The following is a 72,089-nucleotide window of genomic DNA, read 5'->3' as shown; positions in this document are numbered from 1 at the left end:
ATGATCATTTCGGGTTTTGTATATCTTTTATTTGTATTTAGTGATTATTGTATTTGGTGTGTTGTTGTATTTGTTGTTGTATAAAGCTTAGCCGGCTAGCAGTGTGTTGATTTGTTTTGTATGGGCTTTCGTTATCGTTTTTCCACTGTGTTGGTTTAATATAGCCGAGTGGGCTGTCTATTGTATATATATAACTGCGTGGTTGTGTTTTATTCTTGTTTCAGCCGAGTGGGCTGATTTTATATCTGCGTGGTTGTGTATATATTCCAGCCGCATGTGGCTGATGTATTTTGTATGTATTTATGCTTCAGATTATCACCGATACAGGGGCGGTGTTGTCGAAATTTTTCGGTAGCGGCTCCTTTGGGGGCGTGACAACTCGAGCTCGTAATCTAAAAATTTGTTTCCCACACTACTAATCAAAGACCTAATCTTGGGACATTTCTACTTTGTCTTTGTTTTTGCATATTATCAATGGCCTAAAAAGAGGGTTTCAGCACCGTTCTCCCCCCGCTTTTCACCGGATAAGACTTCGGATATTAGAAGGGGCGAATGGAAACCTTCCTCAAGATACAGTTCGACACGTGGATGATCATCAAGACTGGAATACAACTGCCAACTGACGAAGACGGCAAGCCGACACCCTGCGAAAAATGGGAACCGACCCTAATCAAGATGGTGGAAGCTGATGCCAGAGCGACTTGCACCCTCCAGTGTGGATTGACCAAGGAGGAGCTTAACAGAGTTGGACTGTTCTCAAGCGCAAAAGAGCTTTGGGAGAAGCTGATCGAACTCCACGAGGGTACCTCCGACACCAAGGTTAGTAAAAGAGATCTTTTATTTAATAAATTATATAACCTGAAAATGCAAGACGGAGAGACCGCAAGTCAACTCCATGCTCGCATACAAGACATTCTCAACTCCCTCCATGCGATCGGGCAAAGAGTCGAGAATCAGGATATCATAAGGTACGCTCTAAACGCTTTTCCGAGGAGCACATTGTGGGCATCGATGGTAGATGCCTACAAAGTCTCCAAGGACTTATCTTCCATTGGATTAGATGAATTGTTTTCGGAATTCAAACTGCATGAACAGACTAATACACTGCCAACCGAGAGGGTATTGCTTTGGTTGCAGGTACCAGTCGAACACGTGAACCAAGATCACGGTGAAGAACAGAACCGGAGGAGGAAGATGAACCCGACTTAGACGATGAAGACGACGAATTAGCCTCCTAGCTCGTGAACCTAGTGAAGAAGCTTTACAAGAAAAAGAAAGGCTTCAACAAGAGAGATCTAAAGAAGGCAGTACAATCCAAGGAGGTTCAATCCAGTTCAAAAGACAAACTCGAAGTGATCTACTACGGATGCAACCAGAAAGGGCACATTAAGGCCAACTGCCCAAATCAGAAGCATGCAAAGAAGCAGAGGAAAAAGAAGGTGCTAAAGGTGACATGGGACGAATCTTCCTCAGAAGACGATGAAGACGAACTCGATCAGACGAGTCTACTTGCACTAATGGCTCGGGACCAGATCAATCTGTCCGAGAGCGAGAGCGAGTCGGAAGCCGAGTCCGAGCGAAGCCACGGATCCGTATCCGTTTCCGAAGGGCCTGACACCGCTGTAAGTGTACCTCACTTAAATAATTTAGTTAATTACTTATTACGCAAATTTGCTAAATCAAACCTTAAGATTAAGTCACTTTAAAGGAAGTAACAGTCCTTAAAGAAGTGACTAACTCCAAAACCTTGCCTGACCAAGTTCAGACTAGAAATTCAACTTAAGTTCAAAAACTTGAGGAAGAAAATTCCAATCTGAAAACTCAGGTTAGAACGGTTCTCTTTGGGCTCCAAGAAGTTTGACCTGATTCTTGTGACACAAAGAGTCATTTACAACAAAACAAGGCTAGGTTATAAAACTAAAAGAAAATATAGATCTTACCTGTCCTTAGTAAATAGATAAAATAATAAATCAGTCCAAGCATGGGTACCCAAGTCCAACCTGGTTAATCAAGTTGGACTTGGTCAATATTGGGTCCCTAAGGATCAAATACATTACCTCGATAGACCATACTGAGGTTATGATTCAGGGGGAGCTAGAAGAAAAACAATAAACATAAAATTAAATTAAAACTCAATTTAAATTAAATTAATACTCAAATTAAATAAAATTAAATTAAAATTCAAATTAAACAAAATTAAAAGAAAAACAATAAACATAAAATCAAATTAAATTCAATCAAATTAAATTAAAATTAAAATTAAATTAAAATTTAAATTAAATTGAATTAACTTAAAAACCAAATTAAATCAAATTAAATTAAAATTCAAATTAAATTAAAATTTAAATTAAATTGAATTAAATTAATCCAAATTCAAATTTATGAAATTAAATTCTTACAAAATCTTAAACTACCCGGCAGGGTAATTAGGTTGGAATAGCTGGCACCTCCAAACTTAATCCACTCGACAAGGGTAACCAAGAATAGACTACCCGGTAGGGTAATTAAGGTTAGAATAAAATGGGGCTAGGTTTAACTTGACTCATGGTACTGGTAAAGTATTGGATGATAGTACGTTGGGGAAACTTAGTCATCGCATGTCTAGGAAGATATGACTTCGACCTGGTGCATTTGGCTAAGTGGAATTGACCGAAGCTACCCTTTATGGATCCTAACCAGTTAGACCAAGGTTTTGTACTAAGTTCAATGGGTAGGATTATTTGGAAAACCTCGAAGGCATGGTTACTTTAATGATGTCCTTGTGACTCATCATAGCCCAGAAGTTTATCCAAAAAATGCCAACTTGTTGAACCCAAAGCTAAACTTGAATCTAACACAAAGTTAAACTAAACCCTAAAATTGAACCTAATTCATCTCACAAAAATTATAGGATTCTCTGATTGAAAATTCAGATCAGGTTAGATGACTAAGGAATAGAAATTAAAAGGAAATCAAATTTAAAATTCAAAATTCAAAATTAAAATTAAATTAATTCAAATTAAAATTCAAATTCGAAATTTGAAATTAAAATTCGTAATTAAAATTAAATTAATTCAAATTTAAATTCAAAATTCAAATTCAAATTCGAAATTTGAAATTAAAATTTGTAATTAGAATTAAACTGTTCAAATTTAATTAACTTAATTATTTTTCGAATTTAATTAATTATCCTTTAAAATTAATTAACTTAATTATCTTTCAAAATTAATTAACTTAATTATCTTTCAAGATTAATTAACTTAATTATCTTTCAAGATTAATTAACTTAATTATCTTTCATAATTAATTAACTTAACTTAAATTAACTTAATTATTTTTCAAATTAAATTAAATATTTTTTGAAATCAAATTAACTTAATTATCTTTCAAAATTAATTAACTCAATTATCTTCAAAATTAATTAACTTAAATATTGTTCAAATTTAGTTAACTTTAAAAATTAATTTAAATTAAATATTTTTCAAAAATTTAATCAACCTCATTTTCAAACTCAATCAACTTAATCAACTTAATTAGCCCTCAACATTTAATTAACTTTCACAATCCTAATACTTACTTAATCACGTCACTTTCTTTTCATCAAATAGAGTCCAATTCAAACACACTTTATGTGTAGGAACATAATGAATTGGATCAGTGGATGTTGGATAGTGGATGCTCTAGACATATGACTGGAGATAAATTGAAGTTCACAAAGCTCAACTTAAAAAGTTTAGGGTCTGTTGCATTCGGCAACGACGACAAACTTAAGGAAATCGGAAGAGGTAACATCGAACTCAAATCCGATTTTACTATTCAAAAAGTGTTACTAGTTGAAAACTTTAACTTTAATTTACTCAGTATAAGCCAATTGTGTGATAGTGGATATTCAGTTCACTTTACAAAATCTGAATGTATAGTAAAAAATATTGATAATCTTGAAATCATACTTAAGGGCACTAGGAAAGATAATGTCTACACCATTAACCTAACAACATCCTCAATAAAGTGTTTTCTAACACAACAAGAGGAAAGTGAGTTGTGGCACAGAAGACTGGGACACACTCACACTAGACTCATTGCAAAAATGAGTCAAAATGGTCTAATTAGAGGTTTGCCCAAATTAAAATTTATTGAAAACTCAACCTGTAATGCTTGTCAATAAGGTAAACAAACTAAGGCAAACTATAAATTAACCAACCTAAATATAACAACCTTAATACTTGAGCTCCTTCACCTAGACTTATTTGATTCACATGGAGCCAAGTCACTAAGTTAAAATCAATATTGCTTAGTGATAATCGATGATTACTCAAGATTTCCTTGGGTAAAATTTATAAAAAATAAAAGTGAAACCTTTGAAGTATTTAAAATCTTCTGTAAACTAATAGAAAATGAAAAAGACACCCAAATAAAAAGAACTAGAAGTGACCACGAATTTAGAAATCACAACTTTACTGAATTTTGTGAAATTAATGGGTATCAACATGAATACTCTTGCCCTAGGACCCCCCCCCCCCCCAACAAAATGGCTAAAAACTGAACCCTACAAGAAGCCGCTAGGACTATGTTAAATGAATACAATCTATGCAACCAATTCTGGGCTGAAGCGATAAATACACCATGTTATATCCTCCAAAATAGAATCTTAATTAACAAATCTCATAATAAAACACCCTATGAAATATATTATAATAAAATTCCTAATCTAAATTATTTAAAAGTTTTTGGATGTAAAGTACACATTTTAAACACCAAAGACTACTTAGGGAAATTTTCATCAAAAATAACTCTAGGAATATTTTTAGGGTATTCAACAACGAGTAGGGTATATAGGGTGTATAATAAACATACTATAAAAGTTGAAGAAACAATAAATATAATATTTAATGAAGATAATAAAATAACAAATGAAAATAATACAAAAAATCTTAACCCAAGAATTATTGAAGATGATGAAATTCAATCTAACACTAATAAACCAGAGGAACAAACTTCTGACCCAAATATGAGACCAACAAGATTAAGTACCTCTCACCCACCTGACCAAATTTTGGATGGTCCAAATCTAGGAGTCAGAACTAGATCTTTCTATAAAAACCAGAGTCAAATTGCCCTTATTTCTAAGATTGAACCAAAGACCATTGAAGAAGCCCTACCTGACCCAGACTGGATCATTGCTATGCAAGAAGAATTAGCCCAGTTTGATAGAAACCAAGTCTGGGAACTCATACCTAAACCTGTAGATAAATCCATAATTGACACCAAATGGGTATTTAAGAGCAAATTAGATGATCAGGGTGATATAGTGAGAAATAAGGCAAGACTAGTAGCCAAAGGGTTCAGCCAGGTTGAGGGTTTGGACTATGATGAAACCTATGCACCAGTAGCTAGACTCGAATCCATTAGGATGCTACTAGCTTATGCAGCACATAAAGGGTTTAGATTATATCATATGGATGTCAAGTCAGCCTTTTTGAATGAGTTTATTAAGGAAGAAGTATATGTAAGTCAACCTCCAGGGTTTGAGGACTTAGACAACCCAAACCATGTATTTAGACTAAAAAAGGCATTATATGGATTAAAGCAAGCACCTAGGGCATGGTATGAACGATTATCCAACCACTTGATATCCAAAGGCTTTAACCAAAGACAAATAGATCCGACCCTATTTGTAAAAACCGTAGAAAAAGTCATCTTCATAGCCAAAATCTATGTTGATGATATAATTTTTGGCTCAACCAACTCTAAACTTTTAAAAGAATTTATTAAACTAATGGAAAATGAATTTGAAATGAGTTAGGTTGGGGAACTTACCTTTTTCCTAGGCTTACAAATCAAACAAACCAAAGATGAAATCTATATTTATCAAACTAAATATGCCAAGGAATTAATTAAAAATTTTGGCATGGAAAATTCAAAAATTATAAATACTCCAATGGCAACCAACATCAACATTGACTCTGACCCAGAAGGAAAACCAGTAGACCCAAAGTATTATAGAAGTGCAATAGGTAGCTTACTCTACCAAACTGCAAGTCGATCGGACATATTATTTGCAGTATGTATGTGCGCAAGATACCAATCTTGTGAAAAAGAGTGGCAACTAACATATGTTAAAAGGATACTTAGGTACATTAAAGGTACCCTAAATGTAGGACTTTGGTACCCTAGAACGTGCACCTTTGACCTTTTTGGCTATTCTGATTCAGACTATGCCGGGTGTAAACTAGACAGAAAAAGCACAAGTGGTAGCTGCCAAATTCTAGGTCAGTGCCTAGTAAGTTGGTCAAGCAGAAAGCAACACTGTGTTGCTCTATCCACCAGTGAAGCTGAATACATAGCCCTAGGAGAGTGTGCCTCTCAACTCTTGTGGATGATGCATATATTAAAAGACTATCAACTAGATTACAAAAATACAAAAATTTTAATCGACAATATCAGCTCAATTAATCTAATCAAAAATCTAATTCATCACTCAAGGACCAAACACATAGAGGTAAAACACCATTTTGTAAGGGATCATGTAGTCAAGGGTGAAATTGTACTCAACTATGTTTAGTCCAAATCAAACCTAGCTGACTTTTTCACAAAGCCCTTACCTGAACTTGAGTTCAGTGCACTTAGAAGGCAAATAGGAATGTGTTGGGTAGAATAGGTATTGATTTTAAAATCAGTTTCCTACCTTCACTCTTAAATGTTTTACTTGTTTTCAAAATAATATTTCTAAATTCTAGGCAAAATTTTGTTTTTAAAATTCCAATTTTACTAGATTTTTAAAATATTGACTTAGCTTAGGCTCTACCTTAGAAATCATGCTCCCCTAGAATTGAGCCAGAGCATCTCACAAACACCTAGGTGTACCTTGATTATGCTTGAAAAACATAGAATGGTGTGAGATGCATAGGGTACTGCCTGGACTCAAGAATGCTTATATCTGTGCATCAATATGAGTCTGGGCGTTAAATACCTAATATACAGTAATCAAGTCAAGTCATCCATCCCTAGTCAAATCTAACTGAATCTATTGACTTAACTTGACTAATCAAGTGAAAGCTGTTGTCCTCTAGACAATTAGCTAGTAGCTAGATGGTTAGACATGTGGCTAAGAAATTAAAGTATTTGATTGTTTAGGGGTACTCAACTTGCATATTAGGGTTCTGATACCTTACTTAAAATAACTTAGTTAACTTACAATCAAATTAACTCAACTCATGCTTGGACATTAAGGTTTAACCTTAGTTTGCTCCTCCTTGGCCGTTAAGTATTTTGAAATTCATTATTCATTTAAATACTTTTTCAAACGTTTTAATATTTTTTTCAAAATCCTTTGAAAATTTAGTCAAGTTTATTTTTTTCTTTTCATCTAAGTTTCAAAATTGACTAAAGTTATTTTTTTTTAACTTTTTACTAAATCTTCAAATTTAGTTGAAAGAAAAATTATCCCCCTAGACATTTAGCTTACAATGAATCATAAAAAGCTAAGTGTTTGAAAAAGCTCTTAAAGCTAAAGTTTTTTCCAAACTTAATTTGATTTTCATACTTAAAAGAAAATAATTTTTTAAAGACTTTTATGTTTAATGAAAAATCTTTAAAATAAAGTCTTTAAAAAAGGTTAAGTTTTCAAAATTTTGGCTAAACTGAATTGTTCCATACTTAAACTATTTTTACTTAGCAAAATTTTCCTAAGCTTTTCCTACAAAATTTTCCCTACAATGACTTAAAAGCCAGGTGTTTTAAATGTTACTTTTGACTTCAATATTTTTACTAAGTTTTTCCTACAACGTTTTTGATATATGGCAAAGGGGGAGAATAGGACAAAAAAATTCAAATTAAGGATAAGAGTTAAAAAATTAAGGAAAAGAATTCTCTTATTAAGGGGGAGCCTTAACTTCGAGAATTTTAATTTAAGAATTTTAATACCTTAAATTTTATAAAGTTTAAAATGTATTTAGCTTGTACTTAACATGTGACTTAAGTATGCTTACGTTTGTGCTTAAACTTCTTATTTTAAAGCATGATTACATTTATTTATGCATTTTTTTACTTAACTTTGAATTTGAGTTGCCATAATCAAAAGGGGGAGATTGTTGGTGCAGGAAGCATCAGACGATCGAACCCAAGTTTTGATAATGGCAAAGGGTTCAAAGTTAAGTAGTGTTGTGATCTAACAAGTTCATGGAGCTTGCAGGAAAGTCCTAAGTGATACTTAGGCAAAAGTCCTAGCTGCGGTTAGGCAGGTGGAAAACCCTAGGGTGTGGTAACCTAGGTCATAGGGGGTGGTAACCCTATGCGGAAAGTCTTGGCGGGTCGACAGCTTCAGGCAAAAGTCCTATGGGGGGGGGGGGGGGTAACCCTAGGTGGAAAGTCCTGGTCTCGTGAACCAGGTGGAAGACTGGACGGGCTGGGAAGCTGAAGTCCAACAGAAAGTCCGGAAGCTTCGAACGCTGAGCAAAAGCCCAATTGATCTGGAGGATTGCACTGGCAACAGGTAAATCTCCTAAGTGGAGTAGGTGAGGACGTGCTCCCCGTAGAGGGAACAGTAGGCGTCGGGTCGACCTAGGGTTTCCGGTTGGAAATTCGAAGTCATACCCGGACAGTCCAATGACTGTCGATATCATTCATCATATTTCTATGCTAACTTTGTTTTGCAGGGTTTTGTGTTTGGGACTAACACATTTTGCAGGAACAAAGGAGCACATTTAACCTCGGATGAACAGTGTACGAGGTGCATCCATAGGGCTTGGAGGCGCCTCGGGTGCTAGCCGAAGCCAGCTGTCCAGAGGCACTGGAGGCGCCTCGGAGGAAGCTGAAGGCTTCTTGGACCAGGCGTTGGAGGCGCCTTGAAGCAGCTTGGAGGCGCCTTCAATGAGATAAGGTGTGACCAGATCAGAGTTGATCCACGCATACGACTCGGCGGCCTGGAGGCATCTCGGACAGGCTTGAAGGCGCCTCCAGCACTGTTTAAAAGGGGGGTCGAGGCAGAGGCTCAGAAGAACAATTTCTAAGTGATCAAGCTACAACGCGCTGCCTCAAAAACACCCTGAAGTGTTGCTACAAGTTTTCGACGACCCGAAGCTCCGCTACTTTAAGATTCTGTTGTCGGTATAAGTTTTCTTTAATTATTGCACTTATTGTAACTTACCTTTGTACAAACTCTTTGCGTGATATAGGTGTTGCCCAAAGTAAGGGATCAACGATCGCGGGCCTTGGAGTAGGAGTCACCACAGGCTCCGAACCAAGTAAACGATCTGTGTCTTCTATGTTTGCTTTGTTTTTTCTTTACATAATTCCACTGCGTATTCCGACTCTGTTTTTAAATCCGAAACGAAATAGCCACGAGTGCTATTCACCCCCCTCTAGCGCTTCTCGATCCAACAAAATGTGTTTGCGTATGCTTGTGATTGATTGCATCCATATGTCTATGATATGTTTACATATGGTTAAGATGTGTCTGATGCATGTGCTCGATATTGGCCTACTTATTTATAGTTGTATAGGCCATATATGATGTTATAGTGGATATGAGTGTTGGAACCCCAAGGTTGTTTTTGGCGTGATCAACCAAGTTAGGTTAGGTCCTATTATGTTTTGATCCCTGTGTCTAAGTGTGCAGGAGGTTAGGAGCACAGGAAGTCGAGTAGAAGACACAACTCATGAGAAGGGTGACACAGGAGAGAGTCCACTGGCTCGTGTGTCCGAGGGACGAGATGCTATGGAAGAGTACACCGGTGGACGAGAAGGACATGCGCGACGCCCGAGGGATGAGAACCCAAAGTGGAAGCCAGTTCAGGTGAGCCCTATTTCGGTTGACCAAAATCACCCGGGCAATTGGAGCAATGGAAGAGCTAAAGTGGAGCTCTGGAACTGCTAGAGGCGCCTTCAACAGGAGTTGAAGGCGCCTCAGCGACCTTCAGGCAGAAAGCGCCTTCAATGGCTGAAGGTGTCTTCAACTAGCCATGGAAGGCGCCTTCAATGGTTGAAGGTGTCTTCAACCAGCCATGGAAGGCACCTTCTATGGCCATGGAAGGCGCCTTCCACCAGGCAATTCTACCGTTGCAGAAAAGGAAAAAGTTTTATCCTTCGCCTCGTTGGAGGTGCCTTCCAGCCCTATGGAAGTCACCTTCAGCCTACGGATAAGTTTTTCCAAGGTCTATAAAAAGACTTCTAGACGTAGGAAACAAGGAACAACTTATGTATACACTTTCCTAGTCTTTTCTTAGCTTTCATTGTATGTAAAAGACTTCTCCACCTTTAGTGAAGGAGATTCTTAGTGAGCTTTCTACTACCTTGGATTAAAAACCACCTAGGTTGTAACCAAGTAATTCTTGGCCTTTTACTAATTTTATTTAAGTTATTATTTTTGTTTAATTTTATGTGCTATTGCTGCTAACCTGAGTTCAAAGATCGAGAAGGTGTTCTATTTTAGTGTTTCAAGCAACTCAATCCTCTCCAACTGGCCGACCCTGACCTACAAGTGGTATCAGAGCCTAACAGCTTCAGGAGGACTAATAGCCGAATAAAGCACACGAGATGATCGGACGAAGCATCTACCCACTAAAGTTTGAGGGGGAGTTCACGAGCTGGAAAAAGAGAATGGATGTATTTTTTTAAAACAGACTTTGATTTATTATTAATAATGGAATTTGATTTTGAATCACCCAAGGGCAAGGAAAAGTTTCAATGGACAAAGAAGGAACAAGCTGACTTCATGGCAAATGGAAAAGCAGAGTTTCATTTGCTGAGCATTTTATCGTCACAAGAGGTTAACCGGATCGGAGCCTACGAGTCCTCAAAAGAACTCTAGGAGAAATTCCTGGAACTACATGATGGAACCTCGGAGGCGAAACTTGCAAGACAGGACCTACTTCGCAACCAGCTCACCAACCTTTGATTTGAACATCACAAAACCATTGCACACCTTCACTCGAGGATTAAGGAGCTCATCACCGAACTTTTGGATCTTGGAGAAAAAGTAAGCAACCGAGATTCACTAAGGTACTCTCTTAATGCATGCCCTAGAAATACGAAATGGGCATCAGTAGTAGATGCCTACTATATCTCTAAGGATTTAGAATCTATTACCTTAGAAGAGTTATTTTTAACTTTTGAAGTCCATGAATCGAGATGTGCAAATACAAAGAAGGAGCCGAAGCACGACATTGCCCTTAAGGCAAAGATGAATGAACAAGATTTAGAGTTGTCTCTCGACGACGACGAAACGGTAATGATGGTAAGATGTTTTAAAAAGTTACTTAAATCTAGAAAATCTAACCATCCGCAGGGTAGAAAGAGAAGAATAATCAGATGCTACCACTGCAATGAAGAAGAGATGTTAAAGACAACATCCTTAAGTTAAAGATCAACGAGAAGGACAAAGGCAAGAACAAGAAGCTCGTCCAAAAGAACAAATACAAGACCCTAAAGGCGACGTAGGACAAAACATCGTCCAAATCAGAGGTCGAAGCTTTCTCTAGACTTGTGTTGATGGCAAGTCACCAAGAAAATGAACACAAAGCAAGCTCATCCAAAATGAGCATCGAGAGCATCGATGAAGGGGGAGCTACATCAGAAGAAAGTAGCAGTTCACGGGGAGCTACGGACAATGAGATCAACAAGGTAAGTCAGGTACGATCTCTCCCACCTGACAAGTTATTTAAATTTGTGAAATTATTAACTAAGGATTATTACAAATTTGAAAAAGAAAACAAAGAATTAAAAATAATTTTAGCCAAACCTTGTTTGTTAGAAGATTTTGAAAAATTAAAAATTGAAAATGATAAATTGAGAACACAAGTTGAAAACTTGAAAAATCATACATGTTCAACTATTCAAACTCAAAATTTTAAAAGACTAAGTTGGTACCTTAAATTTCACAGGGGTCAAATAAGAAAAATATCCAAAAGTTACGTACCTCTAAAATTCTTGATTAATCCTATAGAAAGGAACCTATAATGGATTCCAAAAACTTTTATAAATTAAAAGTAAAATTGGACTTAGGGCTTTCAGAGATAGATTAAATGTTCAAATTCTTTAGGCTTTGTTTAGAAGTGGTTGATGATCTAATAACTAAGAAGGCCTAGTGTCTCGCTATAGTATGGAAGCCAATTACTGAATTAAATATTTAATTGGCAAACTGATAAGCATGGAATAGTTAATTAAATTAATGCTTTCAATAGTTGTCAATGGTTTATCATTTATTTTTTTCTTGACTTGCAAATTTCACTTAGAAATTTTTTTCTCTTGCAAATTTTACTTAGAAATTTATTTTTACTTACAGGTTACTAAGAAATTAAGCTTTTTTTAATTTTTTTCTTTACTCTTAGATTTTTTTACCCCAATATTTTTATGTGATCAAAGGGGGAGAAGGGAAGGTTAAGTCTAGGGGGAGGTAGTAATTAAAATTTAATTTGAAAATATTTTTAGACTATATTGCATAATTACAATTTTATTTTACTTGGTATTGCAATTTTTTACCTTTACTTTATGGTTAGTTTACCCTAACTTAACTTGGGTTGCTCACATCAAAAAAGGGAGAGATTGTTGGAACCCTAAGGTTATTTTTGGAGTGATTAACCAAGTTAGGTTAGATCCTGTTATATTTTGATCCCTGTGTCTAAGTGTGCAAGAGCTTAGGAGCATAGGAAGTCGAGCAGAAGATGCGGTTAGCGAGATGGATGGCACGGGAGAGATTTGATGGGCTCGATGAGTCTGAGGAAAGAGATGCTGTGGAAGAGTACATCAGTGGACGAGAAGGATGTGCGTGACATCCGAGGGACAAGAAGCCGGAGCGGAAGCCTGCTCAAGGAGAAGGCCAAAAGTTGGGTTCAGGTGAGCTCTATTTGGGTTAACCGAAATCACCCAGGCGATTAGAGCAGTGGAAGAGATAAAGTGGAGCTATGGAGCTACTAGAGGCACTTCAACAATAGTTGAAGGTGCCTTCGCAACTTTCAAGCAGAAGGCACCTTCAATGGTTGAAGGCGCCTTCAACCAGCCATGGAAGACGCATTCAACTAGGAAATTCTGGCCATTGCGGAAAAGGATAAAGTTTTATCTTTAGCCTCACTGGAGACGCCTTCCAGCCCTATGGAAGTCACCTTTAGCCTGCGGATAAGTTTTTCCAGGGTCTATAAAAAGACCCCTGGAACTACGAAAGAAGGAACAACTTGTGTACTCACTTTCCTAGTCATTTCTGAGCTTTTATTGTGTGTAAAAGGCTTCTCCGTCTTCAGTGAAGGAGATTCTTAGTGAGCTTTCTACTGCCTTAGATTAACAACTACTTAGGTTGTAACCAAGTAATTCTTGGCCTTTTACTGATTTTATTTAAGTTGTCATTTTTGTTTAATTTTATGTGCTATTGCTACTAACCTGAGTCCAAAGATCGAGAAGGTATTCTATTTTAGTGTTTCAGGCAACTCAACCCTCTCCAGCCAGCTAACCTAGACTTACAATGAGCAGTACTATCATAGATCCACCTTTGCACTTACTTTTGTTACATGCTTGGCATATAGTTAAGGTATAGACATATATTATGGCATTTTTATTATACTTGTTGATTATTTGCCTATGAGACTTAATACCTTTGTATCATTAGATATATTATGCTCATGCACTTTTATCTTATACCCGTTGAGTCATTTGGACTCACAATCCCATTTGTATTTATATTTTCTTCATGTATCATTTAGATCTTATGAGGTCACTTGGAGTATCATGATTGCTAGTCTCGTATCACATTTGAGGATGGTTTCTATTTTTATCATATGCTTTAACTACATTTTGGATTTTATAGACTTAGCATTGTAATAATTTAACTTAGACTTGGTGTTTAGCCTCATGGCTCCTTTTGTTGTATTTGGTGGTTGCTGTGTAAGCTGAGTTGGCTCGCAGTTAGTCATTTTTGGTTTATGTGGCTTATTTTATATCTTCCGCTGTATTTTTGTTTTAGCTATGGGCTGCTCATTTTCCTGCATGGTTGTGTATGGTTCTAGTTGTGTGGACTATAGTTATTATACTTATACAGTCGTGTGATATTGTATCTAAGGTTCATACATTGTCATACGGGAGGAGTTATTGTCCATTTATCGGGCAGGGACTCCTTCGAGACATGACATATCAATTGTAAATTGAACTACTAGAGATCAAATCTAAGCATGAGTTCCTAAATCAAGATTAATTAATTAAGTTGGACCAAACCACTTTTGGATCCCCAATAGTAAAATTAATTACCTAAATAGACCTTAGAGAGGATCTACTGTATGGTTTAGATAAATTTACATGTTTGTTTGATTTATAGCTTTTTTTTGCATGTATGTTTTTCTACTTAATTTAGAATAGTTTGATTAATACTTAGGTTTAATTAGCACTTGCCCAACTTAGTACCAAAGTGGGGCGAGATGATAGTCTATTAGGAAAACTTGGTCTAAGAAGTCAAGTGGGTAAGGAATACTCTACTTGGTCTACTTAGCTAAGTAAAATTATCTGAAGCTACCTCGCCACATCCTAGACTAATTAAACCAAGATTTCTTAAGAACAAAGTTAAGTGGATAATTTCTTTAAAAATAATTGTCTAGAAGTTGATTTTTGAAATATGCACTTAACTGATTAATTGTTAAATATAAATCTAACTCAAATGTTAATAAATCCTTAAAATTCAAATTAAATTCGTAAAGATAAAATTAATAATCATCTTGTAAAACAAGTTAATTAAACCTATATAATAACTAAATTAACTAATTTAAAATGTGACTTAATTTGAATTTGTATTTAACTTAATCTAATTAAAACTTAATTAATAATTTTAATTTATTAATCTTCAATTAATTAATAAATCTTTAATTAATCAAAGTCAAATCTTAAATTAATAGAACTAAACATATTATAATTAAAACTTAAATAAGCTTAACAAAATTAAAACTTAGTAATCTTAATCAATTTAATTAAAACATAAACAATTAATTCAATTAATTAAAATATTTAAATTTTCTTTAGAACCTAAACTCTTAATTATTAATCAACTTAATTAACTTAATTAACTTAATTAATCCTAAAATAACCAACTGAATTAACTAATTCAAAAATTAACTTTATTTGAATTTTAAAGAAACTAAATCTAATTAAACCTAAATTAATAATTTTAATTTTTAACTTAAAACTAATGCACCCCAAATTGACTCTAAAATTGAACCTTAATTATCAACCTTAAATAAACTTAAGTTAGCTTAATTAGTTAAAATCAGACTTCATTTAATTTAACTTAAATAACTTGATACTAATTAACAAATAAAACTCAATAATTTAAAAACCTAATCAAAATTGAATTAATTAAATTCTAATTTAATTAACTAATTCAAAATCTGATTTAATTTGAATAATTATCTAAATAAATAAAATTAAAATTAAATTCATAATTTTAATTTTTTACTTAAACTTAACTTAAAAACACCTAAATGACTCCAAAATTAATCCTTAAATGTCAACCTAAAACATAATTTAATTAAAACTTAAATAAATTTAGCAAAATTAAAATTTAAGTAATCTTAATCAATTTAATTCAAACTTAAACAATTAATTCAATTAATTAAAAGTTTATAATTTTCTTCATTACCAAAAAAACTTAATTATTAATCAACTTAATTAATCCTAAACTAACTAACTAAATTAACTAATTCAAAAATTAACTTAATTTGAAGTTTAATCTAACTAAATCCAATTAAACCTAAATTAAAAATTTTAATTTTTAACTTAAACCTAACTTGTCATACCCCGTGACCTAGGCGTGTGATACCGGCGTTGCTCGCAAATATAAATACTCAAAAACAACAAGCCTCATAAAGTGCTGTAATGACCCACCTTCTACTGACTAAACTGTGAGGCCGGGGGTTACATTTGCTAAACTATTTCGTACGAAAAGCTGAACTAATTAAAATTACTACTAATTGCTATAAAATCTAGAATTCATGTTCAAAATACCATTTCATTGTTGTACATATGTTAAAGGAGGGAATCTAAACTTTCCATTTGATCAAGGAGCTGAAATCAGACGTTTCCAGCTGAAATCAGACTTCCCAATCGATTGAAGCTGAGACTCGATCGATTGAAAGGCTTCAATCGATCCACTGATCAATCCAACGTGCTTCTGTGCACAGAGGTCTTTTCTAAATCGATCGGCCGAACAATCTAGCCCGGGCCAATCGATCAGCTGATCGATTCAGCAGCTCTCTGTTCGCGAAATTTATTTCCCGATCGATCGGCAGATCGATCCATGGCCAATCGATCAGCTGATCGATTCATCAACTCTCTGTACGCGGCAAATCACTTCCCCAATTGATCGGCTGATCGATTGAAGCTCTGATTTCTGCTGGATTTCAGTAATTTCGTGTACAACACAAATGTATCAACCAATAAACATTGAAATAATACTAAGCATGTCATTATTCATAGTTTACCGACTAACATCCAGGTAACTAGAAGTCTAGGCATAGCATAGTGCATACTTTCATAATTCATAACATTTAAACATTTGAAAGGTGCGTAAAATAAAATATAAGGAGTTCTAATCCTTTAAACTTGCTAGTCCCCAAGGGTCTTTATTCCAAGTTCCTTCTTACACACATCTTGACACATTGACCTCCAACCTCCGCTAATCCATCTTCCCTTTACCTGTATCTGCAGTATAAGGAAAAAGGAAACTATAAGCTTGGGAGCTTAGTAAGAACCATCTACCTCACAAAACATGCATTGGATGAAATCATGCTTTTAAAAGATGTTATTTGAAACACATGCTGATATTCATACTGGAAATGCTAAAACATGGCATACTAATATATGAGTCATCTCAATCAAATACTGATCATAGTGTTGGGAATTTCGGACCGCAAAAACCGCCTTTTTGCTTGCGGAAACCCTGAACCCCAAGCCACCGGATCCGTGCGAAGATAAAATTTTCGAAAACATTACGAGTACGAGTTTCTTATGCTAGTTCTAAACAAGATCTACATGTTAAGAGATTTACCCTCGATGCGATGCCCTTCGTAATCCCGCTCGTCCAACGGTTTGCCATATCTCGAGATCGTCAAGTGTACGATCCTCTAGAAGTATTCACACGAACAAACTAGGTGGAGAAGACCAAACAAAGGTGTGCTAGCACCTTAGATGGTTCGGCCAACGAGGAGGAGAGGGAGAGCAAGAAGAGAGGAAGAAGGAGGAATGAATGCCTTGAATGAAAAATCAACTCCATTCATCACCATAAGTGGCCGACCACTATTGGAGTTGTAACCTCCATTCTCATTTAATGTGACCATTAAAGAGGAGATTTGTAAACTCCATGAGGTGGCACACACATGTGCTAAACATGATGATGTGTAACACCATTATTGGCCACTTAATGCCAACTCACAAATGAGGTGGCAAATGGTCAAGTCAAACTTGACCTTTCATATTCCTTCTCAAGTCAAGTCAAACTGGACCAAATCTCTCTCATGGTTGATCTAGTCTAACCATTTGATTCAAACCAACTTAATATAATGAATCTAATTCATTTAATTAAATTGATTCAATGAGTCATAATCTAAATTAGACTCATTGAACACATGAAACAACTTGAGTCCAACTCAATTAGTTCAATTAGGATTACTCTTAATCCAATTTGATTCATCACATGAATCTAATCCTCTTGGTTCATCATATGAACCTAATCTCCATCTAATTGTCCTTTGTGTGTGACCCTATAGGTTCTTGTAAAATTGGCAATGCTTCTAAACCCATTTAGAAGCATAAGTAATGAGCGGTATCTTGCAACACATCATTACTACCCAAGTTACAAGAATGTTGAGATCCAACATCACCTTGTGACTACTAATTGTGACTCCTCACAATATATGACAAGTGTCCTTCTATCCTAGACATCTAGATTGATCAATGTGAGGCATAGACCGTGTCATCCTCTAATCAATCTAAATCTTGAATCCCAAGTAGACTCACTTAATCAAATGAGCTCAACATCTCATATTGACTCATTTGGACATGGCCATGCACTTAGTGGTCTCACTCTATCAAGAATGATGATGTCACCCCCGTCATATAGGAGGGATAGATCCTATCTACATCACTCACATCCCTCTGCATAATTCGTTAGATACCCAGTAATCGCCTTTATAGTCCATCCAGTTACGGGTGACGTTTGAAGAAGCTAAAGTACGTAACTCCTTATGTAGGGATCCATGGTGACTTCAGGTCCAAGGACTAGTAGTCATACTAATAGCCACATGAGAAAGTATATGACACTCATATAACGATCCATGATATTTTCTCATGGCGGGTCATTCAGTATACATTCTCCAATGCATACCCATGTGTCAACTTGATATCTCTATATCCATGACTTGTGAGATCAAGTCATCGAGTTGACCTAAATGCTAGTCTCGTCGCATTAACGTTGTCCCTGAATGTTAATACTCGACTAGGAATGATTAAGAGTAGTGTTCCCTATATCATCTCACTATCCTCTACTCAAGGACGCTATTATACTTAGTTATTTGGCACCAATACAAGTAAGTATAATAACCAAAACAAAAATACCTTTATTTATATACAAGAATATGATACAATGAGTTCATACAACAATCATCAAATGATTGGCTCTAGAGCTCTAACTAACACATAGAACTATCTTGTTATATCACTAAGGAAAACTGAGCAGATACATAAACTAAGCTAAATATAAATTGTATTCACATAACTGAGTTGTGAAGTTTTGAAAACTATTTTCCATAATAGATAAAATTACTAATCATGCTGCTGTTAGGCCCAGCAACTGTACTTGCTATGCGCGCATCCCTGACTAGACCCGAGGTAGCTAGTCCCGAATCTAGTAGGGTTTTCTATGTTATCTAAACCTAGGGACGACTATGGGAGCCCAGCCCAAGGACAACTAAGAGTCCAACACAGTGCCACTACTAAAAGTAAAATACTGATTCATAAGCTGATTTGTCTTGTCTTGCTCTTACTAGGTTATCTGAACCTAGAGCTAGGTTATCTCAACCCAGGGGCAACTGAGGGAGCCCACCCATTGGACTGTAGTCCCATATAAACTGAAGCAAGACTAAGCATGCTATTTAAAATGCTTCTATGGAATTTAATTGAGTTATTAAAATGCCTACTGTAGCATTTAACTGTACTAGTCATTTTATCGAACACTTGGTGTGCTCTATTTCTCCTCTCTATTAGGGGACCACCTCTAGGCACCCGACAGTGTCTAAAACCCTAAAAATGAAGAGGAAAACATGTCTGGTCAATCTAGAGGTGCTCAATAAACCCTAAACTTGCGAGGAGGGTCAAATACACCCTACGTGCCGAAAAATCTGCATATGGCTGAACTAAAACATAAAAACATACAATTAACTACTTATACTGCAGGTGAGGGGTTACTTACTTCCTGCGCTAGGTTTCTTACAAATTCTGATCGCTAGATTTCCGGAGAAGAAGATCTCTTCGGTGATCTTCTTGTGTCTACGCGTTCTTCTCGTGGAGAGGAGCGTCCTCGTTTCGGAGTTGTCGCCGGAAGGTGCTCCTACGACCCTAGGGATGGAACCCTAAGTCTCTTGGGGGCTTGGTGTGCCGAGAGGGTGAGGAAGAGGGAGGGGTCGGCGGGTGAGGGTGAGGGTGAGGGTGAGGAAGAGTTGCCGATCCAAAATACTTAATCCTCACTTAAATTCCCTATTTATATTAAGTGATTAATACGACCCAACTAAATCATAAGTATAATTTCTCTCCTCTTCTTTCAGCACACCCCTGCTTGGGCCACCTGGTTACTAAAGTCATATTATAGGTTGTAGGGTCTAATAGGTCGTGGGTTCAATTCCCGCTTAGGCTATTTTACGTTTTTATTTAATTTTGCTACTTCCACTCTTCCAAAAATTCCATAAAAATATTCTAAAATTCCAGAAAAATAATAGAATATTTTTAAAATTTATTTGGGAATTTTCGGGTGTTACAATCCCCCATACCTTATAAAAAGTTCATCTTCGAACTTAAAATAACTCTGGGTACTTCTGTCTCATACTAGCTTCTATCTCCCAAGTTGCCTCTTCTGCGGTGTGATTTTGCCAAATGACTTTTACTAATGGTACCTCTTTGTTCTGTAATTTCTTAACTGCTCGGTCTATTATCTGAATAGGTCGACTGTCATAGCTGAGGTCTTCGCGGACTTGTACCGACTGGGGCTCAATCACCTGGGTGGCATCTAGGATATGCTTCTTCAGCATAGAGACATGAAATACGTTATGGATAGCTGACATCTCCTGGGGTAGGTCTAGCTCGTAAGCCATCTTGCCAACTCTTCTGGTGATAGGGTATGGTCCCACATATTTGGGACTTAATTTGCCCTTCTTCCCAAAACGCATTACTCCCTTCATGGGAGCCACTCGGAGGAATACTATATCCCCCACTGAAAACTCTAAGGGTCGATGCCGTGTATCAGCATACCTTTTCTGGTGGCTCTGAGCTGTCTCTATTCTCTGGCGGATCTGCTGTATAGCTGCTGTGGTATCTGCTACTAGATCTGTCTGAAGTTCTAGTTCTTTCTGTTCACCACTTTCATACCAACAGATTGGAGATCTACACCTCCGTCCGTAAAGAGCCTTGTAGAGTGCCATGCCGATAGTGGCCTGATAGCTATTGTTGTTTGTAAATTCTGCTAAACACAGATATTTGCACCAACTTTCCTTGAAGTCTAGGGCACACGCTCGGAGCATATCTTCGAGTACCTGATTTTCTCGCTCCGTCTGACCATCTGTCTGAGGATGGAAAGCTGTGCTGAACTTTAACTTGGTGCTCAATGCTGACTGTACACACTCCCAGAAGTGTGACGTGAATCTATTGTCTCTGTGTGAAATGATGGTCCATGGAACTCATGTAGTCTGACAATCTCCTTGAGATACAACTGAGCTAGTTGCTCCATGGTGTAGGATATCTTGATAGCTATGAAGTGGGCTGATTTAGTCAATCTGTCGACTATTACCCAGATGACATCAAAACCATTCGTGGTTCTGGGTAGTCCCACTATGAAATCCATGGAAATATCCTCCCACTTCCATTCTGGAATCTGAATAGGCTGCAGAACTCCTCATGGTCTCTGGTGTTTTGCCTTGACCCTCTGACAGGTCAGACAGGTACTGACATATCTAGCGATGTCTCTTTTCATCCTAGGCTACCAAAAACGTCTCTTTAGGTCTTGGTACATCTTGGTGGAACCAGGATGCATCGCATAAAGAGTCCTGTGAGCCTCGTCTAGGATCTTCCTCCGTAGTTCCTCCTGATCTGGAACACATAGTCTGTCACCAAAATACAATACCCCACTATCAGATACTCTGAACACTCCACTTTCTGATTCTGCTAACCCTTGCTTGATTTTCTGAATTTCAGGGTCCTGACCCTGAGCTGTCTGGATATCACCAAGCAGGGTAGTTGCTAATGTCATAGTAGAAAGCTATCCAACTACAAGTTCGAGACCGAAATATGTAATTTCCTTTTTCAGGGGCGGTGACATGGCTGTTAGGGATAGTAAGGTGGCACTGGACTTCTTGCTAAGTGCGTCTATCACCTTATTGGCTTTTCCTGGGTGGTAGAGGATGTCTATGTCATAGTCTTTGACCAGCTCAAGCCATCTGCGTTGTCACATATTCAGATCCTTCTAGGTGAAGAAGTACTTCAGACTCTGATGATCTGTATACACTCTGCACTGAGCTCCATACAAGTAGTGTCTCCAAATTTTGAGGGCGAAGATGATTGCTGTAAGCTCAAGGTCATGAGTAGGGTAGTTCTTCTCATAGTCCTTGAGTTGTCTGGAGGCATAGGCGATCACCTTGCCATTTTGCATCAGTACTGCTCCTAGTCCCAATTTAGAGGCATCATTGTAAATATCAAAGCTGTCTGTGTTTTCTGGCAGAGTCAGAATGGGAGCACTAGTCAATCTTCTTTTTAGCTCGATGAAACTGTTCTCACAGTTCTCTGTCCACTGAAATTTTCTGTTCTTCCTGGTGAGAGCTGTTAGTGGGGAGGCTATCCTGTAGAAATCCTGTACAAATTTTCTGTAATAGCCTACTAATCCCAGAAACCTTCAGATTTCACTGGCGTTCTTAGGTCTTTTCCAGTTATTCACAGCCTCTATCTTACTGGGGTCTACCATGATACCATCCTTGGAGATGATGTGACCCAGAAAGGATACTTGATCGAGCCAGAATTCACATTTCGTGAACTTGGCGTACAGCTGGTTCTGATCGAGTCAGATGCTCCATGTTTTCTTCCTGAGTTCTGGAATAGATAAGAATTTCGTCGATGAACACGATAACAAACTTATCTAAGTATTCTCTAAATACTCTGTTCATGAGGTCCATGAAAGTAGCAGGAGCATTCGTCACGCCAAAGGGCATGACTACGAATTTATAATGTCCGTATCTGGTCCTGAAAGTTGTCTTGGGTATATCGCCTTCTTTAACTCTCACCTGGTGATATCCCGATCTGAGGTCTATTTTAGAGAACACTGCTGCTCCCTTTAGCTGATCAAATAGGTCATCTATCCTGGGAAGAGGATACCTGTTCTTAATCGTGACCTAGTTTAGTGCCCGGTAGTCTATGCACAAGCGCATGCTCCCGTCCTTCTTCTTCACGAACAATACAGGCGCTCCCCATGGTGAGTGACTAGAGCGTATGAAGCCCTTGTCGAGAAGCTCTTGTAGTTGCTTCTGAAGTTCCTTCAGTTCTGCTGGAGCCATGTGGTAGGGTGCTTTGGAGATGGGATTGGTACCGGGGACGAGTTCTATCTCAAATGCAATCTCTCTGTCTGGTGCTAGGCCCGGTAACTCCTCAGGGAAGACTGCTGGGTAGTCACATACAACTCGGACCTCTTCTAGCTTTTGGTCCTTGTCCTGACTGGTACTAACTACATGTGCTAGGAACCCTGTACATCCTGAATCCAATAACTTCTGTGCTTTCAGAGCTGAAAGAAACTTCTTGTCCTTTCTCTTTGGTTCTCTGATGTACCCAAACTGCACTCATGCTTCAGGTTGGAATACAACTTTCTATTTACGGCACTCTATGGAGGCACCGTACTTGATCAGGAAGTCCATTCCCAAGATGACATCATAGTCAGCCATATCGAGCACTATAAGATCACCAAAGAGTTCTCTGTCTACTATAATGACTGGCACTGCTCGGAGCCAATGCGTAGATGCCATGATTTCTCCTGAAGGTAGTGTCGTCAAAAACTGACCACTGAGTACATTTGGAGGTATTGCTAACTTTTCGACAAATGCCCTGGATATATAAGAATGGGTTGCCCCAGTATCGAATAAGACAATTGCACTTTGCTGTAAAATACTGATATGACCTGTAACAACTGTCGAGGCATTCATTATGTCCTCTCTGGTTAGTGAGTAGATTCTTGCGTTCGTTGTGGCTGAGGGGGCTTCTAGTCTGCCCTGACTGATGTGTGGACCATCTATAGCAGCCAGCATCTGATGTAACTGTGCTGGGTTACCTCCGTACTGAATCGGCTGCGGTGGGGGAAAATTGGTCTTGTTCGGACATTGCTTAGCCATATGCCCTTCCTGGCCACATTCGAAGCATCCTCGTGTGCCCTTGCGACAAACTCCTGGGTGGAATTTCCCACAAGTGGAACACTTGGGATAGCTAGGCTGTTTACTAGCTGGTCCTCCTTTTGGGTAACTCCCTGGTTTACGTTTGTTACTGGAGTCCCTTTCCAGTTAGAGCTGTGGCCCTGGTGTTTCTGAGTACCTGAGCCTCCTTGGCCTTTGGACTCTGAGAAAGCTTGCTTCTGCTGCTTGATGCTGTTCTGGTAATGCTCGGTGATCAGAGCACTACTTACCAGTTCTTTAGTGGTTTGCGGCCTATGGACGCCGCTGGCCACATTCAGTGCTATTTCCTGCCTTAACATTTTGAGCATCAGTCGGACTCGTTCTCCTTCGATGCTGACTTGTTCGGGGCACAGACGAGCCAGCCTGTTGAATTTCTTTACGACCTCCTCAACTGAAAGGTTGCCCTGACGAAATTCAGTGAACTCATCGTAGTGGCGGTTTGTGACCCACATGTGAAAGAACTCCTCAAAGAATTCCCTTTCAAAGTCGGCCCAAGTCATCTGGTTCACTGGGCGCTTTGCTTTATGTAACGACCACCATCCTTACTACTCTCTAGGGGTGGACGCTACTTAACTACTCAATCTACTTAACTGATATTGCTTACTTTAAAGATAGTAAACTTAACATTTATTTTTTAAACCTAAATGAAGACATGCTGCATTACTACTAACATTTAAATTCTGTCACAAATCAAGCTTATTAATTATAGCCTTATGTTCGAACAAAGTGTAATAGCATGTTTCCATCATGGCATTTAGAACTTGTACACATTGATATATATATTTTCCTGGTTCGGTCATGGTACTGGTGGTGCATGCAACATAATTGGTAACCAATCCTTTAAACATTAATAAGGAATACATCAATTAAAGCAATGTGAAACATTAAACTTAACCCATGTACCAGCTATTCTCTACCACTAAGTTAGGTGCAAAGGAATAATAAGCATAACATTTAACCTTTAATCATAACAGCAGGTAAGCAAGAAAACCCATAAAGACCATACAATATTAAGCAGTTTAAAGCACTACAAATTGCCCAATTAACTCTTATAACAATTCTTTCTCAGGAGTAGCAACATAAAGAAAGAATCCCGAGAATAACAGTTCCGACATATAGCATTCATCACAAATATTTCACATGTAACACATGGCAGATGATTAATTAAGCTAAGCATTTGTCTTAAGAAGATAATTCCAGCAACACTAAGATATTTCCAGCATCACAAAGTGAACAGTTCCGGCAGTGAGGAAAAGAATACAGCTAAGAACGCAAAATAACTCAAATCTATCAACACAAGAAGAACTAATCTTTAACTACTACTATCTTATCTAACAATATGAATGAGGAATCCATATAAACTCTTAACAGATTCTTAGAAAAAATCTAATCAAATCCTTTAGCAAGGTCCCAAGCTTCCATAGATCCAAACATCACATACGTCCATCACGCATCCTCCTTGTCGCCTTCCTCTTTATACTTTAGCTTTTCCTTTATCTGCAGTAGGAGGAAAATAAATCTATAAGCAAATTGCTTAGTAAGTACTAAACTATCTCACAAAAACTTGAAAGTACATAAGATACAAAGGGTGCTAAAACTGAAATGCTAAAAAGAAAAGCTACTCATGCTCATCTAATAGCAAAGCACTAAAATAATCTACATACTCATGATATACAAGAATAAATCTGTATGCTGGAAATAAAGCTAATCATGCTCAATAAACTCAGAAGGAAAGCAAATGAAAACTAACACTGTATACTTAGAATTATAAGAGCTAAACTTTGCTGGTTCTAAACATAGGTGATACTTGTTTCATTTACTTATAGCCTTATACTTGAAATTAATATTTAACTTTCTTCTTCTCTTTCTTGGGCCCAGGCTTAGTACCAAATGCGCGCTCCCTAATAGAAACTGAGGTAGCGAGCCTCCAGACCTATGAGGGTAAAGACCTTGGTCTTACCAGGGCCAAGACCTTGGAATTGGTCACCTGAATTTGTTTAACGACAAAATCAGGTACTAGCCTCTTACTTTAAATTACTTGTTATCTTTTCTAACTAGACCTTGTGTTGAACCCCGTGATAGTTTTGATGTGATCAACCAAGTTGGTTAGGTCCTGCTGTGTTTGATCCCTGTGTCTGAGTGTGCAGGAGCTTAGGAGCACAGGAAGTCGAGGGAAAGACGCAGCTAGCGAGAAGGATGGCACGGGAAGGGAGCCGACGGGCTCGGTGCGTTCGAACGACGAGAGAGCTGCGGAAGAGTACTCCGGTGGAGTGAGAAGAATGTGTGCGGCGTTCGAGGGATGAGAAGTAGGATGGAAGCCTGCTCGAGGAGAAAGCCGGGAATTGGGTTCGGGTGAGCCCTATTTCGGTTGACCGCAATCACCCAAAAGAACAGAGCATCGGAAGTCAAAGCGAAGAAGAAAAGGAGTCAAAAGAGGTTGAAATTACTGTAGCAGAAATTACTGTAGCAGGAACCTTGAAGGCACCTTAAACATATTCAAGGCGCCTTCAACATTGAAGGCGCCTTGAAAGGCTTATTTAAGCCGCCTTGAGCTAGGTCAGTTTGATTGTTTGCGTTGCGAATAAAGTTTTATCGGCTAACCGAGCTGGAGGCGCCTTGGACTCTCGGGATAAGATTTCCAGGACCTTTATAAAGGCTCCTGGAGCTAGGAAAGTAACAACAACTTATACATTCAACTCTGTAAGTATTTCCTAGCAATAGTTCTGAGCCATTAGAGTGTAAAAGGCTTCTCCGCCTTCAGCAAAGGAGAATTTTCTGAGTGCGCTTTTCACTGCCCTAGATTAACAACCCTCTTGTTTGTAACCAGGTTAAACCTCGGTCTCCCATTTTATTTTTTCCTTTAATGTTATATAGTTGCTAGTTATTTTTACTGCTGATTTTATTTCTGAGTTGGAATCCGAGGAGGGTATAGTTTGTTTTTGATTACAGCAATTCACCCCCCTCTTACCGACCTCCGCTGCACCTACAATTGGTATCAGAGCCTGATCGCCTCAGAAGTACTAACCGCCAACTGAAGCACTACGATCAAGACGATGGCCGGAGCGAACATCCATCCCCCGTAGTTCGAGGGAGACTTCGCCACATGGAAGCGCAAAATGGAGGTATTTTTTAAAACGGATTTTGATATTCTTATTACAATGAAATATAGTTTTGCAGCGCCGAAAGACAAAGAAGAAAACACATGGAGCAAGAAGGAGCAAGCATATTTCGTCGCCAACGGAAAGACAAAATTCCACCTGCTCAATGTGCTGCCACCACAAGAGGTAAGTCGAATCGGAAGCTACGACTCCGCGAAAGATCTCTGGGAGAAATTCCTAGAGCTTCACGAAGGTACCTCCGAAGCAAAGCTGGCGCGACGCGACATCCTCCAGACCCAGTTGACGAACCTCCATTTGAACCAAGGCAAGAAGGTAGCGCAACTCCAAGCGAGGATCAAAGAGCTGATCACTCAACTCACCAACCTTGGAGAAGAAGTAACGAACCGGGACTCAATTCGATACGCGCTCAACGCCTTCCCGAGAACTCCCAAGTGGGCCTCCTTAGTAGATGCTTACTACATCTCTAAGGATCTCGAGGTAAGTACATTGGAACAATTGTTTTCAACCTTCGAACTTCACGAATCTCGACTTGCAGAAAATCTAGTAGAGAAGTCAAACCTCAACATTGCCCTACGAGTCGAAAAGGATGATCCTGACTCCGAAGAGACAATCGACGAAAACGAAGCTACATTAATGGTAAGACGTTTTAATAAGTTTTTTAAATCTACCAAATTTAGATCACAGTCAAGTAAACATCATGAAAAGAGAAGGGCAGTCCGTTGCTACAACTGCAACGAAGAAGGGCACATCAAGGAGGACTGCCCAAAATTCAAGAGCAAACAAAAGGATAAGGAAAGGAGCAAGAAGCCAGCTCGAACCAAACATAACCTAAAGGCTATGTGGGATGATTCATCATCCTCCGAATCGGAAGTCGAAGAATTCTCGGGACTAGCACTAATGGCCAACCATCAGCTAGAAGAAACGTCCAGCTCAGAGATGAAGGGGGAGATTGTTGAACCCCGTGGTAGTTTTGATGTGATCAACCAAGTTGGTTAGGTCCTGCTGTGTTTGATCCCTGTGTCTGAGTGTGCAGGAGCTTAGGAGCACAGGAAGTCGAGCGGAAGACGCAGCTAGTGAGAAGGACGGCACGGGAAGGGAGCCGACGGGCTCGGTGCGTTCGAAGGATGAGAGAGAGCTGCGGAAGAGTACTCCGGTGGAGCGAGAAGAATGTGCACGGCGTTCGAGGGACGAGAAGCCGGACGGAAGTCTGCTCGAGGAGAAGGCCAGGAATTGGGTTCGGGTGAGCCCTATTTCGGTTGGCCGCAATCACCCAAAAGAACGGAGCATCAGAAGTCAAAGCGAAGAAGAAAAGGAGTCAAAAGAGGCTGAAATTGCTGTAGCAAAAATTACTGTAGCAGGAACCTTGAAGGCGCCTTAAACATATTCAAGGCACCTTCAACATTGAATGCGCCTTGAAAGTCTTGTTTAAGGCGCCTTGAGCTAGGTCAATTTGACTGTTTGCACTGCGGATAAAGTTTTATCCGCTGACCAAGCTGGAGGCGCCTTGAACCTTGTTGAAGGCGCCTTGGACTCTCGGGATAAGATTTCCAGGACCTATATAAAGGCCCCTGGAGCTAGGAAAGTAACAACAACTTCTACATTCAACTCTGTAAGTATTTCTAGCAATAGTTCTGAGCCATTAGAGTGTAAAAGGCTTCTCCGCCTTCGGCAAAGTAGAATTTTCTTAGTGCGCTTTTCACTGCCCTCGATTAACAACCCTCTTGGTTGTAACCAGGTTAAACCTCGGTCTCCCATTTTATTTCTGTCTTTAATGTTATATAGTTTCTAGTTATTTTTACTGCTGATTTTATTTCTGAGTTGGAATTCGAGGAGGGTATAGTTTGTTTTTGATTACAGCAATTCACCCCCCCGCCCCCCCCCCCCTCTTACCGGCCTCCGCTGCACCTACACCTTGGTCTTTTCTCTACTCATAACTTCTCATAATCCCCTAATAGAGCTTATTAGAACACTGTAAGTATATCTAACAAGTAGAGAATTGCAACTAACTGTGCATGCTATAAAAATAAAGCAAAGCCAATCAAACTACAAGATAAGCTTAATAGCTGTTCATGTTCAAGAAACCAAGAATCTAACACTACATACTTTAAGTTAAGGCTGTTCTTGCATTTTTGAGTAGCAAGGAAAATGCTAAACCCATTCTAACTAAATAAAGGGCTATTCTTGCTCTTTGAGTAGAGAGGAAAATGCTATTCATGCTTACGGTAGTACATGAAGATTACAAAACTGCAAGGAACTAAATACTGGGATGCTAGATAAGGTAGCAAGACAAACAAATCCTGAACCTTTGTAATATGGCTGTTCATGCTAACCAAAATAAGCAAAGAATTCAGAATTGTAATGCTGGAAGGAAATAGGGCTATTCGTATTCAAGAATAGCACCAAAAACTAATATTGCCACTTAGATAACCGCCTGATCATGCCTACTAATTTACCAGGATTACCTAAGATTGAAATGCTAAAGATCAAGGGTTGTTTATGCCCATTTGCATGGCCCAAAAGAAAACTAAACTTGCTGGAATTTATGGGCAGTAGGTCAATGCACAAGGTGTTGGGTTCTTCGGGCCGCGAAAACCGCTTTTCGCGTCGCGGAAACCCCGAATCACCCAAGGCCAACGGATCCGTGCAAGGAAAACCAAACGAAAATTACGAGTACGAGTTTCAAAAATATCTAGATCTACTCCTAGATCTATGTGTTAAGAATATACCTTGAAGCGTGCCCTTTTCACGTTCCCGCTCGTCTAAGGAGTTGCCGGATCTCTAGACTGTCAAGCGTCGGTCCTCTAGAAGTATCCACACGGACACGTAGGTGGAGAAAACCTCACACAAAGGTGTGCTAGCACCTTGGTGAGATTCGGCCAAGCAAGGAGGAGAGGGAGAGGAAGAGCTTCAAGAGGAAGAAGAAGAAGATACACCACTTGAATGGAAAAATGAATTCACATTCAAAACCCAAAGTGGCCGGCCACTCTCAATGGTGAAAACTCCCAAATTAATTGCATTAATTGCAATTAATATGAAGCCATTAAAGAGAATGGCTTTGTAACTTCCATGAGGTGACGCCCATGATGATGTGGAGTATCATCATTGGTCCACCTAATGCCAACTCACCAATGAGGTGGCAAAAGGTCAAGTCAAAATTAACCTTTGGTCTTCCTTCTTAAGTCAAGTCAAACTTGACCCACTCTCTTCCATGGTTGATCTAATCTAACCATTTGATTCAAGCCAACTTAATATAATGAATCTAATTCATTTAATTAAATTGATTCAATGAGTCAAAATCTAAATTAGACTCATCGAACACATGAATCAACTTGAGTCGAACTCAAGTTAGCCCAATTAGGATTACTCTTAATCCAATTTGATTCATCAAATGAATCTAATCCTCTTGGTTCATCATATGAACCTAATCTCCATCTAATTGTCCAAAGTGTGTAACCCTATATGTTCTTGTAACGTTGGCAATGCCCTAAACCCATTTAGGAGCATAAGTAATGAGCGGTATCTAGCAACACATCATTACTACCCAAGTTACAAGAATGTCAAGATCCGACATCACCTTGTGACTACTAATTGTGACTCCTCATAATATGTAACATTGTCTTTCTATCCTAGACATCTAGATTGATCAATGTGAGGCATAGATCGTGTCATCCTCTAATCAATCTAAATCTTGAATTCCAAGTAGACTCACTCAATCAAATGAGCTCAACATCTCATGTTGACTCATTTGGGCAAGTGGTCTAACTCTATCAAGAATATTGATGTCACTCCCGTCATATGAGAGGATAGATCCCATCTACATCACTCACATCCTTCCACATAATTTGTTACATACCCGGTAATCACCTCGGGTGACGTTTGTGAAACCAAAGTACATAACTCCTTATGTAGGGATCCATGGTGATTTCGTAAAAGGACTAATAGTCATACTAATAGCCACATGAGAAAGTATATGACACTCATATAACGATCCATGATACTTTCTCATGGCGGGTCATACATTAATACATACCCATGTGTCAGCTTGATATCTCTATATCCATGACTTGTGAGATCAAGTTATCGAGCTGACCTACATTCGTATTAACATTGTCCCTAATGTTAATACTCGACTAGGAATGATTTAGAGTAGTGTTCCTATATCATCTCATTCAACTAATCGATTGATATAGGTACGAACCTTCTACTCAATGACGCTATTATACTTAGTCTATTTGGCACTAATACAAATAAGTATAATAACCAAACAAATGCCTTTATTAATATACAAGAATATGATACAATGAGTCCATACAATCATCAAATGATTGGCTCTGGGCTCTAACTAACAATCTCCACTAGCACTAGTGCCAATCAAGTATAGGCTCTAAGGCCTAATGACCTAGTGTGACCATCATGCTGTGCCAAAGCCTTGGTCAAGGGATCTGCGATGTTAGCCTCTGTAGGTACTCGCAAATCTTCACATCTCCTCTATCGATAATCTCTCGAATGAGATGGAAGCCCCGTAGTATATGTTTGGTGCGGTTCCTTCGCCTGTGTTATAGCTCCATTGTTGTCACAATAGGCAATGGGGTCAACGAATCTTGGAACCACCCAAGTTCAATAATGAACTTGCGGATCCAAAGCGCTTTGTGCCTCTCGATGCGGCAATGTACTACCGGCCATTGTAGTAGAATCGCTACTATATCCGCTTGAACTCTTCGTGGCACGCCACCATTAATGCAAAATCCGAACCCGTTGCGATCATTACGATCCGATCCGAAGCTAGCATCGTAACCTTTACAGCCTAGCTCATCATTGCCTCCATATATCAAGAAATATTCTTTAGTCCTTCTTAAGTACTTAAGAATATTTTGCCGCTATCGATGACTTTCACCGGATCTGGTATCTGCTTCGTCATGCTCAAAGCTTATGAGATATCGGTGTACATACATGCATGGCATACATGATTGATCTTATGGCTGAGGCATAAGGGATCCGATCCATGCGGTCTCTCTCTAGAAGAGGGACTTTGAGTCTTTGAAAGACTCACGCCATGTGACATCGGTAGAAATCCCTTCTTGGAGTTACTGCAGGCAAACCGAATGCTTGTCAATGTATACTCCGACTTAGGCCAAGCAATCTTTTAGATCTATCTCTATAGATCTGTATCCTAGAATGCGGATGCCTCACTAGTCCTTCATTGAAACTCCCTAAGTCTCTTGATGATCAGAGTATAGGGATGTCCTTCCCAATGAGTAGTATGTCATCCACATACAATATGAGGAAGACAACTATGTCTCCTACAACCTTCTTGTAGACACAAGGTTTATCTTCGTTCTTGATGAAACCAAACTGTTTGATTGCATCATCGAATCGAAGATTCCAGACTCAAAGCTTGCTTTAGTCCATAAATGGACCTGTGCACTGGCTACTTCTGCTTTGTGGATCGACAAAACCCTCAGGTTGTGTCATGTACACATCCTCGAGTAGGTTTCCATTCAGAAAAGTGGTTTTGACATCCATCCGCCATATCTCATAGTCATGGTAGGCTGTAATAGCAAGCATGATCCGAATGGACTTAAACATCGCTCTCGGGAGAAAAGGTTTCATCATAGTCAATTCCATGAATCTGCTTGAAACCTTTATCTACCAAGAGACCCTTATAGATAAGTCCATCCATGTCGGTCTTTCTTTAAAGACCCACTTGCACCTAATGGGTTTTACCCTTCGGTGGATCAACCAAAGTCCATACTTGGTTGGTGTACATGGATTCCATCTCGGATCTCATGGCCTCTAGCATTTCTGGAATCTTCACTTCAGTGGTAGGCTCATCCTCTATGTGAGCACAATGTCATCATGGTCGGACAAGAGAATGAGTATCTCTCGGTGACCGTACCTCTATCGGACCGAGGTATGTCTACTTGACTCGGTTGTTGTTCCTCAACTCCTTGTTGAACATCATCCACAACACTTTATGGTTCCAGTTCAACTTCCATCGAGGCTTCAGTGCTAGTATTCGCATCTTGAACTTCTTCAAGATCGAGCGTACTCCACTAGTCTTTCTAGAAACAAAGTCCCTTTCTAGAAAGACCCGATCTTTGCCATAACTACCTTGTGCTAACTGGAATGTAGTAATATCCCTTAGTTTCCTTGGGATATCCGATAAAATAGAACTTGTCGGATTTGGGTCCTAATTTATGCGAGACTTGGCGTCGTCGTAAGCCTCACAGCCCAAATCCTCTCATAAACTCACCATCTCTCTCCATCCATATCTTATATGGTGTCTTTATCACGGCCTTGGATGGAACTTCGTTGAGAATGAAAGCTGCAGTGTCGAGCATACCCCATAGATATGTCGGAAGATCTGTAGTGACTCATCATAGATCGTATCTAATAGGCACGATTCCTCATTTCAGATACACCATTCCACTATGGTGTTCCAGGAGGAGTGAGTTGAGATAAAATCCACACTCGGCTAAGTAGTCACGGAACTCATGGCTTAAGTATTCACCACCTCGATCTGATCAAGTATTTTAATACTCTTGCAAGCTGGTTCTGTACTTCATTCTTGAATTCTTTGAACTTTTCAAAGGATTCGGACTTATGTCATCAAGTACACATAACCATATCTCCTGAAGTCATCAGTAAATGTGATGAAGTATCTATAATCCGCCTCTAGCGGCGACATTGAAGCCACATCACATCTACTATGTAAGTCCTAACAAATCTCGCTCTCTCTATGCTAAAAGGAGTCTTGGTCATCTTGCCTCGTAGGCATGACTCGCATATCTCATATGATTCAAAATCAAATGAGTCCAGCAAACCATCCTTATGGAGATATGGATAAGCGCTCATTTATATGACCTAGCGGCAGCGAGAATAAGTTTGGTTCATGTCATTTGACTTGAATCTCTTGGTACTAATGTTATAGATAGGGCTCTCAAGGTCTAGAATATAGAGTCCGTTTATTAGTGGTGCACTACAATAGAACATATCTTTTTAACAACATTTATCTTTTTATATAAAAGAGTATCCTTTCTTATTTAAACAAGAATGAAACTATATTCTTAGTAAGAGCAAACACATAACAACAATCATCTAAATTTAGTACAAGCTCGGAAGGCGATAAGTTCCCTCGAACATGGTTCCATTGCCCAGGTCCACCTCGCCCTTTGCCAATGCTCTTATTTCTCTGCTTGCAATGCAAATGTGAGAAGCACATCCAGATATCTAATACCCATGATGTAGAAATAGATAGATTGACTTCTATAACATATATACGAGTGGAAGTCTCACTTTGCTTCTTCTTAAGATCCTCAAGTACTTCCTCTTCAGGTGCGACCGATCGCCGGTGGAATCGAGTATCATCCTTGAGACCCCTCCTTGAGATGCTTGCCTTGCCTTTGCCCTTGGTTTGGGACTTTCCCTTACCTTTGGGCTTGCCCTTGCCCTTATGCTTTTGGACCATCAGAATGGGCTTAACCTTCTTAAGGTTAATCTCAGCAGTTCGTAACATACTAAGTAGCTCGGGCAGTGGCTTGTCAATCTCGTTCATGTTATAGTTGAGAACGAATTGACTATAGCTATCCGACAAGGACTGCAAGATCAAGTCAGTGGCCAGCTCTTGGCCAAGTGGGAACCCCAGTCTTTGTAGGTTTTCTATGTACCCAATCATCTTGAGTACATAAGGACCTACAGGAGCCTCGTCTGACATCTTGCACTGAAACAGTGCCTTAGAGATCTCAAATCTCTCATGCCTCGCTTGTCCCTGATATAGTTGGCGAAGATGCTCAACAATATCGTAAGCTCCCATCAACTCGTGTTGTTTCTGAAGCTTAGAGTTCATGGTCGCGAGCATTAGACAGGACACATCTAATGCGTCGTCTTCATGCTTCTTGTAAGCATCTTTGTCTGCTCGCGGGGCATTGGCAGGAGGAGCCTCCGGAATGGGCTGCTCCAGAACGTACAGTTTACGTTCCTGGGTGAGAACTATTCTCAAGTTCCTGTACCAGTCCAGGAAATTCGCTCCGTTGAGCTTGTCCTTCTCAAGGACAGATCGCAAGGAGAAGGAATTCGTGTTCGACGTTATGGTTATCTACAACATAAAATTTGCATAAATAAATATCATATTCTTTTAAAATCATTTAATTAGGTCTTTAACTAAATGATGCTCCCACTGAATACTATAATTCATGTGGGACAAGATCCACATCATACTAACCCTTGAGTTAGCTTTGGCTAATACGCCCAAGGCTTAGTATGATCGGTAGGTAACGATTACCAATTACATCTCTATGCAACTCTTGTTTATAGGATCAAGATCCATATTTATATTAAAACTCGAGTTAGCTTTGGCTAATACGCCCGAGAGTTAATATAAACGTGATTTTGTCCTACCTTTCCAACTATTGGAAGAATGCCTATAGTTGACTCGATCCAACCGAGTAACTAGGAATACTCAATCTAATTGAGTTTGTATTCACCTATGCATTGATAGGCGGGACCAAGATTGTCCCTCCGTACCCTACCAAGATAATATGTATTGCTCTGTTTTGGCAGATTCAACAATACATGTGATCGAGGTAGTGATAGGTATCACGGCACGGTTAGGCATTAGAGTTGAGTCGATTGAGATCTAATCTAATCGAAAAGGATGCATCTTGTGTATGACTTAGATCTAATCTAATCGCAAGGGTGCATCATGTGCACGACTTAGATCTAATCTAATCGTAAGGCACTAATTAATTAACTACTTATTAAATATGCATCGCATACACAAGCAATTAATTAATCTATTTGTGATTTAGTCATGGCCCTACTACGATCTTCTCAAGCCAATGAGAAGATCGATTGGTCAACCTAGGGTCAACAGCTTCTCCAAGCTCCTCCCTTTGACCACCTTGTGTTGCTCGTGCCCGCCTCGGAACTCCGTCTCGTGTGGACCCTCCACCGCTCCAATTTGTACATTACAATTTGAAACTCGAGTTACATTCAAGTCTAAATCTAATTTACAACAAGAATATAAGAGAAGGCACGACGCGCAGGTCGCGAATATAATACAACACTCGCAAACACATAACGGCACGCAGGCCATATTATGAATTACAACACAATCCAATCATATTGGATTTTTGGGCCATGATTATCACAAAATTAATATATAATTCAAAATTATATATTTTTCATAATTTTTTGTAATTTTAAAATTAATTTTTACAATTTTACGAGTAAAATTTCCCAGCGGATTCGTTTAGCGATTTCGGGCGCAATCACGGAACGGATCCCCTTGCGGGGCCAGGGGCAGCGCCCCTACCCGCGATCTAACCATCGTGAGGTTTCCTTTACGATCCAACAGCGCCTAAACCCGCTGTCCCAAAATGATTTGGGCCGAGACATTGCCGTTTCGGAAAAATCTTCCCGGCGGGTTCGTTTTTAGCGATTTCGGGTGCAACCGCGGAGCAAATCCCCTTGCGGGGTTAGGGGCAGTACCCCTACCCGCGATCTAACCATCGCGAGTTGCTCCTAAGCGATCTAATGGCACCCAAGCCCGCTGTCCCCAAAACTTTTGGGGCGAAACGAAGCCGTTTTGGAAAAATCTTTCCGGTAGCCGAAGCCTACAAGTGCCGAGACACTTGTGCTTCGCTTCTACGGAAAAATTACCCATAAAAACTCAAAAATCATAATTTTACAGAAAATTACAGAAACTTTAGTTTTCATAAAACCAAAAACAAACTCGTACAAGCCTTGCACGTGGCTCTGATACCACAGTTGGGTTCTTCGGGCCGCGAAAACCGCTTTTCGCGTCGTGGAAACCCCGAATCACCCAAGGCCAACGGATCCGTGCAAGGAAAACCAAACGAAAATTACGAGTACAAGTTTCAAAAATATCTAGATCTACTCCTAAATCTATGTGTTAAGAATATACCTTGAAGCGTGTCCTTTTCGCGTTCCCGCTCGTTCAAGGAGTTGCCGGATCTCTAGACCGTCAAGCGTCGGTTCTCTAGAAGTATCCACACGGACACGTAGGTGGAGAAAACCTCACACAAAGGTGTGCTAGCACCTTGGTGAGATTCGGCCAAACAAGGAGGAGAGGGAGAGGAAGAGCTTCAAGAGGAGGAAGAAGAAGATACACCACTTGAATGGAAAAATGAATTCACATTCAAAACCCAAAGTGGTCGGCCACTCTCAATGGTGAAAACTCCCAAATTAATTGCATTAATTGCAATTAATATGAAGCCATTAAAGAGAATGGCTTTGTAACTTCCATGAGGTGGCACCCATGATGATGTGGAGTATCATCATTGGTCCACCTAATGCCAACTCACCAATGAGGTGGCAAAAGGTCAAGTCAAAATTAACCTTTGGTCTTACTTCTTAAGTCAAGTCAGACTTGACCCACTCTCTTCCATGGTTGATCTAATCTAACCATTTGATTCAAGCCAACTTAATATAATGAATCTAATTCATTTAATTAAATTGATTCAATGAGTCAAAATCTAAATTAGACTCATCGAACACATGAATCAACTTGAGTCGAACTCAAGTTAGCCCAATTAGGATTACTCTTAATCCAATTTGATTCATCAAATGAATCTAATCCTCTTGGTTCATCATATGAACCTAATCTCCATCTAATTGTCCAAAGTGTGTGACCCTATATGTTCTTGTAACATTGGCAATGCCCTAAACCCATTTAGGAGCATAAGTAATGAGTGGTATCTAGCAACACATCATTACTACCCAAGTTACAAGAATGTCGAGATCCGACATCACCTTGTGACAACTAATTGTGACTCCTCACAATATGTAACATTGTCCTTCTATCCTAGACATCTAGATTGATCAATGTGAGGCATAGACCGTGTCATCCTCTAATCAATCTAAATCTTGAACTCCAAGTAGACTCACTCAATCAAATGAGATCAACATCTCATGTTGACTCATTTGGGCATGGCCATGCACTTCGCGGTCTAACTCTATCAAGAATATTGATGTCGCTCCCGTCATATGGGAGGGATAGATCCCATTTACATCACTCACATCCCTCTGCATAATTTGTTACATACCCAGTAATCGCCTTTATAGTCCACCCTGTTACGGGTGACGTTTGACGAAACTAAAGTACATAACTCCTTATGTAGGGATCCATGGTGATTTCAGGTCAAAGGACTAATAGTCATACTAATAGCCACATGAGAAAGTATATGACACTCATATAACGATCCATGATACTTTCTCATGGCGGGTCATTCAGTATACATTCTCTAATGCATACCCATGTGTCAGCTTGATATCTCTATATCCATGACTTGTGAGATCAAGTCATCGAGCTGACCTACATGCTAGTCTTATTGTATTAACATTGTCCCTGAATGTTAATACTCGACTAGGAATGATTTAGAGTAGTGTTCCCTATATCATCTCACTATCGATTCAACTAATCGATTGATATAGGTATGAACCTTCTACTCAAGGACGCTATTATACTTAGTCTATTTGGCACTAATACAAATAAGTATAATAACCAAACAAATGCCTTTATTAATATATAAGAATATGAAACAATGAGTCCATACAATCATCAAATGATTGGCTCTAGGGCTCTAACTAACACAAGGATATAACACTGAAGTGCTAAAGGCATGCTTAAAACATGAACTACGTGCTAGAATTAGAGGACTGTTCGGATTATCACAATTGAAGCATATCAATCACAAAACTCAAAATTCTCATGCAAATAGGTATGACTGTTCGGCTTGACCAACAGAGCAAGGAAGGAACCCAAAACCGACTAAATCCCTAGCAATGAAATCTCTATTCGACAGGTTCTGTAAGCAAGGAAAGGAAAACCCGAATACTCAAAGGCAACCGAAACTTCCTGCTTATGTACAAGTTGTCTCTGCCACTTGGGAAATTAGCTACAAGGTCCAACCAAAAACTTAGAATACATGGCAAAATATCTAAGCAGCAACTGAAAGAATGAATGAAAAGCAAACTCTAGCATCATCTATTCGGCACCGTAAATTCCGTGAGCAAGGAAACAAAAACCTAAAGCTTGGAACTACTCCTACCACAGGTGAGTAGTACTTACACTTGTTCTTGCACTTACAACCGACGGAATGGTTCTAGGGTTCGGAGGAGGTGAAGATCTCGACGATCCCTTCCTATCCGCGTGTTCTCCTTGACGAGGTGGTCGCGGAATTTGTGGAAGCCGGTCAGAAAGATCCTCTCGCCGGCCGTCGAAGTGAAGCCCTAGCACCGTCGCCCCTTTTTGCTCAAGAGAGGAGACTGCCGTCGTGAGGGAGAAGGGGAGGGGAATTAGGTTTAGGGAAAATAATATCTCCAAATTTCCCCTAACTTATCCCTTTTATAACTCTCGGTATTTCTATCATCTATTACTACTTAAATCTATTCCGCTCTCTAATTGTTCACGAAACACTTGCGGAACAGTTGGCTAGCTGGATTCGGTTAAGGTTTGGTTCGGTCCGAGGTTTCCGATTCGAATCTCGGCTTGAACATTATTTTTGTCAAAACTTCTTTCATTTTGTAAAAATATCAAATGACTTCCAAAAATTACGTAAAAGCACTCTAAAAATTTCTAAAAATCTCTAGAATATTTCTATAGCATTTCTAAGTATTAATAAGGACTTTTAGAACTTGAAATTGGGAAAATTGGGTCGTTACATTTTAATCCTCTCCCACCACATACGTGCGTCTCCTGCCAGGTAGAAAGAGGCGCATTTCACCTTTTTCATGTTCTGGCCAATCCAGAAGCTCCACTGTACTGTCCAGTGTTTTGAACCAGGCTTGAGCATCCCATGGTTCGCTGGTACCTGAGAAGTTCCCTGGCTTAATTTTCTGCCACTAGATCAGGTAGGCTTCTCTCCTTGCCCCCTCTACTAGGGCTACTGGTGCTATAGGTTGAGCTGGTGGAACCTCTGTAACTACTGGGGTTGCTATGTTAGGGTCCGGGGTGGCAGTGGGAGTGTTTTGCTGATTAGCCCTTAGGGTGGCTATCTCCTGTTGCTGTTCAGCTAGCTGCTTCTGTAACTGGGCCACTACCTCTGTAAGGTCTGGGGGAGGCACTAAGCTGTCTGCTTCATGCTGGGGCTCAGTAGCTGGTGCCCTTCTAGCAGGGCATCCTCGTACCATTTCCTAGAGAAGTAGAGGACATACAATCATGTTTACATAACTACTACTATCGTATTAGATGTTATCATATATAAACATACTTTAGTTATCTATAAACATGGAAGCAAGAAACATAATTAAGGTGAGAGGTATTCTTACTTGTAAGCTGCAGGTTCAATGCTGATGTGTGTGTGGAAGAAGTATGAAACTTACTCTGATACCACTCTGTAACGACCCGCCTTCTATTGACTAAACTGTGAGGCCGGGGGTTACATTTGCTAAACTATTTCGTACGGAAAGCTGAACTAATTAAAATCTCTACTAATTGCTATAAAATCTCGAATTCATGTTCAAAATACCATTTCATTGTTGTGCATATGCTAAATGAGGGAATCTAAACTTTCCATTTGATCAAGGAGCTGAAATCAGACGTTTCCAGCTAAAATCAGACTTCCCAATCGATTAAAGCTGAGACTCAATCGATTGAAAATCTTCAATCGATCCACTGATCGATCCAATGTGCTTCTGTGCACGGAGGCCTTTTCTGAATCGATCGGCCGATCGATCTGGTCGCGGAATTTATTTCCCGATCGATCGGCTGATCGATCCATGGCCAATCGATCAGCTGATCGATTCATCAACTCTCTGTACGCGGCAAACCACTTCCCCAATCGATCGGCTGATCGATTGGAGCTCTGATTTCTGTTGTATTTCAGTAATTTCGTGTACAACACGAATGTATCAACCAATAAACATTGAAATAATACTGAGCATGTCATTATTCATAGTTTACTGACTAACATTCAGGTAACTAGAAGTCTAGGCATAACATAGTGCATACTTTGACAATTCATAACATTTAAACATTCAAAAGGTGCGAAAAATAAAATATAAGGAGTTCTAATCCTTTAAACTTGCTAGTCCCCAAGGGTCTTTATTCCAAGTTCCTTCTCACACACATCTTGACACATTGACCTCCAGCCTCCGCTAATCCATCTTCCCTTTACCTGTGTCTGCAGTATAAGGAAAAAGGAAACTATAAGCTTGGGAGCTTAGTAAGAACCATCTACCTCACAAAACATGCATTGGATGAAATCATGCTTTTAAAAGATGTTATTTGAAACACATGCTGATATTCATACTGGAAATGTTAAAACATGGCATACTAATATATGAGTCATGACAATCAAATACTGATCATAGAACTATCTTGTTGTATCACAAAGGAAAACTGAGCGGATACATAAACTAAGCTAAACTAATGCTAGGCTAATGCTAAATCTGAATTATATTAACATAACTGAGTTGTGAAGTTTTTAAAACTATTTTCCATAATAGATAAAAATACTAATCATGCTGCTGTTGGGCTTGACAACTGTACTTGCTATGCGCGCATCCCTGACTAGACTCGAGGTAGCTAGTCCCGAATCTAGTAGGGTTTACTAGGTTATCTAAACCTAGGGATGACTATGGGAGGCCAGCCCAAGGACAACTAAGAGTCGAGCACAGTGCCACTACTAAAAGTAAAATATTGATTCATAAGCTGATTTGTCTTGTCTTGCTCTTACAAGGTTATCTAAACCCAGAGCTAGGTTATCTGAACCTAGGGCAACTGAGGGAGCCCACCCATTGGACCGTAGTCCCATATAAACTGAAGCAAGACTAAGCATTCTATTTAAAATGCTTCTATGGCATTTAACTGAGCTATTAAAATGCCTACTGTAGCATTTTATCGAACACTTGGTGTGCTCTATTTCTCCTCTCTATTAGGGGACCACCTCTAGGCACCCGACAGTGTCTAAAACCCTAAAATTGAAGAGGAAAACATGTCTGGTCCATCTAGAGGTGCTCAATAAACCCTAAACTTGCGAGGAGGGTCAATTACACCCTACGTGCCGAAAAATCTGCATATGGCTGAACTAAAATATAAAAACATACAATTAACTACTTATACTGCAGGTGAGGGGTTACTTACTTCCTGCGCTAGGTTTCTTACAAATTCTGATCGCTAGATTTCCGGAGAAGAAGATCTCTTCGGCGATCTTCTTGCGTCTACGCGTTTTTCTCGCGGAGAGGAGCGTCCTCGTTTCAGAGTTGTCACCGAAAGGTGCTCCTACGACCCTAGGGATGGAATCCTAGGTCTCTTAGGGTTTTGGTGTGCCAAGAGGGTGAGGAAGAGGGAGGGGTCGGCGGGTGAGGGTGAAGGTGAGGAAGAGTTGTCGATCCAAAATACTTAATCCTCACTTAAATTCCCTCTTTATATTAAGTGATTAATATGACCCAACTAAATCATAAATATAATTTCTCTCCTCTTCTTTCAGCACACCCCTGCTGGGGCCACCTAGTTACTAAAGTCATGCTATAGGTTGTAGGGTCTAATAGGTCGCGGGTTCAATTCCCGCTTAGGCTATTTTATGTTTTTATTTAATTTTGCTACTTCCGCTATTCCAAAAATTCCATAAAAATATTCTAAAATTTCAGAAAAATAATAGAATATTTCTAAAATTTATTTGAGAATTTTCGGGCATTACAAGTGCATACCAAACTAATAATAATATAACGAAAATAATGTCTTTACAATCCAAAAGCGAAAGCATACAAATAAAGATAACATGAACTAAAATGACGAATCACTTGGACACAGCTTGATTACCAGTCCCAAAACATCTATTGCTCCTCCTTTTCGACTTGTTCCTCGTCTTTATCTAGGGATGGGAGTAAGGGGGGTGAGTGCTTGGGAAAACACTCAGTAAATGGGTGTAATGACCACACTTCTTAACCCTAACTCGAGCCACGGACGTTACTTCTTTCCATACTACTAAGGACCTTATTGTATGTACACTGTTCGGTTCAAAGATCTACTCCGAACTTGCTTCGACTGTTTAGTCATGTTTTGGGATCGAAATAGAGCTAAGATGAAGTTTAGAACTGCTTGAGGATCTGGTAAGTGTGGTGATAACCGGCCATGTACCCTTACTGTGCCCTAGTTTAGGCACGAACGTGTGTGCCACACGGCCGTGTAAGATCCTCCCTGCTGGAGCAGGGCACGACCGTGTGGCTTCCACACAGCCGTGTCACCTTGGCCGTAACGAAGAGGGGCATGGCCGTGTGGCTCACACGATCGTGTCACCTCAGCTGAGTAAGAGGGATGCACGATCGTGTGAATCCACACGGCCGTGTCATTTTTCCCGAGGAGGAGTGGTGCGTGGCCGTGTGTGGCACATGGTCGTGCAACCTTTCCAGAGGCTAAGCCTTGCATGCCCGTGTGTGTCACACGATCGTGCAACCCTGACCGAAAGGGAGAGGGTTGGGGCCGTGTGACTCCACACGGCCGTGTGGGGGTCACACCCTGCACCCAAAAAGGTGTGGTTCTCCTCCTCCCTCCCCCCGTACTCCTTCTTGACTTAACGTTTTATCCTACAACCTTAGGGAGAACATTTGACACTTCAACTACTACCAAACCGAAAATTCATTGTACATCATTCTTAACAGTACTTTTATACTAAGAGAAGATAAGAACATATGTCCATCTGCACCAAAATCTAACATGGTCAGATACTAGTAAATTCCAGGATCACTTCCCATTGTTCCGTCACCCATACCATCAAACATTGCTCCTGTTGGTTGCTACTCGGAAAACCTATAGGTTCCACTGTACAAAAATTTTGTACAAAGGTTTGAACCTTTTCCTAGCTACCATGTGTTCTTTTAAATTAAATTTTGGATCGCCTGCGGAACTTAACACGTTTGATCCAAAACTTAATCTATTTGTTCTTTTAGGTTTTGACTTGGATCTCCTGCGGAACTTAACAAGTCCACCTATAAGTTATTAATTTCATTAAATATTAATTTCCATAAAAGGTTCCCAGTAGCATGGCGGGGCACATGACCTTCTTGGATATGGGAGCAACCACCACCGACTAGACAAAACCTTTAATAGAAAGCTAATATTTAATTTCCTAAAATAACTTTAGGTTAACCAAAGAGAACAATCAAATCACAAGAAAGAAAAAACAAGAACACATATTCGAAATTCTAGAACGTAAGCCTCTTGTATTTGGTATTATTTCCATAAATAACTAGCATGATGCGAAATAGAAATTACTAGTTATACCTTGTAGAAAACCTCGTGATCTACCGTATTCCTCTTCTAACCTCAGGCGTTGTGTGGGCAGCGATCTCGAGATGAGAAACCACCAACCACCTTCTTCTCCTCCAAGCAAGGTTCGCCACAAAGGAACTTCACCAAAGAAGAAAATCAAAATACTAACCAAGCTCCAAGAGATGCTAGCTTTCTCTCCTTCTTCTTCTTCTCCTTGTCTGCCACCCACAAGAACTCCAGAGATATTGGCCACCACAAGAGGAAGAGAGGGAGAGGGTAATGGCCGACCACAACACCAAGGAAAAGGGAGAGAAAACAATAGAGGTTGTGTCTCATGAAGGCACCCTACCCCTTCTTTTATATTCCTTGGCCTAGGCAAATTAGGAAATTTAATTACAATAAAATTTCCTTATTTGACATGAATTAATTGAGAAAAATAAAACAAAATTTCCCAATTAACTTGAGATGGTCGGCCACATCATTGGAAACAAAGAGGACAAGTTTTAATCAACAATTAAAACTTCCTAATTTGTTTCCGGAAATTTTAAAAAATAAAATTTCTCTTTAAAATCTCTTCATGGTTGATAAAAGGAAATTTTTATAATTTTAATTTTATCAACATGTGAATAATTTTAAAGAAAAAATAAAACATCTCTCCAATCTACAAATAAGGAAAGAGATCTAATCTCTTTCTTTAATCTTTTGTAGATCTTTTACAAGAGAGATATTTTAATTTTAATTCTCTTTAATAAATTATATCTTCCACATAATAAAAATTAAAATTAAAATCCTTTTTAATTTAATATGGCCGGCCCCTCTAGCTTGGGTTCAAGCTAGGGCCGGCCATACTAATTTATGCTTAGGCCGACCCTAGCTTGGTTCCCAAGCTAGCTTGGCCGGCCCCTATTAGGTGGGTATAGAAAGTGGGTATAGGTGGGTATAGAACTCTATAAATAAGAGGCTACGATAGGGACCGAGAGGAGGAATTGGTTTTGGTCTCCCGATAAAATTAAGCATCTTGTGTTCGCCCCGAACACACAGCTTAATTTTATCAATAATAATTCATTCCACTAGAGAACTATTATTGAACTACCGCACCAATCCCAAATTACATTTTTGGGCTCCTTCTTATTATGAGTGTGTTAGTCTCCCTGTGTTTAAGATATCGAATGTCCACTAATTAAGTGAGTTACTGACAACTCATTTAATTAATATCTTAGTCCAAGAGTAGTACCACTCAACCTTATTGTCATGTCGGACTAAGTCCACTGCAGGGTTTAACATGACAATCTTTATAAGCTCCTCTTGAGGACATTATCAACCTAGTATCTCTAGGACACGTTTCCTTCTATAATCAACAACACACACTATAAGTAATACCATTTCCCAACTTATCGGGTTTATTGATTCAACGAACTAAATCTCACCCATTGATAAATTAAAAAAATATCAAATATATGCTTGTTATTATATTAGGATTAAGAGCACACACTTCCATGAGGTCTTTGTTCCTTTATAAAGTCGGTATAAAAAGACCTCAAATGGTCCTACTCAATACACTCTGAGTGTACTAGTGTAATTATATAGTCAAGATAAACTAATATCTAATTACACTACGACCTTCTAATGGTTTGTTCCTTTTCCATTTTGGTCGTGAGCTATTATTTATAATTTATAACATCATCTTACGTATGTGACACCACATACTATGTTATCTAAAATATAAATTAAATGAACAACTACAAACAAATGTAGACAATTAGACCAAATGTGATTCTTTATTCATAATAAATGTTTACAAAGCTTAGGCTTTCAGTATACATTCCAACAATCTCCCACTTATACTAATGACTAAGCTGCCATATCTTCTACCATACATCCGATTCCCATTCCCTCCACATGCCGATCAAAAGCTTTCGCCGGAAGGGCCTTAGTGAAAGGATCCGCCAGGTTATCGTGATGCAATCTTGGCGATGACAACTTCTCCTCGCTTCACAATATCTCGTATCGGTGGTACTTGCGCTCTATATGTTTACTTGCCTTATGAGCTCGTGGTTCCTTCGAGTTTGCAAGCACTATTATCACAATAAATTGTGATGATTTTGGGCAAACCAGAATCACATCTAAGTCCATTAAGCTCTGAGCCATCCGCTTCTTCTTTAGGCGCCTCGGTTGCTACATATTCACTTCCATGGTTGAGTCAAACGCATTACGCTTAACTCCTCCATGAAATGGCTCCACCTCCTAAAGTAAACACATAGCGATGTAGACTTCATTATCCCTATCGATTGGAAATCGAATCCGGTGTAATCACAGGGCGGATCGTCGCTTGGTAAACTAGCATATAATCTCTAGTCCTTCTCGGGTACTTCAATATACTGCTGTCCAATGTCCTTGTCCAGGTTACTCGATATCTGCAGACCATGCCGCGCAAAGCGGATATCGGGTCTCGTCATAGCATTGCATACATTAGGCTTCCTCGGTAGAAGCATAAGGAAGCCTTTCATGTCCTCTATCTCTTTGATGTCTTTGGAGACATCTCTTTAGATAGAGCTACTCCATGTCTAAAAGGTAAGAACCTTTCTTGGAATCCTGCATGCTAAAACGAGCAAGGATTGTATCTATATATGAAGCTTGGGATAGACACAACATTCTTTTCTTACGATCCCTTATAACTTTGATCCCAAGAATGTGTGCACATTCTCCTAAGTCCTTCATATCAAATTGTTTGGACAACCAAACCCTTACATCCGATAATACCTTGACATTGTTGCCAATTAACAAAATATCATCTACGTATAGTACAAGAAATACCACCACGTTTCCGTTACACTTCTTATATACACAAGACTCATCCGGACTTTGAATAAATCCATATGACTGGATTACTTCATTAAACCGGATGTTCCAAGACTTGAAGCTTACTTCATCCATAAATGGACCGATTGAGCTTGCACACTAGATGCTCTTTGCCTTTTCAATGAACCCTTGGTTGCTTCATATGGATGTTCTCTTCAAGACTTCCATTAAGGAAACTGTCTTGACATCCATTTGCCAAATCTCATAATCCATATGAGCGACAATGGATAAGAGTATCCGGATAGACTTAAGCATGGCTCCCAGTGAAAAGGTCTCCTCATAATCGATTCCCTCTTTTGAGTGTACCCTTTTGCAACAAGCCTAGCTTTGAAGGTTTCTACCTTCCCGTCATCCCTCTTTTCCTTTTGTAGATCCACTTGCATCCAACGGCTTTTACACCATCGGGTGGTTCTACAAGCTCCCAAACCTTATTAGAGTACATGGACTCTATTTGAAATTCATTGCCTTTTGCCAAGATCTCGCATCTATATCTTGGAGTGCTTAGTCATATGATCGGGGATCAGTTCTACAGGGATCAAGTCCAAAGACTCTCCAAAAACATGAATCTTCAGGTTGCCTCACAACCTCCCACTACGACGAGGCACTGTCTGTGGTTGTGTATCATGTGTGACACGTGTTGCGGTCTCTTGTGGTACTTCATCTTGTCTGTTGGTACTGAAGTAGACATGTCCTCTCTAAGTTCTTCTAAAACAACTTTACTACTGGGCTTGTGATCCATTATATAGTCTTCTTAAAAGCGGGCATTGGTGCTAACAATGACCTTCTAGTCTTAGGACTATAAAATAAACCACCTTTCATTCCTTTGGGATATCCTACAAACACGAACTTCACGAGATTCTAACTTATCGGATGTCTGGTTTGACACATGTCTTGGACTACCAAATCCGAATATGTCTTAGGCTGGTTTTCGCCCATTCCATAATTCTATGGGAGTAGAAGAAACGATTTAGAAGGTACTAAGTTGAGCGATATCTTCTTTGTTTCGAGCATATCCCCAAAAGAATGGTAATTCGAATAACTCATCATCGATCTAACCATTTCCATAAGAGTCCTATTCCTTCGTTCTGCTACACCATTCTGTTGGGGTGTTCCAGGTGCGAACAATTGGGATTGAATCCCAACCTCCGATAAGTAATTCCTAAACTCTCCTAAGAGGTATTCGCCACCACGATCAGATCGTAGTGTCTTGATACTTTTACCTAATCGTTTCACCACATCACCTTGTATTCTTTGAACTTGTCGGCGCATTAGGTAAATGTATCCATATCTTGAATAATCGTCTATGAAAGAGACAAAATATTCAAAACCTCCTCTTGCCTGGACAGACATAGGACCACACAAATCAGAGTGAACCTGCCTTGAACGGCCTCTTGGTCATTTTACCTTCTAAGCAAGATTCACAAGTTGGAAAATTTTCCAACTCTAATGAACTCAAAAATCCATCGGCTATAAGCCTCTGAATCCTACTTAAATTAATATGACCAAGTCTTAGATGCCAAAGATATGCTTGGTTCATTTCGAAGGTTCTTTTCTCTTATTAGAATTAGAAGATGAGTTATAAATTTCCATGTTTTGCTTTGTGGAAGAATTGGATTTAAAGTATACAAATTGCCAACTAATGCACCGAGCAGATAATCACTTTATTTCTTTTAATAACTACATCGTTACTAAAGGAAACTGAATATCCATCTAAAAGCAGTTTAGAAACTGAAATTAAATTCTTTCTAAAACTGGGTACATAAAGACAATTTCTTAAAACCAAATTCCTATTTCTACTAAAAGATAAGTAGACGTCTCCCTGCAACAGTTGCCACCTTAGTAGCATTGCCCATGTGAGTAATTTCTCCTTGAGATAGTCGTGGTTTCTGGAACCCCCGCAAGGTGAGACATGATCGATTAGCTCCGTATCTACACACCAGTCTTGAGATAACACCGCTAAACATGTTTCAACAACTAGAGTATGAGATATACCTTTGTTTTGGTTCCCTCGAGGACGAGCCTCCAATGTCACCTTCTGATTGCTTAGAAGCACTTGCCCTTGGCTTCTTCATTCCACTTTAAATCCGTACTCACGAGATTTATTCACTTTCTTTCTTGAACCAACTTGTTTCTTCTTCTTCTTTCCTTTCGGTTTAGAGTAGAACCATTTTCATCATAGTGAATTTGAGCATTGTGACGAAATAATCCTTTTGAAGTTCTATCGGTAGTTACGCTAATGAATAAACCCTCTTATTCATATTATAGTTCAGGCGAAACTGCTCAAAACTTCTAGGTAGCATTTGGAGGATCATATCGATCTGGGTTTCCCCATCAATTTCTCCTCCAAGGATTTGTATCTCGTTCAGATAAGCCATCATCTTTAGGATATGATCCCTTACAGGAGTACCCTCTTGCATGGTGGGTGTCATTATCTTTCTCATGGCTTCTTGCCTAGAAGCCCTATCGATGACCAAAGAGTTCCTTGAGATTGTTCATAATATCATAGTTGTTGGTAAATCTTGATGTCGATGTTGCAATACATTTGACATTGAAGCCAAAATGTAACACCGCGCGCCATCTCATCCGCTTTTACCCATTTCCTATGATATTCAATCTCCTCTTGGGTAGATTCACCGATAGGTGCATCAGGACAAGCTTCAGTCGGTACATATTTATAGCTTTCAGAAGTAAGAACAATATCCGGTTTCTTTTCCAATCTATGTAGTTTGGTCCAATAAGTCTATTCTGTTGAAGTATGATGGACAATGGGTTGAAAGACATCCTAAGAATCACAAATAACTTTTGGTCGAACTCTAAATTTAGAATAATATTGATTTCTCAAACAATACTATTTTAAATTAACCAACACTTCATAACACCGTGAATTTTGTATGCCACGTTAGTGTGGATACAAATTCAACATTTGTAAAAGGAGGGTTTTAACCCATTAATTTTATTATCTTGTCAACCTAACTTTTGACAAATAATAATAGTTGGTATCATTTGGTCACACAAATAATAGCGGTGACTCCGTTGGGGAGGATACTATTAGATGTGTCTAAGTGTATACCATTACTTGACACTAAGTCCATTAATAAGATTATGCCCCTTGGTTGGGGAAGATCACCGCTCTTAATTAACCTATAGTCATCCAAAATAGAAGTCCGTTCTAGTGATCCGAACAAGCTCATCAGTTATGGAGGAAGGCACTGAGCCAAGCAGCGCAACTTGTTTGCATCACTTACAAACCGATAATGGAGACCATGGGATTTATTTACTCTCTCACTTAGTTATTTATAAATGAGGAATTTTAACTATGCTAGCCTACTTAAACTTGTAAACTAACATGCACACACAGAACAATATAAAAGCAATAAATAGAAAATTTAATTTTCAACTATTATGGCTTTTATCTCTAATTGTCCTCCGTGTGTTGTCATCCCAAGCTGCTGCCATATTTGGCCACTGCCACCGCATCCATCTTGCTCCTAGTTCCGCTGCGCCTCTGGTCCTTAGAAGGTTCCATGCTTTGCAAGATTCGATCCATGATATAAATAGAATTTTACATTTTTGATCCTATATTCCATAAAAGGAATGTACATGTATCTAGATCAAAAATAAAATCCTAATAAAACTAAATACAGCTCCGCTGTATTTTAATACAATCATGCACACATTAAATGCCCTTGACATGTCCAAGGGTCCAATCACACACATAATAACTAAAAGCCATAATAGTTGGATCCGCATCCACAAAGCCTACTATTATCCTGCCTAAATTATGTATGACATGTGCATAATTAAACTAAATACCAAATACACGAGGCAAAACCCTAGCTCTAATACCAATTGTTGGTTGCTACTCGGAAAACCTATAGGTTCCACTGTACAAAAATTTTTGTACAAGATCTGAACCTTTTCTAGCTACCATGTGTTCTTTTAAATTAAATTTTGGATCGCCTGCGGAACTTAACACGTTTGATCCAAAACTTAATCTATTTGTTCTTTTAGGTTTTGACTTGGATCTCCTGCGGAACTTAACACGTTCGACCCAAGTCTCCTTAAGTTATTAATTTCATTAAATATTAATTTCCATAAAAGGTTCCCAGTACTGACGTGGCGAGGCACATGGCCTTCTTGGATATGGGAGCAACCACCACCGACTAGACAAAACCTTTAATAGAAAGCTAATATTTAATTTCCTAAAATAACTTTAGGTTAACCAAAGAGAACAATCAAATCACAAGGAAAAGAAAAAACAAAAGAACACAACTTCGAAAAAACATATTCGAAATTCTAGAACGTAAGCCTCTTGTATTTGGTATTATTTCCATAAATAACTAGCATGATGCGGAAATAGAAATTACTAGTTATACCTTGTAGAAAAACCTCTTGATCTTCTACCGTATTCCTCTTCTAACCTCAGACGTTGTGTGGGCAACGATCTACCGAGATGAGAAACCACCAACCACCTTCTTCTCCTCCAAGCAAGGTTCGGCCACAAAGGAAGAACTTCACCAAAGAAGAAAATCAAAATACTAACCAAGCTCCAAGAGATGCTAGCTTTCTCTCCTTCTTCTTCTTCTTCTCCAAGTAGTATCCGCCACCACAAGAACTCCAAGAGATGGAGTATTCGCCACCACAAGAGGAAGAGAGGGTAATGGCCAACCCACAACACGGAAAGGAAGGAGAAAATAATAGAGGTTGTGTCTCATGAAGGCACCCTACCCCTTCTTTTATATTCCTTGGCCTAGGCAAATTAGGAAATTTAATTACAATAAAATTTTCTTAATTTTCTTGACATGAGAAAAATAAAACAAAATTTCCCAATTAACTTGAGATGGTCGACCACATCATTGGAAACAAAGAGACAAGTTTTAATCAACAATTAAAACTTCCTAATTTCGAAAATTTTAAAATAAAATTTCTCTTTAAAATCTCTTCATGGTTGATAAAGGAAATTTCTATAATTTTAATTTAATCAACATGTGAATAATTTTAAAGAAAAAAAAACATCTCTCCAATCTACAAATAAGGAAGAGATCTAATCTCTTTCTTTAATCTTTGTAGATCTTTTACAAGAGAGATATTTAATTTTAATTCTCTTTAAAATATATCTTCCACATAATAATAAAAATTAAATTAAATTTCTTTTAATTTTATTTGGCCCTACTAGCTTAGCGGGTTCAAGCTAGGGGCCACAATCTAGGCCGGCCCTCTTGGTTCCCAAGCTAGCGACCTTATTCGTGGGTATAGAAGGTGGGTATAGAACTCTATAAATAAGAGGCTACGATAGGGACGAGAGAGGAATTGGTTTGGTCTCCGATAAAATTAAGCATCCCGTGTTGCCCGAACACACAACTTAATTTTATCAATGATAATTCATTGAACTACCGCACCCATCCCAAATTACATTTTGGGCTCCTTCTTATTATGAGTGTGTTAGTCTCCCGTGTTTAAGATATCGAATGTCCACTAATTAAGTGAGTTCTGACAACTCATTTAATTAATATCTAAGTCCAAGAGTAGTACCACTCAACCTTATTGTCATGTCGGAGTCCACCCGCAGGGTTTAACATGACAATCTTTATGAGCTCCTCTTGAGGACATTATCAACCTAGTATCTCTAGGACACAGTTTCTTCTATAATCAACAACACACTATAAGTAATACCATTTCCCAACTTATCGGTTATTGATTCAACGAACTAAATCTCACCCATTGATAAATTAAAGAAATAAATATCAAATATATGCTTGTTATTATATTAGGATTAAGAGCACACACTTCCATAATAATGAGGTCTTTGTTCCTTTATAAAGTCGATATAAAGAAACGACCTCAAATGGTCCTACTACACTGAGTGTACTAGTGTAATTATATAGTCAAGATAAACTAATATCTAATTACACTCTAATGGTTTGTTCCTTTCATTTTGGTCGTGATACTATTATAATTTATAAAGTCGATAACATCATCTTACGTATGTGACAACATACTATGTTATCTAAAATATAAATTAAATGAACAACTACAAACAAATGTAGACAATTAGACCAAATGTGATTCTTTATTCATAATAAATGTTTACAAAGCTTAGGCTTTCGGTATACATTCCAACAATCTCCCACTTATACTAATGACTACATATCTTCTACCATACATCTGATTCCATTCCTCTCCACATGCCGATCGAGAACTTTCGTGGAAGGCCTTAGTGAAAGGATGCGGTTTATCCGATGCAATCTTGGCGATGACAACTTCTCATCGCTTCACAATATCTCGTGTCGGTGGTACTTGCTCTATGTTTACTTGCCTTATGAGCTCGTGGTTCCTTGAGTTTGCAATCGCACCACTATTATCACAATAAATTGTGATGATTTTGGGCAAACCAGGAATCACATCTAAGTCCATTAGCTCTGAGCCATCGCTTCTTTAGGCGCCTCGAGGCTACATATTCACTTCCATGGTTGAGTCCAAGCATTTACGCTTAACACTCCTCCATGAAATGGCTCCACCTCAAAAGACACATAGCGATGTAGATTTCATATCCCTATCGATTGAAATCGGAATGTAACCCACAGAGGCGAGATCGTCGTCGCGGTAAACTATATAATCTCTAGTCCTTCTCGTGTACTTCAATATATGCTTTCTGCTCCAATGTCCTTGTCGGGTTACTCGATATCTCTGACCATGCCCAAAGCAGCGGATATCGGTCTCGTCATTGCATACATTAGGCTTCCTACAGCCAAGCATAAGGCTTTCATGTCCTCTATCTCTTTTGATGTCTTTGGAGACATCTCTTTAGATACTCCTCGTCTAAAGGTAAGAAACCTTTCTTGTAATCCTGCATGCTAAAGCGAGCAAGGATTGTATCTATATATGAAGCTTGGGATAGACACAACATTCTTTTCTTACGATCCTTATAACTTTGATCCCAAGAATGTGTGCACATTCTCCTAAATCCTTCATATCAAATTGTTTGGACAACCATACCCTTACGTCGATAATACCTTGACATTGTTGCCAATTAACAAAATATCATCTACGTATAGTACAAGAAATACCACCACGTTTCCGTTACACTTCTTATATACACAAGACTCATCCGGACTTTGAATAAATCCATAAGAATGGATTACTTAATTAAACCAGAAGTAACAAGACATTGAAGCTTGCTTAAGTCCATAAAGAGACCGATTGAGCTTGCACACTAGATGATCTTTGCCTTTTTAAATGAACCCTTCTGGTTGCTTCATATGGCCGTTCTCTTCAAGACTTCCATTAAGGAAAGAAAGCCATCTTGACATCCATTTGCCAAATCTCATAATCCATATGAGCGTTGATGGATAAGAGTATCGGATAGACTTAAGCATGGCTACTGGTGAAAAGGTCTCCTCATAATCGATTCCCTCTTTTGAGTGTACCTTTGCAACAAGCCTAGCTTTGAAGGTTTCTACCTTCCGTATCCCTCTTTTCCTTTGTAGATCCACTTGCATCCAACGGCTTTTACATGGTGGTTCTACAAGCTCCCAATAGAGTACATGGACTCTTTCGAATTCATTGCCTTTTGCCAAGATCTGCATCTATATCTTGGAGTGCTTCGTCATATGAAGGGATCGGGTTCATGTTTGCAGGATCAAGTCCGAACCCAAAACATGAATCTTTCATCATTTGCCTCTCACCCTCAACTAGGCAGCCATTCTGTGGTTGTGTATCATGTGTGACACGTGTTGCAGTCTCTTGTGGTACTTCATCTTGGTAGACATATCCTCTCTAAGTTCTTCTAAAACAACTTTACTCGGGCTTGTGATCCATTATATAGTCTTCTTCTAAAAACTGGGCATTGGCTAACAATGACCTTCTGGTCTTTAGGACTATAAAATAAACCACCTTCGTTCCTTTGGGATATCCTACAAACACGCGAACTTCTGTACTAGATTAGACACATGACACATGTCTGGACTACCCAATCCGAATATGTCTTAGACGGGTTTTCGCCATTCCACAATTCTATGGGAGTAGAAGCCGATTTAGAAGGTACTAAGTTGAGAATGTACTTTGCTTTCCAGAGTATATCCCAAAACGAATTTGGTAATTAGAATAACTCATCATCGATCTAACCATTTCCATAAGAGTCCTATTCCTTCGTTCGCTACACCATTCCATTGGGGTGTTCCGGTGGAGACAATTGGGATTGAATCCCGACCTCGATAAGTAATTCCTAAACTCTCCTAAGAGGTATTCGCCATCACGATCGGAGTGTCTTGATACTTTTACCTAATCATTTCTCCACATCGTCTTGTATTCTTTGAACTTGTCAAAGCATTCTGTGGCGCATTAGGTAAATGTATCCATATCTTGAATAATCGTCTATGAAAGAGACAAAATATTCAAAACCTCCTCTTGCAGGACATAGGACCACACAAATCGAGTGAACCAACTAACACTTCTTTGGCTCTACCCTTGGCCTTGAACGGCCTCTTGGTCATTTACCTTCTAAGCAAGATTCACAAGTTGGAAAATTTTCCAACTCTAATGAACTCAAAATCCATCGGCTATAAGCCTCTGAAATCCTACTAAATTAATATGACCAAGTCTTATGCCAAAGATATGTTTGGTTCATTTGAAGGTTCTTTTCTCTTATTAGAATTAGAAGATGAGTTATAAATTTCCATGTTTTGCTTTGTGGAAGAAATTAGATTTAAAGTATACAAATTGCCAACTAATGCACGAGCAGATAATCACTTTATTTCTTTTAATAACTACATCGTTACTAAAAGAAACTGAATATCCATCTAAAGTTTAGAAACCGAAATTAAAATCTTTCTAAAACTGGTACATAAAGACAATTTCTTAAAACCAAATTCCTATTTCTACTAAAAGATAAGTAGGCGTCCCCAATAGCCACCTTAGTAGCATTGCCCATGTAGATGTAATTTCTCCTTCGATAGTCTTTTCTCGAGCGTGGGACGAGACATGATCGATGACTCCAGTATCTACACACACGTGTCTTTGTAGATAACACTAAACATGTTTCAACAACTAGGTATGAGATATACCTTTGTTTTGGTTCCTCGAGACGATCTTCGATGTCCCAATGTCCTGCTTACGGATGCACTTGCCCTTGACTTCTTCATTCCGACTTTAAATCCGTGCTCGAGATTTATTCACTTTCTTTCTTGAACGACTTCTTCTTCTTCTTTCCTTGGTTTAAGTAGAACCATTTTCAAGATAGTGAATTTGAGCATTGTGTGAAATAATCCTTCCTGCGAAGTTCTATCGGTAGTTCCGTAATGAATAAACCCTCTTATTCATATTATAGTAATACTGCAAAACTTTTAGGTAGCATTTGGAGGATCATATCGATCTGGGTTTCCCCATCATTTCTCCTCAAAGGATCATATCTTGATTCGGATAAGTCATCATCTTTAGGATATGATCCCTTACAGAGTACCCTCTTGCATGGTGGTTGTCATTATCTTTCTCATGGCTTCTTGCCCCTGAAACCATTGTTCATAGGTAAGGGTATTGGTAAATCTTGATGATCTGATGTTGCAATATTTGACATTGAAGCAAATGTAACACCGCGCCATCTCATCTACCCATTTCCTATGATATTCATCCTCTTGCAGATTCACCATAGAGTGCATCGGCTGCTTCAATCGATCAAGATATATTTATAGCTTCGGAAGAAAACAATATCCGTGTTTCTTTTCCAATCTGTAGTTTGGTCCAATAAGTCTATTACATTGTTAAGTATGATGGATGTTGGTTGAAAGACATCCTAAGAATCACAAATAACTTTGGTCAGAACTCTAAATTTAGAATAATATTGATTTCTTAAACAATACTATTTTAAATTAACCAACACCTCATAACACCGTGAATTTTGTGGTGTATACAAATTCAACATTTGTAAAGGAGGTTTTAACCCATTAATTTTATTATCTTGTCAACCTTTTGACAAATAATAATAGTTTGTATCATTTGGTCACACAATAATAGCAATGACTCCGTTGGGAGGATACTATTAGATGTGTCTAAGTGTATACCATGACACTAAGTCCATTAATAAGATTATGCCCCTGTTGGGGAAGATCACGCTTTTAATTAACTTCCTATAGTCATCAAAAATGAAGTTTGTAGTGATGATCCCAAACAAGCTCATCCAGTTATGGAGGAAGGCACTCGAAGAATGATTGTTTGCATCACTTACAAACCAGAAATGGAGACCATGGGATTTATTTAAAATCCCTCTCCTAGTTATTTATAAATGAGGAATTTTAACTATGCTAGCCTACTTAAACTTGTAAACTAACATGCACACATTGGACAATATAAAAGCAATAAATAGAAAATTTAATTTTCAACTATTATGGCTTTTATCTCTAATTGTCCTCCGTGTGTTGTCATCCCAAGTCTAGCTGTCACATCCATCTTGCTCCTAGTTCAGCTGCGCCTCTGGTCCTAATAGAACCATGCTTCGCAATGACATAAATAGAATTTTACATTTTGATCCTATATTCCATAAAAGGAATGTACATGTATCTAGATTAAAACTAATAAAATAAAAACTAAATAACATATTTTAAATCATGCACACACATTAAATGCCCTTGACATGTCCAAGGGTCCAATAATAACTAAAAGCCATAATAGTTGGATCCCGCTAAGTTAGCACATCCTACTTTTATCACCTAAATTATATGACATAATTAAACTAAATACCAAATACACGAAACCCTAGCTCGATACAATTGTTGGTTGCTACTCGAAAACCTATAGGTTCCATTGTACAAAAATTTTACCTTTCCTAGCTACCATGTGTTCTTTTAAATTAAATTTTGGATCGCCTCACAACTTAACACGTTTGATCCAAAACTTAATCTATTTTTCTTTAGGTTTTGACTTGGATCTCTGCGGAACTTAACACGTTCGACCAAGTCTAGTTATTAATTTCATTAAATATTAATTTCCATAAAGGTTCCCAGTCCTGATGTGGCGAGGCACATGGCCTTCTTGGATATGGGAGCAACCACCACCGACTAGACAAAACCTTTAATAGAAAGCTAATATTTAATTTCCTAAAATAACTTTAGGTTAACCAAAGAGAACAATCAAATCACAAGAAAAAAAAACAAAAGAACACAACTTCAAAAACATATTCAAATTCTAACGTAAGCCTCTTGTATTTGGTATTATTTCCATAAATAACTAGCATGATGCGGAAATAGAAATTACTAGTTATACCTTGTAGAAAAATCTCTTGATCTTCTACCGTATTCCTCTTCTAACCTCAGTGGGCAGCGATCTACCGAGATGAGAAACCACCAACCACCTTCTTCTCCTCCAAGCAAGGTTCGGCCACAAAGGAAGAACTTCACCAAAGAAGAAAATCAAAATACTAACCAAGCTCCAAGAGATGCTAGCTTTCTCTCCCTTCTTCTTCTTCTCCAAGTAGTATCCGTACCACAAGAACTCCAAGAGAGATGGAGTATCCACCACAAGAGGAAGAGAGGAGAGGGTAATGGTACCACAACACCAAGGAAAGGGGAGAAAACAATAGAGGTTGTGTCTCATGAAGGCACCCCTACCCTTCTTTTATATTCCTTGGCCTAGGCAAATTAGGAAATTTAATTACAACAAAATTTCCTTAATTTTTCTTGACATGAATTAATAGAGAAAAATAAAACAAAATTTCCCAATTAACTTGAGATGGCCGGCCACATCATTGGCAACAAAAGAGGACAAGTTTTAATCAACAATTAAAACTTCCTAATTTGTTTAAATTTTAAAAATAAAATTTCTCTTTAAAATCTCTTCAAGGTTGATAAAGAAATTTCTATAATTTTAATTTTATCAACATGTGAATAATTTTAAAGAAAAATAAAACATCTCTCCAATCTACAAATAAGGAAGAGATCTAATCTCTTTCTTTAATCTTTATAGATCTTTTACAAGAGAGATATTTTAATTTTAATTCTCTTTAAAATATATCTTCCATAATAATAAAATTAAAATTAAATTTCTTTTTAATTTTATTTGGCCGACCCTACTAGCTTGGGTTCAAGCTAGGCTGAGCCACCAATATATTTAGGCGGCCTAGCTTGGTTCCCAAGCTAGCTTGGCACCCCTTGATTGGGTATAGAAGGTGGGTATAGGTGGGTATAGAAATCTATAAATAAGAGGCTACGATAGGGACCGAGAGGAGGAATTGGTTTTGGTCTCCGATAAAATTACGTGTTCGCCCAACACACAACTTAATTTTATCAATGATAATCATTCCACTAGAGAACTATCATTGAACTACACCAATCCCAAATTATATTTTTGGGCTCCTTCTTATTATGAGTGTGTTAGTCTCGTGTTTAAGATATCGAATGTCCACTAATTAAGTGAGTTTTGACAACTCATTTAATTAATATCTAAGTCCAAGTAGTACCACTCAACCTTATTGTCATGTCGGACTAAGTCCACCTGCAGGGTTTAACATGACAATCTTTATGAGCTCCTCTTGAGGACATTATCAACCTAGTATCTCTAGGACACGGTTCCTTCTATAATCAACACACACTATAAGTAATACCATTTCCCAACTTATCGGGTTTATTGATTCAACGAACTAAATCTCACCCATTGATAAATTAAAGAAATAAATATTAAATATATGTGCTTGTTATTATATTAGGATTAAGAGCACACACTTCCATAATAACTGAGGTCTTTGTTCCTTTATAAAGTCAGTATAAAAGAAACGACCTCAAATGGTCCTACTCAATACACTCTGAGTGTACTAGTGTAATTATATAGTCAAGATAAACTAATATCTAATTACACTACGACCTTCTAATGGTTTGTTCCTTTTCCATTTTGGTCGTGAGCTACTGTTTATAATTTATAAGGTACTGATAACATCATCTTCTGTATGTGACACCACATACTATGTTATCTACAATATAAATTAAATGAACAACTACAAACAAATGTAGACAATTAGACCAAATGTGATTCTTTATTCATAATAAATGTTTACAAAGCTTAGGCTTTCAGTATACATTCCAACAGCTCCTGCTGCCCCTTCTTACTCCAGCTTTCCCTTACCTTTATCTGCAGTATAAGGAAATGAAAACTATAAGAAAAGGCTTAGTAAGTACCATCTACTCACAAAACTATGCATTAAAGAGAGCATGCCCTTTTTATTGTAAAACTGCTTAAGAAGAAAACAACAAACATGCACTCGAGTATAGTTCACGCTAAAACATATGCTTTGTAAATATGCACATGATATGTATTTTTAAATAGTTTTAGAAATGCTAAACACCAACTTAAACCTTGCTAGTAATGTAACAAAATAGAAATCCTGGAATATCATAGAGTTCACCAACACTACACTTTATAACTCAAGTTCTCCACTTAATGATGGTTTCACTTCAACAAACCAATGCACTTTGAAAACTTTATCATACATATTAGTGAACATAATAATCAACTTTCTTGGGCCCGACAATGTACCATTTGCGCGCATCCTTAATAAAATCCGAGGTAGCTAATCCCGAACCTATTAAGGTACTACTAGGCGAACTTATGGCTAGGGGCAATCTAGGAGCCCATCCCATGGACCTTGTGTCCAGTACATGCCATTTTAAAGTAAAATACTTTCTTCTACTCAGTACTTTCTTATAATTGCATTTGTTATCATTTCGACAAACACCTTATGTGCACTTAATCCCCCACACATATTGGGAAGCATCTTAGGGCACTTGATTTTGCTTCTTAGTCCCAAAAACATAATGGGAAGAAAATCAAAGTACTCACATGCTCTTAATCCCAAAACATAGAGGGGCATCTTTACATATCATGCATTATATCAGTAACACCCACGAAATGATAAGCTATACCTATGGGTATTTTTCTTTTAAGAATAAAAGGGAAATGGAAATATAACCAAAAAGAAATAAAAAGAAAGAGAGGTTAAGGTTTGAACCTTGAACCTCCCACAAATGATGAAGTTAAATTGGTGTATAGTAACCACTAGAGTAATGAATAATATATGAATAGAAAAGAATGGAAATTGTAGTTAAAAGTGAGAGTATAATTAAGTAAGGGAACAAGAGAAAAGCAAGTAGCTTTCCTCCTCTTCCTCTTGGTTAAGAAAAGAAGCAAGCAAAAGACAAGTTGCCTTTCTTCCTTCTTTTCTCTATTTTCATGGGAATTAAGAGAGTGAGAAGATAGAGAAGGAAAGAGGATGAATTGGGACACTTTTCATCCTCATTGGAATAAATAGGATTGAGGGAAAGAAAGTTGGTTAATTCTTCCTCCTTCTTCTTCCTCCTCCTTCTTTCTCCTTCTTCCTTCTCCACCAAAACCTAAACCTCTCCCTCTCTCATTTCCGAAAATCCAAGCTAAGGTTTTTCTTGCTAAGAAAAACTAATTCACAAGAAGAAGTCCTCAAGATCTACTCCTTACAAGCAAGAGAAGAAAAGAGAGAACTAGGAAGAGAAGTTTCTTCTTCCTCTTCACAAGGGTACCATCTTCCTTAGGAAAAACAAGCAAGAGGATCTAAGTATCCCCTCACCTGTGGTACAAGTTATTTATGTGTTTTCCATGAGGTTAGAATGCTTGAAAAACCTAGGAACACTTCTTGAAACTTTCGGCCAAAACTTGAATAAAGGATTTAGAGAAGTTTAAGACCTAACTAAGCATGCTTAATATGTTCTTATGATATGTACCCGAGTATAGATGTTTCTTATGCTTGTATGCTTACCTAAAACTTAGATCCATGCTCTTGAACTTTCGGCCAAAGTGTGAATAAAAGATTAGGAAGGCTTAAGACCAAAACTAAACATGCTCATTATGTCCTCATGATATGTACCCTATGATAAGAGATTAGTTTGGTGTTTTTTATGCTTGTATGTTGCTTTAAACCTAAATTCATGCTTATGAAGTGTTCGGCCATGATAGAGAAATTGACTAGGAGAGGTTAAAAATCTAGTCTACCATGATCATGACTTGTTTATTAATATGTTATGAAGAGTACTTAGTGTTTTCACACTTGTATGTTGATTGGAACCCAAATGCATGCCACCTAAGGGAGTAAGGGTTTCGGCCATGATAGAAATGAAGACCTAGAAGTGTTTAAAAATTTAAGCTATCATGCTCATGACTTTCCTTATGAAAAGGTAGGAAGATTTTTTAGGGTTTCATGCTTGTAGGTGTTAGTTAGAGCCCTAGAGCCAATCATTTGATGATTGTATGGACTCATGTATATCATATTCTTGTATATTAATAAAGGCATTTGTTTGGTTATTATACTTATTTATATTAGTGCCAAATAGACGAAGTATAATAGCGTCCTTGAGTAGAAGGTTCATACCTATATCAATCGATTAGTTGAATCGATAGTGAGATGATATAGGGAACACTACTCTAAATCATTCCTAGTCGAGTATTAGCATTCTGGGACAATGTTAATACAATAAGACTAGCATGTAGGTCAGCTCGATGACTTGATCTCATAAGTCATGGATATAGAGATATCAAGCTGACACATGGGTATGCATTAGAGAATGTATACTGATGACCCGCCATGAGAAAGTATCATGGATCGTTATATGAGTGTCATATACTTTCTCATGTGGCTATTAGTATGACTATTAGTCCTTAGACCTGAAGTCACCATGGATCCCTACATAAGGAGTTATGTACTTTGGTTTCGTCAAACGTCACCCGTAACTGGGTGGACTATAAAGGCGATTACTGGGTATATAACGAATTATGTAGAGAGATGTGAGTGATGTAGATGGGATATATCCCTCCCATATGACGGGAGTGACATCGGTATTCTTGATAGAGTGAGACCACTAAGTGCATTGCCATGCCCAAATGAGTCAACATTAGATGTTGAGCTCATTTGATCTAGTGAGTCTACTTGGAGTTCAAGATTTAGATTGATTAGAGGATGACACGGTCTATGCCTCACATTGATCAATCTAGATGTCTAGGATAGAAGGACACTTGTCATTATTTTGTGAGGAGTCACAATTGGTAGTCACAAGGTGATGTCGGATCTCGACATTCTTGTAACTTGGGTAGTAATGATGTGTTGCTAGATACCGCTCATTACTTATGCTCCTAAATGGGTTTAGGGCATTGCCAACGTTACAAGAACCTATAGGGTCACACATTTAGGACAATTAGATGGAGATTAGGTTCATATGATGAACCAAGAGGATTAGATTCATTTGATGAATCAAATTGGATTAAGAGTAATCCTAATTGGGCTAACTTGAGTTCGACTCAAGTTGATTCATGTATTTAATGAGTCTAATTTAGATTATGAATTATTAAATCAATTTAATTTAATGAATTAGATTCATTATATTAAGTTGGCTCGAATCAAATGGTTGGATTAGATCAACCATGGTAGAGATTGGGTCAAGTTTGACTTGACTAGAGATGGAAGACCAAAGGTCAATTTTGACTTGACCTTTTGCCACCTCATTGGTGAGTTGGCATTAGGTGGACCAATGATGATATTCCACATCATCATGGGTGCCACCTCATGGAAGTTACAAAGTCATTTTCTTATTAACTTCACATTAATTGCATTTAATGGGGAGTTACACAAGATGAAAGTGGCCGGCCACTTTGTGAAGGATTTTGAATTCATTTTCATTCAAGTGTGGTTATTCTTCCTCCTTTTTCCTCTCAAGCTCTCCCTCTCCCTCTCCTCCTTGCTTGGCCGAATCTCACCAAGGTGCTAGCACACCTTTGTGTGAGGTTTTCTCCACCTACGTGTCCGTGTGGATACTTCTAGAGGACCGACACTTGACGGTCTAGAGATCCGGCAACTTCTTGGACGAGCGGGAACGCGAAGGGCTTCGCTTCGAAGGTATAACTTTCATCTAGTGTAGATCTAAAGTTTTACAAACTCGTACAAGAAAAATTTTTTAGAAAAGTTTTGTTTACGAATCTTTGCACGGATCTACGGCTTTGGGTGACTCGGGGTTTCCGCGGCCCGAAGCACCCAACAGTGGTATCGAGCCACGTGCAAAGACTTGTACGAGTTTGTTTGTATTTTTATGAAAATATACCTTCTGTAATTTTCTGTAAAAATTGAGTTTTAGAGTTTTTATGAGTAATTTTTCCGTAGCATGAGTGTCTCGGCACTTGTTGGCCTTCTAGGAAAGTTTCCTTGTAACCGCGTTTGCCCCAAATTCGTTTGGGACAGCGGGTCGGGTGCCATTAGATCGCAAAGGAGCAACTCACGATGGTTAGATCGTGGTAGGGTACTGCCTAACCCCAAGGATTTGTTCGGATTGCACGAAATCTCTAAAACGAACCACGGAAGATTTTTCAAGCAATGTCTCGCCCAAATCATTTTGGGACAGCGGGTTTAGGCGCTGTTGGATCACAAAGGAACCCTCGCGATGGTTAGATCGCGGGTAACGCTGCCCTGGCCCCATAAAGGATCCGTTCATTGATACCGCTGAACACGGGTCCCGGTGGAAATTTTACTCAGAAATTGTAAAAATTAATTTTAAAATTAAAAATTATGAAAAATATATTTTGAATTATATATTAATTTTGTGATAATCATGGCCCAAAACCCAATATGATTGGATTGTGTTGTAATTAATCATAATATAATGTGTGTCATGAAAGTGTTGTATTATATTCACGACAGTCGTCGCAGCCTTCTCTTATATTCTTGTTGTAAATTAGATTTAGACTTGAATGTAACTCGAGTTTCAAATTGTAATGTACAAATTGGAGGTGGAGGGTCCACACGAGGCGGAGTTCCGAGGGTGCGAGCAACACAAGGTGGTCAAAGGGAGGAGCTTGGAGAAGCTGTTGACCCTAGGTTGACCAATCGATCTTCTCATTGGCTTGAGAAGATCGTAGTAGGGCCATGACTAAATCACAAATAGATTAATTAATTGCTTGTGTATGCGATGCATATTTAATAAGTAGTTAATTAATTAGTGCCTTACGATTAGATTAGATCTAAGTCGTGCACATGATGCACCCTTGCGATTAGATTAGATCTAAGTCGTGCACAAGATGCTGTTAGGGTGTATACTAAAATCCTAGCTTTTGGTATAAAGATTTATCTAGTAATAAGAATCACATTGGTCAAATGTCTACATTTATGATAAATGTAGTTGTTCAATTAATTTATATTGTAGATAACATGGTGTGTGGTGTCACACACAGAGGATCATGTTATCAGTACCTTATAAATTATAAACAGTAGCTCACGACCAAAATGGAAAGGAACAAACCATTAGAAGGTCGTAGTGTAATTAGGTATCAGTTTATCTTGACTGTATAATTACACTAGTACACTTAGAGTGTATTGAGTAGGACCATTTGAGGTCGTTTCTTTTGTACTGATTTTATAAAGAAACAAAGACCTCGGTTATTATGGAAGTGTGTGCTCTTAATCCTAATATAATAACAAGCACATATATTTGATATTTATTTCTTTAATTTATCAATGGGTGAGATTTAGTTCGATGAATCAATAAGCCCGATAAGTTGGGAAATGGTATCACTTATAGTGTGTGTTGTTGATTATAGAAGGAAACTGTGTCCTAGAGATACTAGGTTGATAATGTCCTCAAGAGGAGCTCATAAGGATTGTCATGTTAAACCTTGCAGGTGGACCTAGTCCGACATGATGATAAGGTTGAGTGGTACTACTCTTGGACTAAGATATTAATTAAATGAGTTGTCAGTAACTCACTTAATTAGTGGACATTCGATATCTTAAACACAGGGAGACTAACACACTCATGATAAGAAGGAGCCCAAAATGTAATTTGGGATTGGTGCGATAGTTCAATAATAGTTCTCTAGTGGAATGAATTATTATTGATAAAATTAAGTTGTGTGTTCGGCAAGCACGAGATGCTTAATTTTATCGGAGACCAAAATCAATTCCTCCTCTCGGTCCCTATCGTAGCCTCTTGTATATAGAGATTTATACCCACCACATACCCACCTTCTTACCCAACCAATAGGGCCGTACAGCTAAGCTTCGAGCTTAGGCCGTAAGCCAACTAAGGGTTGTAAGGTGGTCGCCAGCTGAGCCCAAGCTTAGGTGGCCGACCACATATTAAAAAGGATTTTTATTAAAATTATTTCTTATGTGGATATCATAGTTTTAAAGAGAGTTTAAAAATTAAATCTTTCCTTTTAAAAGCTTTCTCTAAAGATTAAGAAAAGATTTGAAATCTTTCCTTATTTGTAGATTGAAAGGAGATTTTATTTTTAAGAAAAACTTTCCTTTTTAACCATGATAATAATTTAAAAGAGAAGTTTAAAAATTAAATATTCTCTTTTATTAGTTTCTACAAAAGATTAAGAAAAGATTTGATATCTTTCCTTATTTATAGATTGAAAAGAGATTTTAATTTTTAGAGATAACTTTCCTTTTGGAAATTATCCACATGTTTAAAAGAAGAATTTTAATTTATAAAATTTCCTTTTTATTAACCACCATGAAGGGAAAATTATTGGAGAAATTTTTTTTATAAATTTCTGGAGACAAATTAGGAAGTTTTAATTAATTAAAACTCTCCTTGTTTATAGCTTGATTATGGCCGGCCATGTAAATTGAGATAGGAAAATTGTTTTTAATTAAATAAATTTTCCTTATCAATGGCAAAAGAATTAAGGAAATTTTTATTTAAATTTCCTTATTTGATAAGGCCAAGGATTATAAAAGAGAGGGTAGAGGTGCCTTCATGTATGATCAACTCTATTATTCTTCTCCTCTATTTTCCTCCTTGGTGGCCGGCCCTAGCTTCTTCCTCTTCTCTTCTTCTTATGGCCGGCGGCAACCTCTCTTGGAGCTCTTGATGGTGGCCGGTTCTAGCTAGGAGAAGAAGGAGAGAAAGGTGGTTTTGTTTCTTGCATCCCTTGGAGCTTGGTGGTGGTGGCCGGACCTCTACTTCTCTTGGAGAATTGTGGTGGCCGAAACTTGTAAGGAAGAAGAAGGTGCTTGGTGGTTCTCATCTCGGAAGATCGTTGCACAACGTCCGAGGTTAGAAGAGGAATACTAGAAGATCAAGAGGTCTTTTAGAAGGTATAACTAGTAATTGTTCCTTTCCGCATCATGCTAGTTATTTATGGAAATAATACCAAATACAAGAGCTACGATTCTATAATTTCGAATATGTTTTCAATGTTGTGTTCTTTTGTTTTCTTATCCTTGTGATTTGATTGTTCTTTTCGGTTAACCTAAAGTTATTTTAGGAAATTAAATATTACCTTTCTATAAAAGGTTTTGTCTAGTCGGTGGTGGTTGCTCCCATATCCAAGAAGGCCATGTGCCTCGCCACTGGGAACCAATTATGGAAATTAATATTTAATGGAATTAATAACTTAAGGTGATTTGAGTCGAACGTGTTAAGTTCCGCAGGAGACCCAAGTCAAAACCTAAAGACGAATAGATTAAGTTTCGGATCAAGCGTGTTAAGTTCCAAGCGATCCAAAATTTAATTTAAAAGAACACATGGTAGCTAGGAAAAGGTTCAGACCTTTGTACAAAATTTTTGTACAGTGGAACCTCTAGGTTTTCCGAGTAGCAACCAACAATTGGTATCAGAGCTAGGGTTTTGCCTCTATGTATTTGGTATTAGTTTAATTATGCACATGTCATACATAATTTAGGCAGGATAATAGTAGGATGTGCTAACTTTGTGGATGCAGGATCCAACTATTATGGCTTATAGTTTTATGTGTGTGATTGGACCCTTGGACATGTCAAGGGCATTTATATGTGTGTGCATGATTGTATTATAAAATACAGCAGGAGTTGTATTTAGTTTTATTAGGATTTTATTTTTGATCTAGATACATGTACATTCCTTTTATGGAATATAGGATCAAAATGTAAAATTCTATTTATGTCGCGGATCGAATCTTGCAAAGCGTGGAACCTTCTAAGGACCAGAGGCGCAGCGGAACAAGGAGCAAGATGGATGCGACAGCTAGACCCGGTGGCGGTGGCCAAATATGGCAGCAGCTTGGGATGACAACACACGGAGGACAACTAGAGATAAAAGCCATAATAGTTGAAAATTAGATTTTCTATTTATTGCTTTTATATTGTGTTGTGTGTGCATGTTAGTTTACAAGTTTAGTAGGCTAGCATAGTTAAAATTCCTCATTAATAAATAACTAAGTGGGAGAGGGATTTTTAAGTAAATCCCATGGTCTCCATTACTGGTTTGTAAGTGATGCAAACAAGCTTGCGCGTTGGCTCTGAGTGCCTTCCTCCATAACGGATGAGCTTGTTTGCGGATCACTAGAACAGACTTCCATTTTGGATGACTATAGGAAGTTAATTAAGAGCATGTGATCTTCCCCAGCGGAAGGGCATAATCTTATTAATGGACTTAGTGTCAAGTAATGGTATACACTTAGACACATCTAATAGTATCCTCCCCATCGGAGTCACTGCTATTATTTGTGTGACCAAATGAAACCAACTATTAATTTGTCATAAAACAAGATTGACAAGATAATAAAATTAAAGGGTTAAAACCCCTCTTACAAATGATTGATTTTGTATACGTCCACACTAACGTGGCATACAAAATTAACGGTGTTTGAGATAATTTTATTTGTCATAAAGTTACGTTGACAAGATAGTTAATGGGTAAAACCCTCCTCTTACAAATGTTGATTTTGTATACGTCCACACTAACGTGGCATGCAAAATTCACGGTGTTTTGAGGTGTTGGTAAATTTAAATAGTATTGTTAGAGGAATCAATATTATTTTAAATTTAGAGTCTTGACCAAATATTTGATTAAAGATAGACCAACTATTAATTTTATTCGTCATAAAGTAAGGTTGACGAGATAATTAAATGATAAAATTTCCTCTTTGAATTTGTATACGTCCACACTAACGTGGCATACAAAATTCATGGGGATTTTTAAGGAGTTGGTCTTAACCAAATATTTTTGTGATTCTTAGGAAGAAGGTCAATCCCTAGCTGATATACTTTAGGATAGACTTAGTGGTCCCAATTATAATTGATTGGAAATAGAATTTGGACATTAAGGTAGACTGTCCTCTTAGAACTAAGAACAATATAGGTGTATTTTATTCATTAGTTGATACATGTTTAGTGAAGTTATCTACCGGTACCTGGTGTGTAGATATGGGAGCCACTGATCATGTCTGCAATTCATTACAGGGTTCCAGGAAACCCGACAACTAAATGAAAATAAAAAACACCGTCCACATGGGCACTAGTGCAAAAGTAGCAGCTGTTGCAGTGGGAGAGGTTTATTCTCTAATAGGAATAAAATTTGGATTATTAGGAATTGTCTTTACATACTAAGTTTCAGTTTCTAAACTATTATAGAATAGATATTGTGTCAAGAAAAATAGGCAAGTTATCTATTCTGGTATGTTGGTTGACAATTTATAATCCAATAACTCCCATAATGCAACAAATGGAAATTAATAACACATCTTCTAACTTAAGAGAAAGCAACCTTCGAAAATGAACCAATTATATCTTTGACATCTAAGGCTAGGTTATATTAAGTAGGATTCATTGGTAGCTGATGAACTTTTGGGTTCATTAGTAGTGGAAATCTTTCCAACCTGCGAGTCTTACTTGGAAGGAAAATAACCAAGAAGCTTTTAAGTCCAAGGGGTATGGAGTCAAAGATATGTTGAAATCGGTTCATTCTGATTTGTGTGATCCTATGACTATCCAGACAAGAGGTAGTATTGAATATTTCATCTATTTTATAGACAACTATTCAAGATACAAATAAATTTACTTAATGTACCGCAAGACTAAGTACTTTGATTAGTTCAAAGAGTACAAGGCTGATGCGGAGAAATGTTAAAGTAAATGTCACTATGGTAAGATCGTAGTGGCAAGTACCTCTTGGGAGAATTTAGGAGTCACTTATCAAAAGTAGGGATTCAATCCCAACTAACTGCACCTGGTACACCCCAATAGAATGGTGTAGTAGGAAGAAGGTAAAGGACTCTTATGAAATAATTAGATAGATGATGAGTTATTTAGAAAATTACCAAATTTGTTTTAAAGATAAACTCTGATAACGAAAGTGAACATAGTACCTTCCAAGTTAGAACTCTCTACTCATATAGAATTGCTGAATAGGTGAAAACCTATTTTGAAGCATATTCGGATTCAGGTAATCCAGCACATATGTTAAAAAGAGACAATGATAAGTTGGATAGGAGTTCACTTGTTTGTAAGTTATCCTAGATAAACAAAAGTAGGTTTATAGTCTTAAAAATCAGAAGGTCATTGTTAGCATCAATGACTGATTTTTTAGATAAAGACTATATAATGAACCACGTGCTCATAAGTAAATTTGTTCTTAAGGAAATAATAAAGGACATGTCTAACCTAGTACCAACTGTACAAGATGAGATACCACAAGAAAACTGCAACACGTATCACAAATTGATACACAATTACAGAAAGTGTCTTGTTGTAGTGGGAGGGTTGTTATGCAACCTAAATAGGTTCATGTTTTGGGAGAGTTTTTGGACTCGATCCCTGGAGGACATGAACCTGATCTCCGGTCATATGATGAAGCACTCCAAGATAAAGATGCAGCATCTTGGCAAAGAGTAATGAATAATAGAATTAGAATATATGTATTCTAATAAAATCTGGAAGCTTGGAGAACCACCAAATGGTGTAAAAGCATTTGGGAGTAAAACAGTCTATAATAGGAAAAGAGAGATAGACAAGAAGGTAGAATCTTTCAAAGCAAGGCTTGATGAAAAAGGAAACTTTTTCACTGGTAGTCATGCTTAAGTCTATCCGGATTCTTTTATCTATTTGGCAAGTGGATGTCAAGACAACATTCCTTAATGGAAGTCTTGAAGGAAACATCCATATAAAGCAACCAGAAGGGTTCATTGCAAAGGGCTAAGAGCATCTTGTGTGTAAGCTCAATCAGTCTATAGACTGAGGCAAAGCTTCAAGGTCTTGGAACATCCGGTTTGTCAAAGTAAATCCAGACCTATGGATTTATTTAGTAACTGGATAACTCTTGTGTATACAAAAGGTGTGATGGAAACGTGGTGGTAATTTTGTACTATACGTAGATAACATTTTTGGTAGTTAGAAACAATATCAAAATGTTGTCAGAAGTAAGGGTATGGTTGTCCAAACAATTTGATATAAAGGACTTGGGAGAATGTATATATTCTTGAGATCAAAGTAATAAGGGATCGCAAGAAAAGAATATTTATCCCAAGCTTTATACATCGGAAAAATCCTTGTTCATTTTAAGCATACAAAACTCCAAGAAAGGTTTCTTACCTTTTCAGGATGGAGTAACTTTATCTAAAGATATGTCTCTGTAGACATCAAAGGAGATAAAGGAAATATAGGCAGTTCTTTATGCAACGGCTGTTGAAAGCCTAATGCATGCTATGCACGAGATCAGAAATCTGTTTTGCCAAGGGCATAGTTAGCAGATATCAAAGTAACCCTAGACAAGGACATTGGACTGCAGTAAAGCATATATTAAAGTACCTTAGAGGCGCTAGAGATTATATGCTAGCTTACAAGGCAGTTAATTTGGTCCCTGTGGGTTACACGGATTTTGGCTTCCAATCGGATAGGGACAATAATAAGTCAACCTCGGGGTTTTGTGTTTACTTTAGGAGGTAAAGTCATAACTATGGAAGAGTGATAAGCATAGGTGTTTTTCTGGACTCTACCATAGAAGCTTAGTATATGGCAAGCCTCTTAGGAAGCCATAAAAGCTGAATGACTTAATTACCTCAAGATAGACTTAGATATGATTTCTAGTTTGTCTAAAGATTATTACAATTTATTGTAATGGTGCAGTAACAAACTCGAAGAAACCATGAGTCTATAAGGCAAGTAAACACAATAGAGCGCAAGTACCACCTAATACGAGAAATCGTATAAACGAGGAGAAGTTGTTGCCGCCTAGAATGTATCAGATGATGACCTATAGATCTTTTCACTAAGGTCCTTAAGGCGAGAGCTTTTGATGGACATGTTGAAGGGTTGGGAATCATATGTATGGCAGCAGATATGGCAGCTTAGTCTTTTAGTATAAGTGGGAGATTGTTAGGGTGTATACTAAAATCCTAGCTTTTGGTATAAAGATTTATCTAGTAATAAGAATCACATTGGTCAAATGTCTACATTTATGATAAATGTAGTTGTTCAATTAATTTATATTG

Source organism: Zingiber officinale, chromosome 3A (assembly GCF_018446385.1).
Source record: "Zingiber officinale cultivar Zhangliang chromosome 3A, Zo_v1.1, whole genome shotgun sequence".
NCBI lineage: Eukaryota > Viridiplantae > Streptophyta > Magnoliopsida > Zingiberales > Zingiberaceae > Zingiber > Zingiber officinale.
The sequence above is the reverse complement of the archived record's forward strand: the minus strand, read 5'-3'. Positions refer to the sequence as shown.